This window comes from Anarhichas minor, unplaced genomic scaffold, assembly GCF_050575085.1.
Source record: "Anarhichas minor isolate MPS153535 unplaced genomic scaffold, ASM5057508v1 ptg000033l, whole genome shotgun sequence".
Lineage (NCBI taxonomy): Eukaryota > Metazoa > Chordata > Actinopteri > Perciformes > Anarhichadidae > Anarhichas > Anarhichas minor.
In genome coordinates, this window is record NW_027466479.1 from 15,230,987 (window position 1) to 15,302,477 (window position 71,491).

The following is a 71,491-nucleotide window of genomic DNA, read 5'->3' on the forward strand; positions in this document are numbered from 1 at the left end:
GGACTGTGAAGAACAGCCCGGATTCACATCATCAGATGCATCAATCAGTCTTAGGGGAAGAGGCGGTGGTCTGAGGGTGATGGATGTTGGGGAAACGGATGCCATGTTAGGCCATGACATGTTTGGTCTACAGTTTAAAAAGACCAAACTCTGACGGATAAGAAAGGAATGTTAAAATATAAATTCACCTCAATTTGCACGCAGAATGTTTCTCCTGTAGCCAGAGTTCAATTTACGTCTTCTAACACACTTTCTGTCTACTGCTGTGATTGAATGCAGCTGAGTACGTATTGCAATATAAATCTAACAGGGAAAGAGATTATTAACAGAAAAACATACTTCTGTTCGATGAAACAGACAAATACTGTGAATTTTGTTTTGCCATAAATTCATTTTTAAGAAACATTGTGAACATTTACACCTAATGAGGTTTGTTTTCATTCAGCACCGACATTTACAAACATTATACTCACATTGTGTTATATTTGGAAGTTTTCAAGAGCAATAACACATTTACCCATCAATCTTAAGACGGGGCTGTTTTGTTTGCTGATTATATCACAAAAAGCTATAATGGATTTCCTGATTCTGGCATTGAGGACACTGGCACATTGGACAAGATTGATTTGTCTAAACAAAAACAATACCATATCAGATTTGGTTGTTGTTTTCCATCCGAGGAACTTTATTTAAACTATTCAATTACTGCTTGACAACCTTCCCTTTTACGTTTTCTAAGATGAGAAACACAAGATGAGTTGGTTCTGAGCCCAAAAAAAGGAGAGAAACTTATATACCATGTAGCTGGATCTCCACCCGGAGGTTTTTATGCTCCCATGATGTGAGAAAAACTCTGAAGGCAGAGCTCAATTCAGCAAACCAGATCCACCCACAAACAGATTGGTGGTTGAATGCATGCTGCTGAGTCAACACCTGAGCTGCGTTGCGTGGGTTGCTCCAATAGTCCGAAGTGCAGAGTGACTACAGGTGGCTGCAAAATCTGTTGTATCTGCAGTATTCTACTTTAATTAAAGCAGTGAGTAAACTAGCTAATTTACTGCCAGGTTTGACACTAACCTTGTTTCTGTGTTTGTTTTTTAAATAGAGGATATTAACACTTGTACTTTATAGAAGTGTCAAAGTTGCTAGATGTGAATCTGCCACCAGGGGGCGCAACTCACACCATCAGTATGCTGAGGCGTTTTAGAAGCAGTCATTTGGTATAATGTTGAATGTTAAATTAGCATACCGGTGCTTCATCTCCAGTAAGTATTTAGTACTTAACAGTAAAAAATAATACAGAAAAAATTTGACATTATGCACTTTAAAGTCAGTATTTTACTTTGATAACAACTCTTAACATCACAAATACAAAACAATGTTACCGTCTGACAAAAGGTCAAAGCATACAAAATGGAATTATTGTCATTTTAAATGCGAAGTATGCTTCTTTGTAAACGTCCATTAATCACCATTGAGACAAAATGGCAATCCCTAATGCACTGCAGCTAATGAAATAACCAGAGCAGGATTGATTCATCGCAAGCCCTCTGGACTACATCAGATCTTTTACACTCAGTATTATATTGCCACCAATTAATAGTCCAAGACAGAGCCTTGTTATGATTAAAAGTTAACCAGCCGTGTCCTTCTGTACCATCTCACACGTTTGTCATGTCTTTTGGTAATTAAAATATAGCGTAAGAATATGTTGTTTCAAGGTGTAATTGAACTCAAAGAAAAAGATTTGTTATCATAATGGTCAGTTTAAGTATCATCCGCAACAGAAAAATAGCTCATATCTTAAAAAGGAAAGAAAGAAGCTGGACTGCATCATGCTTCATATTCATGAACCACTACTGACGTGAACCGGATGTGATTTCTTCACCGTTTAAAATGCTTTAACTTGTATTTTAAACGTTATTAGGATGAAGACTTTACCTTAAAGAGCAATAAGTCAATAATAAAGCTTCTTTTCAGTTCCCCAAAAACCAGCAGTAGTGATGATTTTCAGGATTATGTTGCTTTTGAGAAGCTGAGTGCAGACGGTTTGGATGACATCCTCTCTCATAGCGCTATCGAGTATGATTTAGTTTGAGCTCTTAATAGCCAAGGGCCTAGCCTAACCTTTATTGCTATTTATACCCAAGCCAGACGGGTGAGCAGTTTACTTTGATATCTTCCATAAATATTTATTGTCTGAAAAATCACACAGCGCTTCAGCTATTCTATTATAGGAGGTGGAACAAAGCAGAGATTTAGGACTGTTGGGATATTCTTGAACCACGGAATACTTTGAATTAACAGCATCTTTACTTTAATGGCGTTACAGAGCAAATTGTTTTCTCCTGTGTTACATGAAGTATATCATCTGTGAAAACTGGTATCATTGATCAGAGAAAAGGGAAAATCTTAGTTAATAATTGAGCTTGGCAGAAAATATATGTGCATTCATTAGCTTACCGTGTTTTGTGCATGGATCCATTCCCGTTAGTACTTATAATTGAGTGCATTTTAATATAATTATAATTCGTTGAAGACATTGGAGGCTTATGATTCAATTTTTGTAATGCTGCAGTTTCCTCTCCTCTAAACATGCAGAAACGCTCTAATGAACCTGCCACCGCCGCGTGATTGCTTCCTTCCTGATTCAAGGCTATGCAGAGGCGACCCAGACAGGCTCGAGTGCCTTACAAAGTATTACCAGATAAGGACGGAAGACAGCAGCATTAGTAAGGAATGAAGGAGGCCTAGCGATAAGTGAAAGTGACTGTGAGAAAATAAAGGAACCAGTCAAGCCTGTTTTGTTTTTCTTTGGTAAAACAAATAGACACCCTTGAAGGTTATAGCACTGCTGTGGTTGAAGACATTTGAAGCAATGCATTTTAAATGAATTATTCAAGTAATACTATCAGCACCATGAAAGTACGAAAAAAACGGCAGGATACTTTATACAATTCTGTATATTTTTATCAAAATAAATGTGCTTATATAATAGTTAGGCGGATAAAAATGGTTGTATTGCTTATAAAACACATATTACACACATACAGTATCAAAATACACAATCAGGAACATTAGTGTTGTAACAAACTTCATTGAAATCACATTTGAAGTAGCTCATAAAGCATTACAAAAAAACAATACAGTGGAAATGTGTGTATGTGCTAGTATGACTCTTCTAGTAACAACAAAGAAGAGCTGGTCAACATTTTGGCATAATACAGTATTTTGGCATAAAACAGTCAGTTTGGTAAGTTTCCTTCAAGGGCTTGTCCAAGTGAGAATCCCTGAGTGTCAGACGTCTACGCCTGCAAGAAAGTGATCCGATTATATCTATTCCGTCTCATGCGCCGACCTTTGCCTTGGCCTGTGTGTTTCTTCCCTCCTGGAACAAAAAAAATACGTGTTTAAAAACTGATTAGTATAACCTTTATTTATAATGCCTATACTTCTATACTCATTATAAAGCAAATATAACTTTCCAGTCAGATTTCCCTTCCTCTGACAATGAAATCAGCAGAGCATTATTATTTATCCCTGACTTTCTAACCTCTCTCAAAATTCAAACCAACAAGTGGCTCTAACTGGCGATCCAAACACCGTCATTACTGAGTCAAGTCTGCAAATTCCACTCAAAATGATCGTCTCCCGTTATTGTGGACGGTGAGCTTTTCTCACACACCTGTAACACACACGTTCATGCAGTTCTTCCTCGAGACGAAATTGTTGCTGCTCCCTCCGCAGCCTGAGTAGCTGAACTCCTCGCACATCTTGCTGGCTGTGTTGTAGTAATACCGAGGAATGGAGGCTGAGCACCTCCCTTTGTCCAGAGGGTCCAGGCAGAGCATAGGAACAGCTGTGAAATGAGACGCAAAGCCCAGTCATCATCTTCCAAGAAGAGTATACCATCAGAGTTTTTGATTGCTTTTCCCAAAAAGTAAAATCATTGTTTTAACCATTTTATTATGTCTGGAATATCTTTATCCATCGTGCTTTCTCACAAAGGCATGATGAGACATTCTTTTCACAAGTACCGAATGTATTAAGTTATTTCTCAGAAGTGCCCCTAAATTTCACACGGAACGCTTGTTTGTTCCTTCATTCTTAACAAAATAAATCGTTACTTTTAGAATGAAATCATGTCTGGTATCTCAGTGTTCATCACCATGTCGTCCACGCATGCAGAGATGCCAGTGAGCATCACTTCGGGATTACTTCAGAGGCAGCACCTCAAAGTAAATAAGTTTGTACTCACTTTTTCGTGGACTGCAGTACTCCTTACAAGAGGTGAGGTCTCGGAAGCGATTGGAATTGCCCTGGCAGCCACCGTAGGAAAAGGACTCACACTGCATGGTGGTCATGTTGAAGAAGTAGCTGCGAAAGAGGGCGCGGCAGGGTCCCTCCACTTTAGGAAACCTGCAGATCTGGGGAACCTCTGCGGGGGGGCAGAATGACAAAATGTGAGTTTGGGATTAGACCATGTGGCATCCTCAAGTGTTTGCGCAACTATTGCACAATAACTTTAACTAGAATCTAGATTCAAATATACATTTATGTCTTTCTTAGTAGTCAAGGTAAGCCTTTATCAAATATAGAAAGTGAAGCAACCATGCCAAGCCTGTTTTTTTCTGACTTGTTGTGCTTTGGAAAAACTAATAAAGACACCTTTGAAAGTTATAGGCAACACTAGTGTGGTTGAAGATGTTAAGCAACAAGTCTTGAGTTAGTTAATTATTCAAATAAAACAATAGGCAGCATGAAAGTACAAACAAATTTCAAAATAGCTGTCTGAGGTGTGCAAGTTCACCATCATCTTAAGTGTATGCTCAGCACAGAGAGGACTTACTTGGGATTCTGAAACATGACTTATGGCACTCCTGATAACTCCTGAAGTTATTGGCATTCCCTTGGCAGCCTCCGTAGTAGAAAAGCTCGCACTTTTGGGTGATAGTATTGTAGTAGTATCTCTCAATTTCTCCTTTGCAAGGTCCCTCGTCCACTTGAAGGAGACACGCGCCTGAAAGCAGCAAAAAACATTGTCACTGAAACACCAAACTAAGCTTTACGCATCGCTGCGCGTGACGGCCGCCAGACTGGCGATCTGTTACGGCAGCATGTCTCACGCAGGAGGTCATATGATGGCCAACAACAAGAGGACTATCAAGTGTTTTTTTTTTTTTTTTTAAAGTTCGGTAAAATACTGAAGAAACGAGAGAAGTTGCTGGCAGATCTACCTTTAGGTGACAGCGCCAACACGTTGTAAACCGAGGAGAAAAGTGTAAACAGCGCTAATGTGCAAAACTCCATTGTTAAACTTTTGCTTCAACTGCAGTCTTTTCCGCTTTGCCGACCATGGCAGCCACATCCACTTTTATAGTTGAGTGAAGTCTTTCCCATGGGGAACGTTAGGGGCGGGGATCTAATGACTCATTTTCAAACTACAGCGAAACCAGATTAGAGTGCATGGTGATTAATTCATAAATTACATCAGAGAGGCTCGTATTGACGTTGTAATATCGCGTTTGTGGCGTGTGTTTGTGGTGACTAAAGCCATATTCAACGCAACTGAAATAACAAAGGAGGAAGTTGAATTACCAATGTCTTCAATGGTCACTTTTGGTCACTTATGATGGTGATGGTGATGATGATGATGATGATGATGATGATGATGATGAACAGAGACCTAGTAACTACGCAGCATCTCTGTAATTTATTCACAGGGATTTCTCCAAAACAATTTGTTTTTATCGTGTTGTCTCTAGAGACAGACATTCTTGAGAAACATTCACATAATTTGATTCTGTGCATGAGCCATCCTGCCAAGATCCCATCACACACCTGTCTAACTGGATCTGACACACACACACACACAAACACACACACACACACACACACACACACACACACTTTCACTCAAAGCCTCAAAGCACTGTTGCCTAGTTTCCAGCCTTGCAGTCGATGTTATCTTTTGTTTTGCTTAATAATTGCAGAAGCCACCCAAAGACTCTGGTCTTTCAAGGAAACAGTAATGTTTTGCACAAACACTCAAGGTCCCCATTCCTCAGACTAAAAAGCAGCATTCAATTGAAGTATATATTGCACAATAAAATGTAGCTTTGGTTACACATATCTGTATGATTCTATCACACCGGTTTGTTCCATCTAGTGTTAATTATTCTGTTGGAAAACTGCAGTGCAGTCATGTTAAGAATAATGATGCATCTCCATCTTGACAGGTGGAGGCTATAAATACAGATTAGCCGTCTTATCAAAGTGACCTGACACATGAAGCACCACCCCTTAACCCATTTCTGAATATGAGGAAAAGCAGAGTCAAAACAGCCCGAATCCATTGCATTTAATCAGCAATACAGCTTCTTGTTTTAAATGTAATTCTAAAGAAGCCAAACAGACACCTGTGTGATTCACCGTCCTGTTTGATAACATACTTCAGGTAATGTCTTGATCATACAGTGGGGCCTTGTTTTAATCAGATTAACGGATTAGGATTGTTTATGCAGATTACTTTATAACCCAGACTGAGGGAGAGGACCGCGATTCTTCAGAAGGATTTCGGGGGTGAAGGACTGCTCCCTGTAAGCATCCGTAAGTATTTATATTACTTTAATTAAGTTTTGTGGAGTGTGTACTAGAATACTTTGCGACCTTTTATGTCATATGGCGGTGAAGATTCATCAAAACGTGCTGAATGTTTTCTTTTTTGACAGAGAATGCCGGTCATAAACATAGACGACCTGACGGACAAGGACAAGGCTTTAATGGAAGTAAACCAACTAAAAATTGAAGTGAAACTTGAGAGGTGGTTGGTAAGTTGTTGTTGTTTTTTTTGCACTGAGGTGATGGACATGTCAGTGTCTTTATTGTTTTCAAAGATACCTGTGAATAATTTCAGTTTTCAGATTTTTATCCTTGACAAGCAACAAATAATAATCGTCAACTTTATACACAGTACAATTAATTTAATCAGCATTTCAAACTGAAATACATTTCTGGATAAGAGTGTCTCAACACATTTTTGTCTGATCACTTCAGACATCTAAATGCTGTGAGGAAATCAAGGACTATATTCAGGCTGGAGTGGATGAGGACACCCTCGTCAAAGGCATTTCAGAGGAGAAGAACCCATTCAAGGAGAAAGGTGGCTGTGTCGTCTGCTAGACTGGACCCAAGGAGCTTTTCATATCTAAGATTAGCACCCAATGACATAATAGAGAAAAAATATATAAAACCTCATGAGTTCCCATGTAAACGATTCCCTTTCTTCTGTACAGAATTGTAGTCTGATAATCGTATTCTTTAAAAAGACTAAATAAATAAAAGTTGTATTTGGCAAAGGGTTATGAAATGTGTCTCTCTCGTGTGGTGTATAGTCTGAGCAAATGGGCCCATGTGTTGTTTCATACACTGAAGCAACTGACATTAAATGCTTGTTTATAACTCAGCCTGTTTCCATCATTCACTGTGGGAAGTTTTCAGACAGAGTAAGGAAGCAGATACATCTTCATAACTCAGTTGTTTTATATTAAGAGTTCACACATCCTTTTCTCATAAATCTTTATGACACCGCTAACATTTTGTAGCATCTTTAGAGGACCATAATGTGTAAGTGTTGCCTCCTTTTCTGCATAGTTTTACTTTTTTGCCTGGAATAGAATCAACTTTACATTGTATTTACTATAAATGGTCAAAATCATGCAAATCAACTGTTATAAATCTTTAAGACAGATGATTTCAACCGTTTTTCCTTCTGACCCCTTAGAATAAAACATGTCTATTTGTGACCCTTGCCCACACATTGCATGTGGGATTTCTCCTTTGCAGATAGTTTAAGTTATCAATTATTCAGTGATTTTACTTATTTGTAGAAGTCTGAAGAGATAAAACTATCCGGTATTTCACAATAAAATATCTCAGATTAGAGAAAAGAAAAGAGGAAGTAGAGGAAGTATTGTTTTTTTCCTTCTCTCCTGTTCTGCAAGCCCACAGATTTATCTCGTGACCCCTTGAAGGGCCCTGGCCTCTACGTTGTGAACCGCTTTAATACTGTAAGTGGTGGAAGCTTTATTTTCTTACAACTAATAGGTTACCTATTTTCTATTTGTTCAGCGGTATTTCCCCAAAAACATACAAGCCAACAGAAAGTCAAACACTACCAATATTTAATTTCCCACTGGAGCTAATGTTACATGCCAGGAGAAAACAAAAGTTCACAAGACGCGCATGCGCACACAAACAGTTGTCAACAAAGATGGCGCTGCCCGGAGGAGCTCTGCGTTTAAACCAGCTGGTTATTAGTCGTAATTTCTACAAATTCACCTCATGTGTTGGTGTCCGGTCGTTGTCTGATAACGTGTCATCTAAACCCGTACCGCCCAGTGCCCCAGAGACGGTGGGGGACCATTTAATCTACACACAAGAGCACTTTGCATTAAAGGAGTCCCTCAGAAAGGTAACGCTGACATCTGTATCGTTAACATCGTAGCAAACTTGAAAAACAAAGCTAGATTTAGCTTTTTGTTAGCTTGTGACAGGTGGATATTTAAATGTATATGTGTGTTGCTTGAACGCAGCAGTGTTATTCTACTCAATGCACCTGTAAGAAGCAGCGGAGGAGCAGTATAATGGAAGTGGGTGACAGGTCACTAAGTTGTTATGTAGCGTTGGTCTTGTTTATATAACAGTGCGTAATAACATACATACTACATGTGTGCGTACGTTCAAAGGAGGAAATGCACGTACGTCAAAACATATTCACATTTTTAAAACCTTGCATAAGCCTTCCAGTGAGCTATTTTATAAATCCTAAATCAACCTGTAAATGCGCAGCTGGTCACGTCCCGCCCTCTACACGCCCACATCCAACCACGCATGGTCGATGCAAAGCACCTCATGAATGTTGATGCACAGACATGACCTGGGGCCTCATTAATATGCGTTGCGTACGCACAAAACGTTGTGATCTATCAAAACAAACTTGACGGGAGAATGTCAAGTACACAAACTCTGACCCATGCCTACCAACATTTTGGAGACACGGGGAATAGGCGACGCAGATGGTGAGGTGGTGAATTGAAGCCAGACTGTAGAAGTACAATGTGAGAGGCGTGAGTCTGTGAGTAAAATCGCTGCAATGCACCCGACTTTATTGATTTATTTATGGTTTATTCCATAGTGACAGATTCAGCATACTGTACACAAACTCACTGAAACAGCCACCTGATGAGAGTATCGGCGCTCACATGGCGGTGACTGTCACACACCTTCTCCAGTCACCTCACCTTCATCTTCACCACCTGCACATAAAGATTTGCAATGTGTGGAAATAAAGCCAGTGACAGCTCTCGTACAATTACTCCATATATTCTCATTATCCGCCCTAATGCATAATGCCACAAGAAAACACAAGTAAATTAATAAATACATTTAAAAACCTATCCAGGGTGGTGGATGCCACTGATTGTCGTGATGATTTTGGAATCAATCAGTCTGACTGCACACTAGATACTCCGGCACTGTTAGGACTGCATTTATGGAAGAATCAAGAGGGAACGAGTGTTCTTCCTCTCGGTAGTCGTCGTGATTCACCGTAAAGTACCACTGATCAGCAGGCTCATGTTTATGCATCAACATTCATGAGATGCAATGCAAACATTGAGCTCTTGCTGTTGCTCTGCTGTTGAACGAGGAGGAGGGAAAAACATAAACCGGTTGATAGCGACGGTGTGATCGCCCCCCTGAGGCTACGCTGGTTTATGGTACCGAACACAGTCTGCACAGTTGTGTGTTCTCATGACCCATCTCGTGCACTCGTACGCACCACTTCATCAATGTCAGCCCTCCTTTTGCCAACCTTGTGCCGCATCTCTGCTCTTGCACTGAGATCGCCCACATCACTGGTTGTCAGTTCAGATTCATACGTACGTGCCAGGAATTATTGTGTGACTTGCCGGCCATGGATGCACACAATGTGTGGTTAATCCGAGCAACTGTGTTTGAAATGTGAGCGAGCAGAATGAAAGAAATGGAGAGAGGGGTCCCGGCACAAATCAATACTGCAACAAGAACACATTTAACAGCTGCGCTTTAGATAAAGTATGATGTTTAGATGGCACATGTTAGATGTGCCTCGGAGACTAATGTTAGCTAAATGGTATTAGCTTATTAGTGTTGACTGTGTAGGCTCCCTGCACTCCTACATTTACAGTCAGCTTCATATTTAACCCTTTTGTAGGTCAGGTCAGTACACAGAACTCATGTGTGGAAACGTCTCTGATGCCAGAGGGGTTTGCTGAACTGCCTATCACACCAGTGATGTTAGCCAATGTCGTTCAGCCAAAGCAGATATATTGTTTGTTCGTATCAAACACATTTTTGGCACTGAATCATATATTTCATCTGCCTTATCTTGAAAACACAGATATTGTACATTTGGGAACTGGTGTTCTTCCTCTTCTTGTTGAGTTTGGCAGATTCAAAAATACGCAGTATAGGAAAACAGATAGTGTAATACGGGAAAAAGTGATTCCCACTTTCTTTTGTACAGTACACTTTGAAAGCTAAATATCAACAGCTGCTAACTATAGTCGGAAAAAAATTCAAAGCAGGTATTTGTAATCAGCGTGACTCATTTAGGGTACATATGACTCAACTAGATTTTGGAGACAGAGACTGCAAAGCTAACAAGCGGCTAATTTAAGGCAGCAGTCAAAGATGTGTTGCGGTAAATGGGGGGGAAGCTTGTTGTGTGACTAAACCTTCAAAAGGATGCAAGGAGGTTGGAAATAAACTAGCACTGGGAATAATGGGAAGGGTGAAAATGTGAAAAGGAAATGCAGAACAATATGTTGGCAGTGCAGGAAAGGGAACTTGAGGCAGCGTGGTTTATTAAAGGACTTCACTGTCGGGTGATGTGTGTCTATAGATGGGACACAAATGGGGGTTATAGGAAATCCTTTAGTGACTGTCCAAGGTCAGACATTCATTGTGCCAATGTTTATATTTTCTGGTAGTGATTGTGTGTGTGTGTGTGTGTGTGTGTGTGTGTGTGTGTGTGTGTGTGTGTGTGTGTGTGTGTGTGTGTGTGGTCAGCTTCTGCCATTAATGAGGACAAGGAGCCAAAATGCATTTCCTCAACATTTCTGGGAAGAGACTCTTCGTGTGCAGCCTCCCATGGTTCCAGACTGGGATCCCCCGGTGCTTTATGGTGGTTCAACGTTTTGGCCTTTCCGGCTGTTGTCATGATTAGTGTTTCTGTGAGCGAGAGGCTGAAGAAGCTTTTCATCTCTGCTACAAAACTCTGAAACTGTAGACACTTTATAACGCTTTGATTTGACACACGTTTGAGTCCATTAGGAGTATAGTTTCTTCTTCACTTACACATTGTGATGTATCCTAGACTGACTGTCTGTGGAGGAGTCAGCGATTTTCTCATATTCAACTTTTGAAGCAGTTTATACAAAACATAATCAGTTGGCAACGTCTGTTGCTAATCTAGCGAATTAATGACATGAAAATATATGTAAGAATTCGTCATCTAATTGACAAAATGTCTTGATAATATCGTATAGCGAGTAAACGTCTGAATCCAAGTATATGGAGTATATTAAATACTTTGTATTCTATAAATATATGAAAAATAAACCCACGTTAACACAACCGTTTTTTGGTTGGACCTAGAAACCCAGTCTGTATGTGGTGCGCCAGGGGAAAACACTCCCAGACTGGACATTTTGCAAGACCTGATAGTGCGATGTTCTTGACCCCGTTCCACTACTGGGCGGTTCAGGGATGTGAAATTGTTCTGGTATGCAACACAAATAGTCCACAATAGAGATGAAGGATCACTCCCCAACGAACGTTTTATTTCCCTTTCCCGCAGCTCGTCATCCCTCCCTTTCCCTCCTCTGAACCTTGAACATGGACGAGTTTATTGCAGGTTAAAGGGGACCCGAACCTGCTTTTTTACCGCTTGCTCTTGTGTTGGCCGTTATGTAAGCAAACCTGATTTTTAACAGATTCAGGCCCAAGCATGTTGGACGTAGTGTCTGTTTTCTGTTTTGAGCAGCAAAAACATGATTTCCGTGTTTTCTGTCTGCCTCGTGTTCAGATGTTCCTCAGCCGATGCGTTTTTCTTGGCTTGTCGCGTGGTTGGCTGGTTTGGTGTTTGTGTGTGTTGGAAGGGAAAATGATGAGTGTGCATCACTTTTGCAATCCTGGAAAAAAATAACCTGTGGATTCTTCTTCAGTACTTTGTTGTTACAGTTTGAATGGTGAAACACACAGGACTAATAGTCAAATAGCGTTGATGGCTCATTTAGCGTAACATTACGTATCAACGGACGAGACTTGAATTTGATGTTTCCTCTTTATGCCCCATGAGATCCCCCTTTTCTTCGGCTTTACTCACTATTTGGAGCTTATCGTACTGAGCAGAGAAACACATTGTGGAGCGCATTGTCATGGCTCTGTTAAAACCATGGCCCATTGAAGATGTGTATGCATTAAAGTGAATAACACCAATAGCGAAGCTTTTGTAGATGTTTGTAATGTTTTTGCTAAGTAGTGCAAATCCAATAGTTGAACATTTTAATTTGAACTGAAAAGCATTCAGCAAGAAACACATTCACAGCTTATAGGTTTTATTTGATTTAAATGGCAGGCACAGCACTTAATACCAGCACAAAACTGTTGTTTGCATCACGTGCACTCACACTTCCTGTTTAGAAAGCCTTCTGTTTGGGGCAGAATTGTTAAACGAATTGTCAACCAAATATGCCACACTATATATATCTGCAGCCTATTCTCTGCAAGTTCCTACAAAATGTGCACGCAGGGGCGTCCCAACAGATTGATAAGTGCTTCTCCAGCTGTGGACCACTTCCAGGTGCTCGACATGAATCACGGCGCCAACGTTCAACTTCACTGCACACATTTTGGCCATGACTCATGAACTGTTAAAGCACAATGCTGCTTGAATGTGGTGACGAGAGACACTCGTACTTCTGCGACAGGATGAATAGACTCTGTTCCTCTTTTATGAATTCATTATCATATTTAGTTCTGATAGAAATGAGCAGGCAGCTGGTACGTTTAGAGACATGTGACGTTAACAACATCCACCTCCTATATAGTGAAAATTATTCGTTAACCTCAATTCTTCTCTATTTTTTTTTTTTGTCCTAATCTTAAATCAAATACAAAGCCATCCTTCATTGTCAGCCAGTTGTGTCTCAGGCTTTGTGGCTGAATAGATGGAGTGGCTGCTAACCAAGAAGGAATGTCTTTATTATGGGTTTCAGTACCGAGCTTTATATTCGCATGCTGTACTAAATATTACTTTAGAGGTTTTTCTGCTCTGCCAAGAATAAAACGGTGGAGGAAACTCTGAGTCATTAGAATATTGGCTTTCAAATGATTGGATGCAAACTTGGTGAATATCAGCTGACAAACAGCTCGAGTGTAAAAGTCTCTGTGTCATCCCTTTAAAAAAAAAAAAAAAACGTATCCCAAAACACTAATGTTTTATTGGGCAACTTTACCGTTTTGTGTTAAAAATATTGTCACTAAATTCTGTAAGTGTCTCCCGTTTTTTTCTGCTCCCAAATGTCACAGAATGGGATTGAGGCCAAACCTGTGCCATTGTTTTATGAGCCTCAGCTTGTCGTATTGTATGTCACTAGCCAAGCCTTGGTTATCAGCAGGGGACTGATAACATGTAACTGTAGGAACTAGCATGCCATGCATGCTGTCATTGTATTTGCATCACTGTAGATTCACCACGTATTACATATCTCCAGCCTGCTCTCTATTCATTGATATATAATACCTTGTCTGCTAGAGGTAGATTACATAGACTTAAGTAGAGACTTGCTCTGCAAAGCAGAAAACCCGTAAAAAAAGTCCTTGTGTGTGTTCACTCATAATGTATATCTCCTTAGTGTCCGTTATGAGACAGGAAATAGAAAAGCAGGGCTCTCAATTGTTGTTGGAATCATAATAAGGTAAAAAAAAAAATGTAATATGTGCTTAAAATTCACACATTAACATATCGTATCTCTCTCCTGTTCTGTTTGTGCTCTAGATCATCGACCAGGAGATCAACCCCCACGTGGACCAGTGGGAAGCAGAAGGGACGTTTCCAGCCCATAAAGTCTTCAAGATCTTGGGAAGTGCCGGCTTTCTAGGAGTCAACAAACCAGTTGGTAAGAGTGTTAAAAAGCAGCGCATTTATTTTCATAAACACACGTTTGGGTGCGGAGTTCACTACTCCTGTTGTTGTGGAGTTTAACATGAAGTTACTCATAATGAAAGTTGGTGTTTGTCCACCTGTATCTTGTCTATAATTGACTAACAGTGAATGCTGGACAGGTTCCAGCTCCTGAGACCCTGAAAGGGAATTTAGGATTTCCTAAATGTAAGTGATTTTCTTTGTGGTTTTTAAATCGGAGACGAATGACAGGTTTCTAAAAACTTACGAAGGTTTAACTACTCTATTCGTTTTTTGTGCATTATCTGGAGCAGAGCGATTAGGGAAAAGGTCTGTTTGATTTAGAGACCCAGACGCCGTTTTATTTTGAAGGATGTTTGTTTTCAATGAAAGGATTTAAGGAGATAATAAGCCTGCTGGGAAATGATAATAACCTTCATGTCAAAGTGCCAAACTCAGAGCACCTTTCGTAAGGTTGGAAACTCATTTTGCCCGATTGTGTCTCGCTGACAACATTCACTTTACATTTTTGAGTATTTGCCCTGCTTTTAACATTTTACCTGCTTTCTTTTTATACATTAACCTGGATGCCATGAATGGACAAGTCAAGAGTATAAAACTAATAAAAAAAAAACAAAGATGTGTGGCTTGTGTTTGCAGAATGGGCATCCACGTGACATGAAATGGCTCTGGAAGTGTTTTAAGGCACAGACTTTAGTCCATTTGTATTTTTAGGCATTTCAGTAGTTTTAGTTAATCCATTCAAATATGACAAATGAATCACCTGTCTTCATGATATGTGTTTTTGAGACACGCCGTCTCTGTTGCCTTTGCAAAAAGACTCCCATGATACATCTGTGAATTTTGCTTTTAAGGAAACCATTTTTCAATCCTAGAACCGACGTGAATAACACGTTACTCAGAATCACAGGTTGTGGTTATAATGCTCCTGAAGGGATTGGTGGATCAAAATGCGTCCCTGCCTGACCATCTCCGCTTCAAGGAGCATTCGGCATTTCTTTTTCACAGCTGGATTCATATTCTCTCTCTGTTTGACGGCCATACATTACAGTTGGTTTAGCAAAGTTCCCACTGTGATGATGGCTGCTGGTGTCACAGCATCATCCCACAACAGCTGCCTGCTACACTTTATCTTATTTCCAGATGTGTACCCAGCTGTGTCACTGCTGGGATGAAGGAGGGAGCGGGATGAGTGCTGTACAGTACAGGACCACAGAGTGGTTGTGATGTCTGATTCATTCTGAATATATAAAGAGATTTGTGGGAAGTGTTTGACAATCGCAGTTATACTATATTCATTTCTCAAATAATTCACCGCTGCTCATCTTGGACTTGCCGTGATATTATCACTGTTATGCTGGAAAAACAAATCTATCAACAAATAGTGTTGAACGCGGAGCTCTGCGAGGAGGACTGCACTACAGGTCTGTAGGTCAAAGAAGAGGGAGGGCGAGGGAATTAAAATGTGCTGAGTACACAAGGCTGAAGCATTAGTTGGCAGGATTAGAGAGGAGGAGGAGCAGCGGAGGACTGTGTGGAGACACATTGTATTATCAGGTGGTAGATTACCTGGGTTAAGTATATAGAAACAACTGTCAGGGTTGACATGTTTCAGCATGCAATTTAAATTGAGCTGACATTGCAGTGCAGTATATCTTATTGGGTCTAGTCTTTAAAACTCTTCTAAAAGAAGGATTTCTTTAGGCAGTAAAAGCTGATGAACGAACGTTATGCTGTATTAAAAAAGATGGACGCTCAGTTGCTACACTGGAATCTGGCTCCCTCTGATAATTCTTTCTGCGTTCGTCTTAATATTTGTAAGAATATGAGGAATAACCAAAGCTGCCATGGTATTCTATGTCTTCAACTAGACGTGGCTTTGCTGCAGTGCTGACTAGTGAAGAAGACTCTCTAAGAACTCTGCTCTGGGTTAATTGATTCAGAGGCTGGGTTACAGGAATGGGGATTCAGGAGTCTGTGCAATAGAAATGATTCATCCGGTGGAATGGGAGAAGAACTCAAATGCATTACAAAACGCTAAAAAAAATCTGCAACTGTTGTGAGATTTCATAATCTGTTCAGAATAAACGTAAGAGCATCTTGCGATGTGATCACACCAGCCGTGACTCAAACATTATTCTGTCTTGTTGCGAGGGAACGGGTAAACTGCACGGGGAATAAGTGACGTTATCTCACTTTATAGTTAGAATTGGGAAAGAATTCAGAATATTCATCGTTTTATGGCACATAAAACTCTAAAATGCTCCATTCAAGACTAAATTACTTGTTTATTTTGATTTCTCAGTAAACATTAAAAGAGCCACGTTTTACACATCATAGTGTAAAACAAATCTACTGTCAGGACTTGGGGGTTAGGAAGACAACGCCCCTGCTCTGAATCTGGCAGAGGACCGGTTGCACGTTATCGCCCATCTTTACCTGATTTCGGTGATGTTTCTAAGCCTTTAATGACTAAGTGTGCTCCTCCGTAGGCATCGAGGACAATCAGGGAAAAGTGAGTACGGGGAGAGTGCACTTAATGGAGTTATGCAAGGCAACAAAGTTGACGCTCCTGTTGACATCTTTTGGAGCTCAGCATGTTCCTTTTTATTTAATCCGCTGACAAGAACACTACACTTATTTTCCACTCTCTCTCCACGCACAAGGAAAGGCATTACTACCTTCAAAACACGGGAACCGGAAGTTTTCCTAAGGCAGCCTCGTTGAGGGAGAAGACAGGGATGACCCTTGGCTCTCTGCCTGTTTTCCTCCACTCTGAGAGAGAGGTATCCGCAGTTCACACCATGGCAATGGCCTCTTGTCTCCTGCCTGATAGATAGAACCTGGCAGCCTCCACAGTTTTCTATTCAACTGAACGTATTTGTGTCCAGGTTGTTCAGTTTCCTTCCTCACAATTTGTACTTTAGTAATACTATGATGCATGCATTACAATGGCTTGTGCTGTCTCTTGAGAAACATTACTAGCACAGCCACTTCTCTGATTTTTAGAGTACATCACACTGTAATGGTAATGCGTGCATTCAGGGGTTGAGAAATAGTACAATTGTTACACAACTGTCACGGATCCAAGATTATGACGGCCCTCTTTCCCATGTTGTCACCCTCCAGGTTGAAGTGTTTTTTAATCATCAGGGCACTCGTGTCGCTGAGCACACGGAATAGAAAAGCGTACTTTCTTCGATTGCCAGTGTCTGCTGGTGCTGCACCTTTAAATCCTCTCAAGCTCCGTCCTTCAACATGTGCTTCATACGGAGCTCCACCTGATGAGAACCTACGCTGAGGACCATCTGGTGTTCAGAAGAAACATGTGTATAGAATTGACATTTTTGACAGAATTGTGTTTGTTTTCCTTCTGCTTGCTTGTTCAACCAGACGGCCTGCTGTTTAGCTTAAAGTGGGATAAACCTCGGTGCTTCCCTTGGTCCACATCATCCACCGCGGGGTTTCCAGAGACTTATCGCTGCACAGCTGCACCTGTTTCCTCTTATTTTTGGCTTTCCCACTCCCCTGTTTGCTTGTCCCTCTATCTCTCCCCTTTTTCTCTGTCCCCATTTTACTTTGCTCTCTTTCCTTTTTCTCCCCGTCTCTCTCTCTCTCTCTCTCTGACGGTCTGCCAGACTGTGCTTTCCATTATTTGATAACTAGTCTGACGGGTGATATTAAACCACTTTGCTCGAGTTGTAAGCCTCCATGTGGTAAATTCGCTAATAATTATTCATTGTCCGTCAGTGCTAGTATCCAACACCCAGCGGCTGGCGCACTGTTTTTAGTCACGGGGAAACTGAGCACCGACCATTTCACAAAAGCTCAGTCTTGTTGCTGTCGGCTGACAGGACATTAGAATTAAGAGATTAGCCCTAAACGAATAACTGTCATGTTACGTTTGTTAGACCATGCATGGGATGATGATGCCCCAATTTTTTGTATAAAAAACACTTTTCATATTGATTTATTTTTGAAAGGATCTGAATGTGTCTTTGTTCAACACAAACAACTTCAATAGGAACGCAGTATAAAAGTGAGCACATTAGCCAGCTCATTCCATGAGTAGTGGAAAGAAAATTGCCTTTAGCTTTAAGTATATTATTGTAAAAGAAAAGCCCATTCATTTCATAATAGACGGTGCGACTGATGATGAAAGGAAAGAAAAAGAGATGACTCTTTATGAGGATAGCTGGTCATTTAAACATGGTTTATGACGCACCGTTCAGCTCCATTAAGGACCTAAGGTCTTGGAAAATACCTCCACTGCCAGAATGAAAGAAATAGACATCTAAATGGGTTGTTCAAAAGATGAACATCAAGTTTGATATGCTGAGCAGAACAGATGAGATGACGCTGAGATGCCAGTGACCCGTATCTGCATCGCACTGCAGAACTACCGGCAGTACTTTTTACACATAATTATCACAGATGGCACAATTAATGAATACATCCTGTAATTAATTGAGCTCTTGCTCTGGTGCCAACGGATCAGTTCACAATATTATATATACGTGAACACCAGTGTGTTCAGAATATTAGGCAGGGATTCTATCACAGAGACGACAGGGAAGATGGAAGAGAGACGGGGTTGGTTGGGTGCACGGCAATGGTTTCATTGGTACGCCATTGTTGCTTCCTCCTGCAGTTGAATAGTGAAGGTCCACATCTAGACTCAAAGGTCATAAATAAGGAAAATAAGAATCCACACAATGTACAATGAACGTTCAGCAGAAAACAAAGGAGAGTGTGTTTTGAGTACCTTTTTTAAAGCGCTATACAAATAAAATGTATTATTATTATTTTGTCCTGTGCAGAGTATGGCGGCTTGGGTCTTGACTTCAGCTACAGCGTAGCAGTTTCAGAGGAGCTGGGCAACATTCGCTGTGGAGGCGTCCCCATGGCCATCGGTGTACAGACTGACATGGCTACTCCTGCGCTGGCCAGGTACAATCCCACAAATTCAGGGGTACATAATGGAGCATGCGCAATATTTGATAAATCTACTGATATTTTGTCTTTTGTGAAAAATGTGCAGCTTTGATCTTCAGTTTGGGTTGGAGACGTGTCTTTGGTTGTACATTTACATTCTGCTTGCTGCACTAATCTCCCTCCACCGCTGCCTTTTTATCAAAAAGGACAACAACTAGCGAGGGACGAGGGAGACAATGTCTGCTTTGTGTTTTTGTTCCTTTTCACATCATCACTAGAGCCACTTGTAACCGAGCTGGAATGGTTTCATTCTGACGTGATAAAAGGTTGCCTGTATTGCTACCCCTGGCAACAATTGTCACCCCAATTAGCCTCCAGATAATTCTAGTGTGTTTGACGTACGAGTTGTTAAAAACAAACCCAACGTCCAAACTATTTACAAAAGCATCTTTGTTCCAGAAATATTCTTCATTGTTTGGTCCAGCTCTGCAGAGCCGTCCGTCTCCTTTTTTTCAATCATCTCTAGCTTGTGTATATTTTACTGACTTTTATTGCTCTACATACGGACAATGATTATTTTAACAGCTGCACTCGTTAACAAGCAGTAAGTTGCACTGGTTGCACTTAATGTGATGCAGTTAGAATCAATTTTATTGTGCTACAAATGCTATCACCGAATGTGTACTGTTTCTACTGGTAATCCTGTCCACTGCTAAATAAATGAACACATTTCTACAAGGATATCACCTCTGGAGGCAGAGGATTGATTATAACCGGCTCTGCTGCACCATCTGCTCCGTTGCGTATAGTAAACAACTGAAGCTGACGTTTACTGCTGCAAAAGTATCATAAAAAGTATCATCTTACCTACTTTTTACCATATTCTGTGTAAAGTATATTTGACTTTAATGTTGGCAAACTTATACATATGAAGATAAAACTCTGACAAGCCAAGAATATTAGCCCTCTGATATATTGGCCTGATACTTTATTGTCCAGGCCCTGTTTTACTGTCTTAGTGGTCGTATTAAAGTTAGGCTAAAAAATACTGCCTGTCGTCCATCCCTTTATCAGAGTTACCCTCCCTAGAGAGGGTATGTGTATTAATATATTTGGTAATTGTTTTTCTCACCCATGTAGGGCCTTGGCTTGTTCTGTGATAACAACCTGCTATGAACCAGCTGCAGGTGGCAGAAGATAGAATTCAGTGAAACAGACAGTGGGAGTCTCAAGAGCTTAATTAGGGGATCTACACTTGATTGCGGCAAGGTCTAAGTGCTAAGAGAGCAGCAAAAAAGAAAAGATCTCATGGGAGCTTCAGGATAAGACTCCCTCCTTTGTCCCACTGGAACTGTAATTGCTTCAAACACGGCAGTGTGGTTTTAAAACACCAAACGATCTCCTGCTTTTTCTTGCTGCAGTTGCGCTGTACAGTGATAGAGTTTTACCCAACTTTTATCACACACTTGCCTGACAATCATGTTTGTATTCGATTTGTATTCGAAGTATTGTAGGAAATCAACAAGAAATGCTCTTGGATTCCCCTTAGTGTCACTTTTCTAACTGCTAATTAATACTTACAAACGTGCTTTTCTTTCTTTGTATACGTGTGCAGGTTTGGTTCAGCTGAGCTCAAGGAAGAGTTCCTCCTTCCCTCCATCACGGGGGACAAAGTGGCCTGCCTCGGAGTTAGTGAAGTCGGAGCCGGCTCTGATGTCTCAAGTACGTCTCTCCTTCATCATCTTCTGCTCATTTATTATCACATCATTTCCCTTTTAAGCTCCAGAAGGACCATTTTTGAATAAACTCGTGCTGCAGAAATGATTGGGCAGCAGCTTTACAATCAATCTGGCACTGATATTCTCTCAGGAGAGAAGGGTGGCATGATGAATGTGAAACGCTGCATATAGGCCTACATTCTCCATCATCAGATTTCACCACCTTTTGCCTCCTTTTTCTGGATTAGTATTGTATTATGTTTAAATACGCCAGCTTTAGCCAAAATTGTATTTCTTGGACTAATCATCTGTTCAAACTTTGCATTGAACCCTTTATCCTTACATTTAACTCCCCTATTTTCTCTCTTTCTCTCTCTACCCATTTAAACACCACACATCGATTCAGGTATCCTGACCAAGGCAGTGAGGAAAGGGGATGAATATGTGATCAACGGGGGAAAGATGTGGACCACCAACGGTACCCAGGCTGACTGGATATGTCTCCTCGCCAACACAAGTGACGGGCCCGCACACAGGAACAAATCCCTCATCTGTTTGCCCATGAACCTGCCAGGTAGGTCTGTTAATTATCTGTGGGAAGATTTTTTTTTTTTTTTTCGGCCTTTAAGCCGAAAATGCACCATTGTAATTGTCATTTATCATCTGGGATTTAAGTTAATCTAAAAACAGCCCTCAAGTTTAACATTCTGTGTGTTTCACTTCTACTAAAACAGATGATTTACTGCAACATTCCCACGTGATTTTCTTGAGCACATCACCCTAAAGCCCCCTCTTTAGTGCGTCTGCATCCGTTCTATCAATAGGAACTGTTATTATTCGCATGCCTTTGCCAAGATGCATGATGACGTCAATTTCTCTTTCCCTACTCTTCCCACTGTAGGAGTGCACATCGCCCGCAAGATTGAGAAACTCGGTATGTGGTCATCAGACACGGCTGAAGTGTTCTTCGATGACGTTCGTGTGCCCTGCAAGAACATCATCGGCCAGGAAGGCATGGGCTTCACCTATCAGATGCTTCAGTTCCAGGAAGAGAGGCTCTGGGCAGCGGCCAATGGTGAGTGAGCCTCTCTTACAGTTCGTCATCTCTCCCTCCCCCCCCCCAAGCATATCCAGTAATCGGACATCATCGTTCCTAGTTTTCTTTATTTTATTTTAAATTTTTCACTTAATCCTTCACCCCCAGCACAGTCTTTCACCACATCTCGTCTGGCTCCTACTGATCTTAACCGTAAATTGCGCCGTTTATTGTATTAAGGTATCATTTCCGTTATAGTTACCAAGAATTAGGGAGTTCAGGTCACATAGTTCAAGCCATTAATCTTCTGTAAATTACTTGTTTGCTTTTGATTTTGAGTAGAAAGCATGCATCAATATTTCCTTTGGCAGAATTTATTAGAAAATGTTCAGGAGAAGTGGGACTTAACATTCTGTTACTAAATCTGAAGCTTATGCGTCTGGCCTGGTAAACTTCTGTGCATCATATCATATATCAGAGACACAAATGACAAGCACTCACAGACATGCAGTAGTAGTAGTAGTAAGGTCACATCTCTGTCTCTCTATCGTAACACCTCTAGTCGTGACCATGATGGACAACATCATTCAGGAGACCATCCAGTACACGCGGCAGAGGAAGATCTTCAAGCAGCCTGTCCTCTACCACCAGTCGGTTCACTTCAGGTTGGCTGAGCTGCAGACGGAGGTCGAGCTGCTCCGCTCCCTTCTCCACCGCTCCACAGGTGGGATCCCTTTATATACAGACATTACATAACGAAAGTGAAAGATTAATGTTTGGTAGTGTTGGCTGCATTTGGATGACTCTGTTCCCTCTTAACGTCTTCCGCTTTTGGCTCAGAGGATGGAGGCTCACAGAATGAGTATTGTGGTTATAGCATCATCACAGCACATCTGTGTGAATGTGTATGTTTGTGTCTTTTTTACAGTTATTTCACATTCAGATATTGCATATCCATAATACCCTTAAAATCCAGGCCAGGAAAATATATGCTTAGTGTGCAGTATTTTAGGAAAGTCTTACCAAATGAATGCAATGCAGCTTTCCTTGTGGCACGTAATACCATAGATAAAGAAGAAGAAAGAAACATTCCTTTATTAGTCCCACAGCTCCCTGTGTATATATAGGGAGCAGTGGGCTGCCAATGACAGGCGCCCGGGGAGCAGTTAGGGGTTCAGTGTCTTGCTCAGGGACACTTCGACACAGGACACAGTGCAGCCGAGGATCGAACCGGTGACCTTTCGGTTGGCGGACAACCCTCTCTTCCCAGTAAGCCACGGTCGCCCAAACGGACTGAGGTCTCAGTAACAAAAGCCACAGTTGACTTAGCTCTCTAAGAATGATGCGAATGCCAAACTAGCCTTGAGTGGGTCATTTGTCCATGTACAATGCAGCAGGTTGGTTTAACAGATAGAGGACAACGTTCAGGCTGGAGAATAATGTGGTTGATTATTATTAACTGATAAGTTAACAACAATATGTTTGACCGGCTATAGACAGAACAGTAGTTGTTAGCTTTAGTATCAAAATTGCTTGCAACTAGATTGCCAAAACAACAAGAATCTCCTGGATGAGTTGCATGATTTTCACTCGGGGGTTAAATTCTATCCTTCTTATAGGGCGCTAACATTGCCTTTTCTGTTTCCCCATGTAATTATTTTAGTTAATTGTTATTATGTTCATTTTTGTTCATTTGCCTCTCAGAGAACATAAATATATATTTTTGTCAGGGAGTTAAGTGTCTTGCTCAAGGACACTTGGATTTGGTCGGGGGGACGGGACGGCGGTTCAAACGATTAATGGCTGGTCTGCTCTACCAAACCTCCTGTTGTTTCTGTGTGTACTGGCAGAACTTCAAAACCCACAGGCTTGGCCACTTGAAAACTGGCCCATACAACTGCTCCTCCAAAATATATCCCATGTGCTTTACACTGCAGCGTTCATGATACGAGTATGTGGGCGTGCATCTGGCCGCCGTGTGTTCAAGGTCTTGTGATTTTCTCGTTGTGTCTGTAACCACTCCAGTGACAAGCAGCTTTGAATGAATTCATTCTAGCTGGTCCAATTCGCTTGCCCAGAAACGGAACTAAGCTTTTGAATCTGTTTGGTGCAGGTAGATAAACACAGACACACAAACAAACTTCTTTACAGACTGAAACAGGACAAATCATGCAGCTCACACATGTTCCTCTGGAGGGTTCCTACAATGGAGGCATTGATCAGCCACCAGTGACTCTGAAACTGAACCACGTTTGGTTATTGTCTTTGTGTCCCTCGCTACATTCTTTTTAACTCTCTTTTATCCACCTGGACATTTTTCAATCGTCCATGCTTGTGACACTACTTCTGTCCTTTTTTTGTTTTGTCTCTCTGCAGCATTGTACATTAAAGGCAATGATGTCACCAAGCTGGCATCCATGGCTAAGTTGAAGGCAGGCCGCCTGGCCAGGGAAGTGGGCGACAGCTGTCTCCAGTATTGGGGAGGAATGGGCTTCACCAGTGACGTGCTGGTCAGCCGATTTTACAGGTGAGTGTGGTCAGAGAAAAGGTATCTGAAGTAGAATGTCTTTAGTTAAGTGATGTGGTTTTGAAACATATTCTTCATCACAGTGATTTATAACAAATTCCATGATTTTCAATTACTTTCAGCCCTGTGCACTTTTATTTATCTCATCCAAAATAACAAATGTCTGTCCGCAAAACCATGACATAGCATCACTAACGCGCGTTGCTAGCCAACTATGAATATTTGGCAGCCCACTATGCTTTTTGAGAGGGTATAACATTTCTATGGTAAGAGCAACCCCACCAGTTGGCAGGAGCTTGATGAAGCTTGCGGTAGATGCATGAGGAAGTTAAATCACATTGATTGATGGCTTCTACGTGAACATAGCATGTGATCAAGTAATACAAATTCTTGAAGAAACATGCAATTAGTCTCAGTCTCCTGTTGCGCACTGTTGGACTGATTCAGAATCTGTAGACTCTTATTTTACTCTGTGCTGACACCTACTGATGGGGCATATAATGCAGCTGAACAAGGGGTTCACGATACACAATGTTGAACAATCATTGCTGCAATTATTCAAGTGATTCAAATTTTGAAGGAAATTGTGATGCTTGTTACAGAGAAAACACCTGGTTGTAATAACTTTCTCCTCTCCACAGAGATTCCAGGTTATTGTCAATTGGTGGAGGGGCCGATGAGGTCATGCTGGGAATCATCTGCAAGTACATGGACACACTGCCCAAGAAATGATGTCATAAACCCCTGAACCAGACGGACTGATGCATGCAGATAATGAGCCAATCGTTCCCAATGAATTGCTAAACACAAGTCACCTAAGTGCAGTTCTGATATGTAAGGAATCTTGACATATACGAGGAAGTTAGATTGTTCTAGTATTTTGCCTTTGATTGTTTTAACTGTACTGTATGTGGTCTGATTAGCTCACACACACACACAGAACTATGAAGCTCCTGTGTTCTTGTTTTTCAAGAGCACACAATGTTAACAGCCTACAGTTGAATTGTATTATTTGTAATGAGTTAATTTAAACATTTTAAAAACTAAATCTATTTTTTTGGAATAATTAAAAGTAATGTATGCAAAAATGACTTGTGTAAAATAAATATCCAGCAAAGATTTTATTGTTTTATTTGTTGTTGACAAATTTATAAAAGAATAAAATACCAGTTGTTTTACTGTTTGTAATGCATTCTCTATATGTGTAAGTAGGACACTCATACTGGTTAATTCAGAGCATAAAATGTGTTTATTTACATAAAAAAACATTTTTACAACCAAAATAAAATAAACAGTTATTCATTTTTGAATGGCTGCCAACTGCTGTAATACATCCATTCATTCTTAAAAGCAAAAACACTAGATTATTTGCTTCAAGTAGCATTCTATAACTTAATCACTTTTAACACAACATTGTATCAACACATTTGCCAATTAATCACTCTTATCACATCTCTCATAATGTGCCCCCGACTGCATTAAGCTTTTTGACACCATAGTATCTCGATAAAGTAAGATAATCCTTTTAGTCCAGCAGTGGGGAATATCTTCTACAGTTGTTACACGTTCAATGTTAGGTCTCGTCTTCTCATCCAGCTAAATTGGGCTATCAAGCACATACATGTACTGTCCGTGTCTGCTTCAGATATACATATACAGTACACAAATCCTACTTCACATGGTCATTAATCATCTTAGACCCATTTCACTTTTTGGGGTTCCATCTCACAGCATCAGTAGGAGTTCTTTCATGACTCAATTTTGGGGTTTTTATTCATGAAATACTTGGAGATGTGGGTACATGTAAAGCTGAGACACTTAAAACAAAAACATCCCTGCCTCTCCTGATCAACATTACGTGGGTCTAGTTTTGAGGCTCATCAGCACGACACAAACTGTGGATGAAGGGGAGTTAGGAGGCCAACAGGGCCCGCCTATCACCTCAGCTTCATGAACCAGTACAGGACAAAGAAGACGAAAAGGCAGAAGAGCAGCATGTAGCACAGCAGCTTGGCCTGACTGCCTCTGGACAGCTGCTTCACTCTGCCGATAGTAGCACCTAGCAGGCCGCCTGTTGAGTCAAAGTCTGTGTCCTGTGGGATGTGGGATAAAAAGTTTAAAGTCCATGCAGGCCAGCAAACACACATACTGTAACAAGCAGTTCCTGGGTTTAAATGAGTTTACTCATACTGCGATATGCAAGTACAACTGTGAGGCACTTTGATAATTCCACACTACATTTCAGAGGGAAATATTATATTGTGTATATAAAGTTATCTTTATGCCACTTTGTTCGTCTGACAGTTATATTGATGATTTTTAACACAAACTGTATACTAATATGATTAATTGAATTTAAAATACGCAGCAGTACATAGGATGTAGAAGTATCTCTCACCCTACCAGCTGTAACATTAAAATTATGCTTCCAGGTTAATTAATCAATAATCAATTAACACTCGTAATAAATACTTGCCAATACTTTTGTACTTATGATTTGAATGCAGGACTTTTACTTGTAAGAAGTACTTTTTTTTTTTTTACATAGTGATATGAGTACATCTACTTAAGTAAAGAATCTTAAATAGCTTTCCCACCACTCATATTTAAGTTAATTTATAGTCAGTAAGAAAAGAAAGTAAAACTTGCCATATCACCCAGCATTGTATTCTGGTATTTGACTTCCGTTCCAATGTCGATAGACAGCTGTAAATATCAAGTAACAACACATCAACATCACATTTAAAACAACCATATCTATGTTTTGTATTCACCAATAATAAAAACATGTAACAACTACATTTCATCAATAGTTACTTACACTTTTCAAAGCGGTGACTTTAGCTCTCAGCCCCTCCTGTAGATGTTCATTCTCCTCTTCATACACACTGTATCCACTCGCCACATAATTCCCAGGGCCTCCTTCGCCTAACGAAACGAGAACGATCATTAACACACCATTTAGTTAGCCATTTTATCCGTTTGTTATCTATTTTATCCGTTCACAACAACGAACGTTCATTCACACATGCTAACAACATTAGCTTACGTTAAGCTAGCTGTTAGTCAACGTTCGTCTGTCAACGTCTGTCTCTTACCCAAACCGGCGCGCCTCATCTTGAACCAGTGAAGTTGTCCGGTGGCTTACCCGTTTATAACTGTGTAACGTTTAACACAACAACGTCTGACCGAATATAAGCTAGAGATGACAGCTAACGGGGATGGGGTCTCTGTGGCAAGTTCGTACCAATAGGCTTTAGCACAGCACCATCAGCCACGTCATCATACGGTGGCCGACGAGGACTAATTATTCGATGACAAGCCCCGTTATGCAAAAACAGATGAATGCATGCATAAGCGGGAATGCTGGTGTGTGTGTTATTTGCTCATTTAAATATGTGTTGATTAAAATTACAGGTAATAAACTGATCGTGAAGTCAGTGCTTCAGAAATTAGGCAAACAGGGGTGGACGTAACGTAATTTACTCTCGCTACTGTAATAAAGTTGTTTTTTGTGTATTTGGTATTCATCATTGTAAATCACTACATTTCTCAAGTCTCTTCGGTAACAGATCAGAAACAAAGGTCGTGAAAGAGTCCTGATAAAGTATGTGCCAACAGAACAGAAGAAACGAGATAAATCAAGCTGCAAGTGAGTCTGCGGCCGGAAATGATGACGTCATAAATGTTTGCGTTCACCTCAAGCATATACAATTAAGGATCTCAATTAAGCCTGATCGCAACACATGGCGAGCCTTTTAAGTGACACACCCACCTTGACCTGACCTAAACAGTCGGGCACGCGGGGTTTAGCTAACATGCTAAATGCCAAAATATGCTAAATACATATCCTCCAGTGGATACTTCTGCGTTAACTGAGGAACTTCTTACCTTCAGTAAGGTGTGTGAGGACTGTCTGCTGTTTGATACTGTGAATCCATGATGTGCCTATAGAGGAGCACAGTGGGACCAGAGAGGCTGAGTGGACCGGTTATACTGGGACTAGAGAGGCCGAGTGGACCGGTATTACTGGGACCAGAGAGGCCGAGTGGACCGGTTATACTGGGACCAGAGAGGCCGAGTGGACCGGTTATACTGGGACCAGAGAGGTCGAGTGGACTGGTTAAACTGGGCTCAAGACTTGGAGGGTGCCTTTCAGACAGGTGAGTACAAGCAACGCACCGTGCAAATGACAATTTGTTATCAGCTTTGTTGATGTTTTATTCTACTGTTGATTCTATAATAAGTTGCTTGTGCCATGGTGTCGTTTTGTGTATTGTCGATCATTTTTGTTTAATTGTCTGAGTTTTGTCCTTTTTTGGGGGTTCATTCTTGTGAGGCTGCAGAGTGCCCAACTAATGCACGGAAGGAGTCTTGATGGTGATGGTTATTGCTTACAGATCAAATAAATATAACTATCAAGACAAAACGCTGTAGTTAAGAAGAAAACAACAGATTATCTCATATTTTAAAGCATTGGTCCAAAAGCAACAAACAGAATGGGTTATTCTCCCTTTGGTGGGAGAAACGCATTATTTTAAGGAGAAAATTGCTATGATCTTCCTTTTGGACACAGACGGATTGTTTCCTTTGAACATTGTGAAATGTGACCACCATGAAATGGAGACAAATATCCTTTGTAGATTTAATAACAGGGCTTACTGATGCATCAATCGGTGCTGTGTAGGATAGAAAAGAGTTTCTCAATATTTCCAAAATCCTAGAGGTGCTATTTAGCGGTGATTAGCTTTCCTTATCCCCTCATACATCATCCTTCACCTAGCTGTGTAACAATATTGCAGGAGACAGCTAATATGATATAGGAGATTAAAATGACATTCATGATGTTAATTTATTCCAATCCAATATCTGATAAATAAATACAACTTTAAGCTCCTATCTACCAAAATGCATTTCAATGCCCCAGCACTCATCTTTTTATGCTCACCTAAAGGCTTTGCTGTTTGCATGACCTTGACTGGAGTGTCCAAGAAACGGAGGATATTGATTGAACTGTGTGCGCATCTCAGCCTTCATGGATTTGTCAGATGGGTCTTTAGAGTGGAGAAAGGCGTTTGGACACTTGGAAACTGGTCTAAATCTTCATTGAACCTCTGTAGAGCCAGAGCACTCGTGGTGCAATGATCAATCACAAACTTTGGGCACATATGCCTAAACTGTCCTTTTTAGCCGGCTAGTTTCCATCCCTTCAGATATTCTATATGTGTACATATTCTGCATGTGTCTTTAAAGTTTTTTTGACCATCTACACCAGATTCACACAGATAGTGATTGGTAGGGACATCCGCCATGCTGGACTTGTATTGTGCCGAGTTGCTGCTGCTTCCCAACAACTGCCCTTACCGGGATTCGAACCCAGGCCACTCCTAATGGCTGGACCGTATGGGAGCTACTGCTCACAACGGGTTAGCTTGATTGGTAACGGCTATCCTGTGTCTTTCCAAAGGTAACAAAATCCACCTAGCTCTTTTAAAGCCCCCTACGCAACAACCTGTATCGTGTTTGTTTGCACAAATACTGAACTCTCTGCTATAACACCAATTCAACGCTTTATGGTACGTAATGTGGCCGTCTATTTCTTAGCTGGGACTAGTTTGAACAACCAGTGGTAAAAAGAAATCCAGCATAAAACAATACTGTCTTTTAATATGCTTTTACACTTAATTGTTTTGATTTAGACCTTTTTAGAGGTGCTGGTAGGCAAATTCTGTCATCGTTAGACAGGGCCAGGCTATAGTCTGTATGCTAAGCTAAGCTACAGTAAGCTGCAGCTGGTCCAGCTTTATATTTACCGTGAAGAAAAAGAAAGTGAATGCTAGAGGACTTATGCATTGGCTACTCTGCACTTAATAAAGTTCGGGAAAAATTGTTCCAATAAGGTACTCTATTGTCCCTGAGTGGAAATGTTGCTTGGGCAAAAGTGCTTCAAACAGCTGCAGTGATCTACAGTATGATGGATCAGAATCAAAGAGATGCTCCCCTGTCAGTATGCCGCCATTTGGCGAGGCAGGACCGTAATTAGCAGAAAATGAGAAATGTTCATCTCTCGCTGGATACTGCTGATGCTTAACAATATCTGGCTCGCCCTGATTAGCATAATTTCTCAAGAGAATGAAACAACGGATGAGTCAGATGATGGAGGAGTAGAGGTATAGAGGAAAACATGCCGGAGGAAAGATCAGAAGGATGCTATTGTGCTTCCTACTATTAGTCTCAGGAGAAAGGATTTTGATTCCCACACTTAACATTGCTTTGAACCACAGTTAAGTTAAGGAACTCTGCCAGCCCTGTAGCCGTGCTCGACGTTCTCTGGGTTATACATTGTTATTATATTATAAGTATTTGGATCAGGAATAGATGGCTGTGTTTCTCAGAAAGAACCTAAATCCTCTTTCATTAGTAAATGGTTTTAATGAGAAATGTAGTCGAATAAAATTGTAAAGTATTACATTATTAAATAAATCAATACCCGCCCCTTCACCTCTCAGCCAATCACCAGTGCCCTCAGCCTGTAGCCTCGTTAAGCTGGATAATAAGAGAGGCTAGTTATTATACAACTGTAACTGTGCGTGGTGTTTATTTACAATAGTAGACTCTAGTTTGTTGGTTCAGAATTACTTTGGCATTGATGTTGCTCTTGTGAAAAGGAGCTAGCTGGCATCATTTTGGCAACAGTCGGTGAGGGCACGTGTTATTGGCTGGAAGATAAGGGGGCGGGCACTTGTGACAACTTCCTTGTCATGACAAGTGACTGACATTAAAGTGTCATTGGGGGAAATTGCCAATATGAAATGAAAACTGACTTTAAAAATGAATAATATTTCATAATAATTAGTTTGGTTCTCAACATAATAATTGAGCATTGATCATTTATTAAAGTATTCACAATGTATTGGTTTGTATAATGTATGGCTTTAAGCGGAGAAAAGCTATCCAAACTATGGTATGACTTTCCTGACCTCTGGAAGGCTGGTGACCACTGGGAAATTATGGTTGAATCTTTGTAATAAGCACATTAGGCAAAATGTGCTGCAGCATCAGAAATGGCAGACTTCTTAATTTTTCAAATTTAAAACAAAACCTTGTGGAGAAGGCTTCTTAAAACACAAAACATCTGCCAGAAAGAACACAGCTGTCTGTTAAAACTTGTCTATATGCATGATCTGAGCAGATGCAGATATGTGTGTGTATGTATGTCTATATAAAGTATATTTTTTCAGGTTACCAATTTTCATATAAATAATTGTAGAGCTTCTGTATTTTCATCTTACATTATTCTGTTTAATCACAATTTGTCATCTTAATATTTTTTCTGGAATGGCTACCAACCATTTCTGCAAATTAAGCCCAGCTGAAATAAATAAAATGACATACAGAGAGAGAGAGAGAGAGAGAGAGAGAGAGAGAGAGGTTGGGGGAGTATCAGGGCAGAGATGTTTCTTTCTCGAATTCATCTATTTAAAAGCTCACATTTTAGCTTCATGGCGTTTCCATGCTGCTGAGCTCCTTTCGGAGATCCCCGTCACTCCTAATGAACAAGACTATTACTCAGACTAAAATAAGTTGTCACCCTGTTGGATCCATGTTACTATTCACTCATCTCGTCAGTGCATTCGCGGTGAGTGTGTGCGTCTGTGTCGGCAACCTGACGACCCCCCCCCCCCCCCCACCCCCCCTGAATCCCATTTGAAACGCAGCAAAATTCCCCTATTTACGAAAACCTGAACATACGAACTTCTTGTCCGTCTTTCTTTTGTTCAAACTGAGCTTTGATTCATGAGATGAGACTAACAGGGATTCCCTTGACAAAGGAGATGCAACACCATTTACAAGTGAAATTAAATATTGATTCACTTTAGCGTCGCTCCCCCCCACAGGGAGCTGGGCTTCCGAGTGGCTTTGTTTTCATTCTGATTATGATGACTTTTTATCAATGTATGTCACTCCAAGCGCGGCTGCAGATTACATCACTGTCTTCTTATCTGACCCTTGATGTAACGTCATCGGACTCCCGGGCTTTGCCTTTTAGCCTTCCCCTGTCAGAGAATACACACACATGTGCACACACACCTCTAATAGCCAATCCTTACTTCTCTATCGACACTTAATGTAGAGCAAATACATTTTCAGTCGGCTAAATGGACACTGTCTGCAAGAAAAATTAATATACGTGAGCTGTGTGTTTACACTGATGTTGGCCATTGCTATTGTTATGGTTCACTATGGACTGAAACCATAACCCCCCCCCCCCATAAGGGAAAATATGTCTGTGTCTGGTCATCAACTGCTTGCTTTGCCGAACACACTTTCATGTCCATTAGCTACACACAGATGCATTGAAATTCAATCAAGCTGTTTACCTCAAGGCCTGATGCAACAGAATGTAATTGAATCTACACCTGCAAATTATCTTGCATTATGGTAATCACGTTGAAATACCTTTTAACTTTGCATCATTAAATCTGACGCCAATCGCCCCTGTGCAGATGTGAAAAGTAACTTAGTGACTAAGTGCAACTACTGGAGTACATTCTTGTCACCGCCGATTAACAGTACTTTTAAAAGTGTATATTTTTATTTAATCATAAATGCAATAAAAAATGTTTTAATTAAATTAAAATTGAACTGAGCATACAGTAAAGCTATTTTAAGATGCTGTCCTCATTGTGGCCCAGACACTGTGGTTTCTTGCACTTTTCATTATTTTAATTTTTTAATTTATTTGTCAAACTATTCCCAGGTCCAATAATTAACGTTCACACTGAAATTGATAGTGTTTGGTATAGTTCATAACTATACATCAGCTTTAGAATGATCCATACTGTATTTTTTAGTATGTAAAGGTAACATAAAACCAACCTGCACTTAAGTAATGAAGTAAATGTACTCCGTTACATCCTACCACTGGCCTTAATCCTGTCTCTAGCCCATGTGAATCAATCAATAACGTACTCTTTTATTTCCTTTATTCAGGCAAACATTTGTCTCAGGATGTTTAAATACCACAGCCTGTTTTGGGAAAGTCTTCCAGTCATAACATTTATAGATGTGAAGTTTAATGTTCAGGAATTATTTTTGGTACAGAGGAGTTGGCTTGTTAGTAGTAACAGCAGAGCAAAAAATGAGTACACAGGAATGTTCCTAATATTTGCTGCTCTTCTGTTTGCTCTTCTGACAAAGGATGTGGCCTATTATTCTCTCCTTGTTTGTTGAAAAAGTACACTTGATGTCCTCCGCTGTATTCTCTTTCTTATGCTGTTTACACTTATTTAAGTTGGAGCCAAGACACAAAGCACAGTATGCGACTCTAAACTCCACTGCACCGCTCCAGTGTGGGCCACATCAATAAAAGCCATTGGGGTTAAAGCAAATACATTAAAGTAGTTAACTGCTTTTGTTTGAGAGGCATCCAAGAAAAACAGGATCGGAATGAAGGAAGTGTTTGGATGTTGTTTTGCAGCTCATAAAGGTGTGAGAGAGAGAGAGAGTCCATACATCGTCTAAAACATTTATCCTGTTCAGGGTCACGGGCCATGGAGCCCGTCCCAGCATACGCACAGATGATGAATCATAAAGATGAAAAGGCATGCTTAATAAGACTAGCTAATTATCCTTTCATGTATGTCCAGTTGAAAGGGAAATGTTTGCAAAAGAAAGACGCACAATTAAGTTGAGTTGAGTCATAAGCCAGCCTGGAGCAGATAGAGCTTGTTGTCGTTGATCATATGGCAAAAAAACATTTCCGTCGTCACTTTCAGTTCCTGCAGCCAAGTTGAGCGGTTTCATTTCAACGCGGTCAGACGAGAGCATTAATGTGCAAGCTGGTTTTGCTCTGGGGCTCATTTTCTTATGGGAGTCTTGCAATTTTAATGGTGGTGAAAGTCTGGGAACTGACCGCACGGACGTGCTGATACACCGCTGAATCATATGCTGTTGCCACAGACCTCACGGCTTTCTGTTAGCCGTCATGAATTGGACGTTTTTGTTTTTTTTCCCCTCTGCAAAAGAGCAAACCAGACAAAGCCTACCCTGATGTGAATTCGATTTGAAAGGCTTACCGACACACCAAAAACATAATCACAATTTTATGCACTGCTGTGCCCCTCACGTAACCAAAGCTTTGGTCTGCTGCACTCCTCCTCCCTATAATATGTCACCGCACTGCATGCCTTTGTCCTGCTATAATTGTGTATCACCAGGGCTCAATTCCAGCACCCTCTTATACCCCCGGTGCTCTGCACGACGAGCTCTGACAAGTAATTCATAGTTTGCGGAGTAGTGCTATGAATTTCTTTACACTAGTCTCCCCTCAGGGAGGTGGCATAATGTCAGCCCTCCTGTTTTTGTTGCGCTTGTAGAATACTTATTGTGACCGAAGCTGGCCTTGCCCAGGTATATATATATATATATATATATATATATACATATGTCCAGGTGGAGCTAGGAGTAGGTTTGGGCAGCGTTTGGAGAGCAACTTCCCACTGAATTACTGCGCCGGCATTACATTACAAACATTGAACCATATGGTGGACATAATGAGGCTTGTTTGCGCATTTCACACAGAGAGGAGCACAGCAATCTGCTAATTTTGGCAATGTGGGCTGAACTACAGCCTGTTTATTACAATACATTATTCTCGTAACACTAGTGCCAATGTTATGTCAGTGCTCTGTGCCCTGTATCAATGTTGTGCTTATTGGCACATTGCCACAGATTAGTGCCGCTCTAATGTCCACTATAATCGAGAGAAAGCCACACAGCTGAGACAAAGCAAAGGTAGCCAAATATTTACGGCACTTCACTTGTGTTTCTTAATTTCCCTCTGTTTTAATGAAAAAACAATCTTATCTATTCTTGTCTTACCTTATTCCTTTCACAAATGATTCTTTCCCCTTTTTAAATGTAGCAATTGGATCCATAGTTTATATGCAAATATCTTTTTTAATTTTTTTTAATAGCAGCTTAAGTGAAACCATGCCACTAAGTTTTCTAATTTCTTTGGGTACAGGATGACCCTGTAGAATGCAAAAGCATCATAATCAATAAATAAGGAACAGCGCTATTCGTGTATTGACTGGTAGACAGATGCGCTAATCTTACTTTCACACTGAAACAACTTAAACACTGGCATTCTGCTGTTAACTTGGCTCTCAATGAAGCCTTGATTTCTTTTCTTTTTTTCTTATTAATGGCTTTACACCGCATATGTTATCTGACTCGTAATCAAAGTTTTCATGTGGATTCTGAAGTTTCACTAAAGTTGCACAGTGACTTTGAGTTCACACCAGCACCCTCTGAAGACACCCGGTATCTTCAAAAAAGAGAAAACAAGTGTGGGAGGAACATCCAGATCCCATGCTGCCTTTTTCATTCTATAACATCCTGACCCACTTTCCAGACTACATGAGCTGTAATCTGATCATAAAAGCCAGCGCAGGTATTAGCGCGGCAGCGTTTTCTAAAAAGAGTAACTGTGAACCTCTGAAATTTGTCATAGCTGAGAGAATAGAAATCTAAAGCCCGAGGCCGTGTAACGGAGCAGGATTTATCTTTTAACTAATGCGCCAAGTGTATCGTAATTAAAACACGACTGTTATTATAGAGGGCTGTGTAAGATCACAGGGGTTTAATTACTCATTCATCGCCGCACTTTAAAATCACTATCATTACTGATATCCTGATTGGTTTTGAGATGTCACTGATCACATCACTCACAATGCTTTACTTATTGGTACTTTTTTTTTTTTTTTATCTCCAACAACAGTACGACTGAAGGAAGAGCAACAGTGCCCCCTAGTTTAATGTATGAGAGCGATCCTCTTCACTGTCCAAGCTCTGAAGGAACATTCGCCCTAAATGACGAGGCATATAATTAGATAGTCTGTCTATTAAGATTGATTGACACAATGAGTGATCGGCACAGTCTGTCTTTTCCTGCTGTGTCAGTGGAGAGCAGATCACATCAACGTAATGCTCTCAGGAATACATTAGGCGTGACCTTCCCTGATGTGTGATATTTGTGGAAAGAGTTGCACACCAACACAAAAAGACTTTATTTAGACAGACACATCCTAATTAGAATGAGGTCAGCTCTTCACAGGGTTGCTTATACCTCAGGTGACACCGTGCAAAAAGATGTCCTCTAACTTCCCGTGCTCGGGTAGAGCTAGAGCAGGTCCTCTGTCTCATTCAGCTCTCAGTATGCACACCGTGTAGGCCTCCTGGGTCTCAGTCCATTTTCAGCTGTTAGGCAATTAATGTCCCGGAGACCCCGCAAAACAAATCCACGCTAATCTGTTTATGCCTAAGGAAAAGTGATTTAAATTCAGTTGCTTACGAGGAAGGAGACCTGTCCTGATTGACAGGTCAGTGAGTTGTCTCTCTTATGATTTGCTCACTGAACAGAAGCGGAAACAAGAACACATCATTAAAACCCCTTCACCAAGCTGACATGTGCGAACTAGATCCACAGTGGTAATTTGAGGTGTAATGCTGTGTGCCGTGAGCTTCGATATGGAAGGCGGTGTGCAAGGATGCTTGTCGGACAATAGCAATCGGCAAAATAAAGGAATGTTTCTTTTTGTTTCCTCCCTCTTTTGTTGTTCAACTAGAAACACAATCTTTGAACTCAGATTTATATTCTCTTCAGGCCTCGTGCCCTTTTTCCCCTGATTTTGGCGACACTGTCCTCTTCCGCAGAGGAGATGTGCCTCGACTTAAATGCCATCTTCAGATCTGCAGGCTCGCGGACACGACCACACCCCAGGAGAGCTTCCTGTTTAAATACAGAAGCGAGGGTTGGTAAAGTTGAGGTGAGGTTCTGGTCAGAGGAGCCATAGTGAGGTTGATGGTGATATTAGAAAACAAGGTGGAGGGCGGCAATATATATTGCCACCAAAGTGACGAATCTCATGCCCTCGTCGCTGAGATTCAGTCACTGGACAAATCTTGGACACAAGGCAGCTGCAACAGACAATGCAGATGAAGAATACCAGCAAAACAGAAATACACAGAACAGCATACAAACACAAAATGCCATTAGCGGAGATTACAGTGTTGCTTAGCCAAAGGAAAAATCAATGTGGCTGGTTTTGACTGACAGGATTATCCTGCGCTGCCACTGAAACGGAGAGACAAGGATTTCTAGCGTGATTAGTGAAACTTCTGTGGGTTTGTGCAAATCTCTCATGCGCTCTTGTCACTCAACGTGAACAATTTCCTTCTGCAGCTAAATAAAAAGAAATAACCAACCCAGTGAAGCTATAAGGCATAGTGGTAATTGTTTACTATGGGGTTTCATTTGAATTGTAGGTGTTTTTAATAGACGAGCTGCTGATTTTTTTTCTCCTGTGATTGCCTCAAATATTCAGGTGTGAATGTGTATCCTCATGAAGCCTTTTATGTTTTTCTATAACTGGAAGGTAATATTCCAGCTGTTTATCTTCGTTACTCAGGTTGTATTGTCAGCTGTTCATTTTAGAGAAATGTAATACTGCACAAATATGTTATGTATGAAGCGGCCTAATGTGCTGCACCTCAGATGTTTACAGAGGTGGTAAGAAATTAACATTTTAGAAAACTAGATAGCACGTGCCAAATATTCCCTATTCATTTTAATATGTTTTTATTCCCACAAGTATATTTATATAGTAATAAAACCCATGGGAGTCTGGAGGTGTGCAGGTGAACGTGGTCATGTATTTGTTTAAATACAAAGACATTTGGATCATACGATTGTAAATGTGCATAAAAACTGATGGGCTGGTTTATTTACACCTTTTACTGTCTAATGTAGCTCACATAGAGACTTAGTTTCACGCATTAATAGTGTCTTTCAGTAAATAAATTGAACCTAAGTGTTTGGTGTGCTCGGATTACGCTGCGATTGTGATTTGTTGGATAATAACAATAATGCATTAAATAGACTTGAGTATTGTTAAATATTACTGAAATGTAACACAATCCTTGCTAAGTGTTAAAAGGTTTGGACATGTTTGCAGTTAAACCTCAGCTTACAAACCCCATACTGTGTCCAGAACACAGGGTCATCATGTCAAATCAACACTAATCAGCTGAGCCTCGGATGTGCCATGGACTTTCAGTAAGATAATCAAGTGTTGGTGGAAACAGCCGACCTCCTGGTGGACTGGACCCATGACTAATGGATAAGTGCATCGTCTGCACAGGGCAGAGGACTCTCAGCGTGACGCTTTAGGACACACAGCTATTTGTGTCTCCCTCTAGGGTGTGAAATGACATGGGAAGATCATTTATGTCCACAATCAATCACACAGGTAGCTGGAGGTTGAGAGGTAACAGGAATGCTCACAACCACAAAAGGAAAGTCATGTTTTACAACAACCAATGACTAAGAAGCCGGGTTCGGGTTGCACCAGTTAAGCATTAATTACTAAGTTAGCCCTTTTCAAACTAGTGCTTTACTAATTTGGGTTGCACCATTAATACTTGGGGAAATATCTTTAGACTTCAGAAATGTGTTCATCAGTTGCTGCAAAACATGAAGCACAGTCCAATCAAAAGCAATGAACGGTGTAAACAGGAAGTTACTGTAGCATCATTAGCTGCAACATAGCTTTCAACATATTAAAGGACAGACGGCAGACAATATTTTGTAAATGTATGACTTATTTTATTTATGTGCATACATGGAGTAGGTTAAGTTGTACACAGTTTGAATGAGTGGGGAAAATGTGATTACGCTAACCTGACTATTTGGTCATTTAGTCTTGACATATTAACATAATGTTGGTATTTGAGGTGTGCTGGGTTTTCGGGGGAAATAGAGTTTAAAATCTTCTCAGTTTGCATCATAATTAAACGGTTTGATCAATTTTCGCGTCAGATATAGTCAAACATTTATTCTATATTGGCAAAATAAACCTTTTCAGCCCTAATTTTGAAATAATTTGGTTGGTGAAGTCACTGACAAAGGTCAGAGATGTAATGTATTAGTAAGACCCACATTCGTCCAGTTTTCACAGTACAGAACTCTCCAACTGATGTTATTTTAAAAGAATGTTTTTTTTTTTACCTAATTAAAGGAAATATATTCATATTCCTTGAAAATCGTTGTAATTTTAAAGACACACATTTTTGATGGCGCTACAAAAGGCACGATAGATCGGAAACCGGCTCTTCTCTGTATATTTAAGAATTGAAGCTATGACAGTAAGAAGGAATCTAGTGAGTGGTGTGGTTGTGAAGAAGACATGGTGAAAAATAATATTTGATTGTAGATTATTTTAAACGATGCTGCCTTGCTGTTCCTCTGCTTGTTAATTAGGCAAAATATCCACTAAACTGCCCATTACCCAGCAACCTCAATTAAATCGTAAGAGCCCCCAAATTTTTTTATTTCTCCTCAAGGGCACATTTTCAGTTAACGGAGCCAATTATCATATGCATGATTATCTATGTGTCCTGACGGCCCATCTGTCTCTAGTCCGCTGATCTCTGCCTCTCTCCTCCCTGAACGCTTGTCGATGACGTCCTGTTTCTTTTAAAACCTAATCTTTATGTATGGCTGCTGTCGTGAGCAACTGACTACATTTACAATTCTAATGTATGCAGATTGAGCTTTCATTTCCCTATTGAGTCTCCTGGTGACTCTTGAATGACTGAACGAGACCTTTGGTAAACACTGCTAAGCTGGGAGAGAAGAAGCAAACATGGTGGAGTCTTTCTCATCGTATCATCATATCATCAGACTAGATTTAGAGACGAGCCAGAGAAGCGAATCAAAATGACGTCGGACAACCTTCATTCTGCTTTCAAAAGACTTTGCACATCACAGACCACATGTATCTTCTTAGTGTATCATAAAGTGATATGTCACTATTCTTATATTGGGAGTGGTATTTGACTCAAACAAGCAGCCACATCAGAAATAGTTGGAGCTTTTAGGATGATATTATGTGAGAATATTGCACCTAATAAAAGCTTATAGAAATAGTAATGTGTTCTGAGAAAACCCTCCGAGGCATTGAGTTAATATGGCATTCATCCAATGTCAATCAATGCCTTGCTGTACAATGGAAACCAAGAAAAAGAGTGAGCGAGTCAGTTCAGATGCACAGTGTACCGTAACGATCCCTATGTCATTTCAAAATGTCCCTGCCGAGTGCTATTTTTTTTACAACATCCATTTCATAGAATTTATACATCATATAAAGATTAAAAACGTCAAATATGAGCAGCCATAATACCATTTATCATCACCTGTTTTTTTATTTACACATGCAGCAGTTATGGAGCAACATTATCATTTATTTGATGTTGACTTTCTGGCATGTGAGTAAAAATATTCGCCCTCTTTTTGTAAATGTATTTATTTTTTGGTCTCCGCCAACTCCTGAGGGACATGTCTGTCTCTTCAGCTGCTACATGCTCCACTTTGTCGCTAACTGTGTCCATCTGCTGTTTAGTGCTGGGTACATGCAGCCCAGTCTCCTGAAAATGATTTTCCCATACAGCAAAACTCTTCCATTGTGAATTATGTTTCGAGGTAAAGCGTTTGCTTTTGACGTATCACAAATGAGTTTCAAATTAGTCTGCGAAAGTCCACCTAAGGAAGAGGTTGGGCTTTCACCAAGGAGACTGCTGTTCGTGTCCCATGTGAACAAAGTATAGTTTTGTAAACCAACCAAGTGACAGTCTTGTTTTGTTTCAATTTCAGAGTTATTTTAAGTCAAACCATGGGGTTTGTTACTTTAACTAACTAAGTAGTTTTGTAGCTTTGTTTTGTTCATTAGCGACATGTTGGAAACATTTTGAGACTGCGAGTATGTAGTATTGCTACTTTTATCTAAGTAAAAGATCTGAATACTTCTACCACTCGTGTGTTTGTAGAGACACATTTTCATGGGACATTTGTTTTGTCTCCCCTCTTCTTCTGTTGTTCCTCTGTCGCTTAAAGAGGGCTTTCGCAGTGGAAATTACGCCTCAGGCTTTATTAAGTTTTCATCAATGATTTAAACTGCTTCGATACACTGAACATGTAAATCACCATAGCTGCAGTCTGCTCAATGTATTCATCTCAAATGGCTTTATAACTGCCTCTTTTTCTAGTATAAAAACTAAGAAAAATGATTTATTGCTGCCATATACTACCTCTAAACGTGGACTGACAGATCACTCATTCATTGAGCAGTTCTGCCAACCTGTCTGTCATCCTGCATCTTCAGGCAAATGCGCAGCTGCAGGAGAAAAATCAAAAGCAAATATATTCTGCTGGCTGACAGCTGGGTCACGCAGCACTCTGAAGTTTTATTTTTATTTTTTTGTGGCGGTCACAAAGAGTTCACCAAGCTTGCAGAGAAATATTTCGATGTGCCTTTTGAGACTTTCAGTGGAGAAAATGAGGCACCTTGTAGCACAACACGAAGCCAGTGATGGAGAGATAAGTGTCATCATCAGCAGCAGCTGCAGACGAATCACGTTTGCTTGGCAGCAGACAAACCCAACATGAGGTGTAAACACAACATCAATCTGCACGACAAATGGCTTTGACGGGGTTCTCCTGGAAAATGATTCACCACAAGGATTTTAACCTGCTGGAGTCGTTTCACTTGAAAGTGGAGAGACGAGATGAATCCAGCATTTTTTTTTAAATTGTTTTTTGTTTTCCTTTCAACAAAATGACTCAATGTATTAATGGACTGATTACACGTAAGGGGATCTCACAGGAGTGGGTAAATACAATTATTGTGTATTCGCAGCAAATTAGTTGAGAAAGAAATGAAGTCCTATCCCCAAATTGGCAGAATACATTTGGGTGTCCTTGAGCAAGGCTCTCGAGCTCTGGCTGCTCCAGAGGGGATTTGGTGAGCAGCGGATCAGACCGTGGTTGCACTGGGCATGTTTGGATTTTATGGAATGGACACATTAGCTGATGTGTGTGTGTGTGTGTGATGCAGGAGCACCCTCCAGTGGACAATGTGGCCGTGCTTTCCTCAGCTGCTGTTCAAGGAGGACAAAGGCCTCAAGCAGTATAGTTTGATCCTTTTCTTTCCTGCAAGAAATATGCATAATATGCGTATGCAAAATGTATTCCATCCATGTCGCATTAACGGGGTTAAATCCATTATACACAACATGTTATCTGTTCAGATTACAGTCGTATTACAGTTTTTTTTTTTTTTTTTCAACGTGGCAGTTCCAATGTGCTCTGTAGAAACTTCAGAAGAAGAAAAGGGAAAGAAAGCCAAGATGGGGAGTGTCTTGCTTATGGAGCATTTTAACCAGAAGAGGATGCTGCTCTCTCACTCTTGAAGGGACAGAAAGAAACTATATGTGCTGCCAGAAAGTCTTTGTCTGACGGCAGCAGAAACAAGAAGCAAAAGAGAAAAGTACAGTTTGAACAGTTAGTATAGTAACCCGGTTTGAAACAATGCTTTTAAAAAAAATAAAGTACCACATTACTATTGGATGGCACTTCAAAAGAAACGTGGATGTAAACAATCTGGTTGCCTCTTGTTTTTTTTAATCTTTCTTGTTTTCTTTTGGCCATTTATTTTGAAAGCAGTTAATTTGACCTCTTCTGTCTGCAGATGGTCGGGGCGGTGCCTAGAAAGGATTGTGGGAGGTGTTTAGATTCTTCACGTCTGTTGCAAGTGCCGATTGAGGTGAAGTGCTAGTGTGATTCTGTGAAAAATGTTTAAATGTTGTAATGAGCAGGTAGAGAGGACTAGAGTTTAGATCACTATAGCTTCAGTGTCTGTGGTCTAGACACTCAACACTGGGATGAACTGGTTGATTAACATTGTGTATGTGAAGCACATGCATTCACTAAGTTGGAACTATCACATCGTTTTTTTTTTTACTTCTTTTTTTTTTTGCCTTCAGGTGCATATTGATCACAGGCTAATACCCATTAATCTAAACAAATGAAAAAGATGTTGCAACATGTAACTAATGGAAGTCAGACACACACACACATCAAATCTGGAAATTGTTTGACTTCGTGAGTGAAAGTGGAATGCCCAGATTAACCAGGAGTTTAGCTGTTTCATCTGTGGAGGAGGAGCAGGCACAGTCTGGCCTTCAGGTCCTCTGGTGGAGCCCCTTGTGGACCCAGCCCTTGTAGAACCTTACTGACACATACTGTATAACTGACCTATCAATTCAGTTGAGACTAATACGCAAATTGGCATCAAGTAAGCTGGTAATTTGGTGATTTGAAAAACTCACATTCATGTGGGAGATTTACAGCTGAATATGAGGGGATATAGGAAAAACAGAAAAACGAGGATGGAATAGTGTAGTCTACTTTACAGACTTCTTCAGTTTATCACAGTACAATGTGTGTACATTTGCTTAACAGATATGTTATTTAGTTTCCTGCAGGGACTACAGATGTAAATTAGTTTATAGCTAACTCTGCACTGTCCCTGTCATATAAAATAAATAAATCCAAAATAAATACACATCCCAGACTGTGCATGGATTCAAGAAATATCAGTTCTATGAAAAAAAAAAAAAAATCTACTCAGATTTTCTTTATCGAATTGAACCAGCGGAAAAAGTGACTGAGCACAAAAACTGTTTTTTCAAGTCAACTGCACTTTGATAAAACATGCCGTGTGCATTTCAGTGTGTATGGAGGCTCATGTGGCAAAACTGTGTCTGTCTGAGAGGATTGATGAAATGAGAGGGTGCAGCTTAGTGAATATGGCTTGTGACCGGGGTGCAGCAGCTGAACCATCACTGCGCCCATCATGCAATGCTGTGTGGTCACCAAGCTGGCGTTTAGACTGCAAAGAGCACAGGAAGCAAGTCGACTGGACTGACCCTCCCTTCATCCCTGCAAGAACCACATCATATGAAAGAAAATAAAGAAAGAAAGGTCTCATCAGAAAGGGAGGGAGCGAGAGAGAGAGAGGCTGCTTTCGGTAGCCTATCGTCAAAGAAATGAAAAAAATCACAGTGAGAAATGTAGAGCGAGGGAATGAGGAAGAGACGGAGGGAGAGAGACAGGGAGGGGAGAGAAGAGGAGAGACAACGTGGCAGGAGGTTTCGTCCGATGTAGACCTTGGATGGGATGATAGGACTCTGGGTTCATCTGAGGATGTGTGCTGGAAGAAAGCGCTGCACAACCATTCATGAGTCTGCTGAAACTAAACAGTCATTAACATTCAAACTCTTTTAACTGCTGTTTGCACTTCAGCTGATGGGACTTTTTGCATCATGCAATTTAGTTTTCACTATCTATTTGATGCCACACCCCACAGCATTAAATATAGTCTAATACTGGGCAGAATTAACATAGTCTTCGTGTAATAGCAGCACTACAAAGTATTGCACAAGTATTATAGAGGAGGATCGCTTGGTTTGACAAAAGTTAGTGTCCGAGGCACAATCTTCTCCTCTTTGTGTTTTCTCTTTGCAGACAGACTTTATCACAATGATCAGGCTGCCCCATTAAAATGGAACTTCCTGTTTACACCCAAGAAAGGACAATTTAGCTGTTGAATAAATCGGGAGCCTCTCAAAGGTCACTGCATACTGAAGAAGATTGTTGAATATATCAAATCCTTACCAAACAATGAAAAAACGGCGTTATTCAGGCAGTGTGACATTTCTTGTTATCCTTGTTGCCTTTAACACTTAGAGGATACCAGCTGCTGATACCAAGAAGAGAAATCCCAATAAATTAATCTTTGAAGGGAATAAAGTCTTAAACCGATGGGCTCCTGGATGTCGATGCAGGGAAGACTCGATAGATAAAATGTCTAAAAACTTGTGTTCATGTGAAGGTTTGTGACACTGAGGGAATATAGATGCTCCGGAGAGCAGACAGCAGGTAATTGAAGGTTTCACTTCATGGCCCACCTTTCAATTTACGCTTTATTGCTGTTGAAATAGGGGGGGATTCTCTTAACATGCAATCACAGGCCACGTGCCTGTAACGACACACACACACACACACACACACACACACACACTCACTTCACACACGTCACCTCACAGAAACAGACCTGGGATTTACAGGTGTGTGTACAACTGTCTTCTGTGCCACTTCAGAAAAAACGGCAAGAGTGAGCTATATCTTGATATTATCCAACTGAAAAACCCAACCCATTGTTGCCAACTTTTTTTCTTCAATAAAAGTAGCCAGCAGCCCTAGCTACAAATGTCGCTAAAGCTAGCGAGAAAGACCACTGACAGCCCCTCCCTTAATTTCTCCCTCCAAAGCCACTCCCCCAAAATTATCATTATGAACGTAAACAAAAAACATGGAAGACTCTTTTTTTTAATTTTATTTATCTCATTTGTGTTGGAGCTGGAGTGGGCAGTTTTATTTACATGGAGATTTTGCTTGTTAGTAAAGCATCTTCCTTACTAACTTACAACACAATGCCGTAGCCCACCGGCTACACATATGCTTAGAATTTATATTATTTATGAGGAGTTCTGCACGATACTTTGATCCTACCATTGAGCAAATTTCATAAACATTTTGGGAAATATGCCCATTAGCTTTTTCGAAGAAAGTTAGATGAGAAGATTAATACCAGTCTACAGCCATTTAGCTTAGCTTACATTAGCGAAAAGGCTAACCAACACGTTTTATCTAAATGTATATAATTTTTCTTCACCGCCAGGCAGCCACCCTAGAAACCAGGAAGTCGGTATAAATAGTTTGGCAAATAAACCGCAGTAAAACTACAACTTGGTGTGGGTAGCCAAATTATTTTTTTTATCTTTGGACATATCAGGCTAGCTGTTAACCCCTGATTCCAGTCTTTATGCTAAGCTAACTGTCTCCGGGTTGCTTCATATTTCACAGACAATTTTGAGAGTCCTATCAATCTTCTCATCTAACTCTCGGCAAGAAAGCAAGGCGTATTTCCAAACGTGTCACTTGCTAAGTGACACGTTGATCAATTATCAGGCCCTGATAAAAACTGATCCCAGCCAGGAAATCCTCCCTGGAATAACATAGAAGAGAGGGGGTGGGTGAGGAGCTAGGAAGCAACGAGTGTGTCTGGGTGGGACCGTGAGGAGTGGGAAAGGGTGGGAATATGGCTTGTAGCAAAGGGACCGAGGGAGGAGGACGAGGAGTGGCTGCAAGCGCAGGTTTCTCCTGCTCCACTTTTTTTCCTCCCATCAGTGAAAGTAGACTAATGCAGCCCCTTAAGAAAAGCAGTCCGCCTACTTTATCACATCCCCTCCATACTGGAGGTGTGTTTACCTCCTGAAGGGTGTCATCCAGTGGATCCACCCACCAACAGCACCTGGGCAGGCTCGTCACAACTCCCCCTCTGACCACCAGGGTAGGGGGAGAAAGAGCATCGCTCGCAAACACCAAACCTTCAGCAATAGAGATTCCATATAAACGTCATTCCTTCCCCGTTTGAATGTTGGTTCCACTGTTGCTGACGAGCACTGCAGGCTCAGACAATCCAGCAGTGGGAGTCTGAACTCAGGGAAAGGGAAGTAGGGAAAAAAAAGGCATGGGGGAGGGGAGAGTTTTGGACCGTTTTAAGATGTCTGTGGAAAACTAATCATGGGGGCCTGTACAGGGGGAGATCCAGAGGAGAAACACATCTGGTTAGGAAGAAAAAAGAAAAGAATAGGATTGAGAAAAGAGCAGAAAACGCATTTCTTTTAGGACAGTTAAAAGGTGTGGAGGGTTTTGTTTAAAAAGTATGTTGGACGTCATGTGCCTTTTTATCAGAATACAGTAGTAATGAAGAAGAAAGGTATAAGAAGAAACTAAGATAAACAAAAAAGGAGAAGCATATACTGTATACGTTAGCAGAAAGTTTACACAGTGACAGATGAGGAGAGAATCGGGGGGGGGGGGGGGGGGGGGGAAGGAGACTGTGAATTGTCATCTGTGAGTTTAATGCCATGTTATTCTAAGCTGGAGACGTGCCTCTCTAAACACTGACTGTTCTCCACAATAGACAGGCAGACGCAGGGAAATGCAGTCCAACGCTGCCAGCCCTCGATTCCCTTTGGTCGCCAGGGCTTGTCATTAAAATTTATTTTTCCCTGTTCTCTTTTAGAAATTGGTTTGAGCCACGAGAGGCAGACACCGTCTCAGGATCCTGACCCAGCCACGTCATCTCCAGGTCTGTGTGGAGGGAAATGATCACTGTGCACCACCTCCATTATAAAAAAGAGTTGTTTTATCAAGAGAGGAAAGAATTTACATTCCATGGTACTGCGAGACTGTTCAAACCTGCCACCGTACAGCTTTCTCTTTTAGTTTCTGTGTAAGGTTGTTGAAAAACCTCTTAGTCCAATAATGTAACAATCAAACCAAAGAATGGCTGCACACTTCCAGCAAAAGGAAATATTTTGAAAGGCTGTGTGCATGTTTTGTACACAGTTCCACAAAATTCAGCTGGCAGATTTGGGATCTTTAGGATTTGTGCTTGAAATCTGAAATAAAGCCCTATGGGTTTGAACACGGCATGGGTTTATAATGACTGGTTAACCTGTGGGCTGGTAGGTTGCAATGAGCGAGTTTTACTTGAGAAACGTAAGATAGAAATCCAATATATTGCACAGAAAACACCTTGGATCATAATGGGAAATGCTAATGCTTAGTGTTTAAAATGCAAGTATTGCCTCAGAGGGAGAAGTCAACAGACTAGAGAGGAAAGGCAGAAGGAATAGAATAAAAAGACGCAGAAGAAAGGGAGGAGAATTCCTGCCATGTTGGAAGAAGACCAGCTCTGTGAGGCTGGAGGCTGCAGATTTAGAGCTCGGACTACACGCTGGAAAACTCTTCTCATTTCATTCTCAGCAATTTCCCTTAAAGTAAAATCTTGCAGTACTCTAAAACAGTTCTGCAAAATAGGACAGAAACACTCGTCCTTTGGTATTCCCGATTGGAATAACTACCGACCCATTAAACAGTTTTGAAATTTTGAGAGAAAAAAGTAAAATGTCTAAGAAAGAAACAGAGATTTCTCTGATGGCATGAATAATTATTCAATCTCTCAAGCACACACTGATAAAGAAACAGACGTGTGTGTGTGTGTGTGTGTGTGTGTGTGTGTGTGTGTGTGTGTGTGTGTGTGTGTGTGTGTGTGTGTGTGTGTGTGTGTGTGTGTGTGTGTGTGTGTGTGTGTGTGTGTGTGTGTGTGTGTGTGTGTGTGTGTGTGTGTGTGTGTGTGTGTGTGTGTGTGTGTGTGTGTGTGTGTGTGTGTGTGTGTGTGTGTGTGTGTGTGTGTGTGTGTGTGTGGAGAGATATAGGAGTGGGATGTGTGATGGGATATAGGAGTGGGATGTGTGATGGGATATAGGAGTGTGATGGGATATAGGAGTGTGATGGGATATAGGAGTGTGATGGGATATAGGAGTGGGATGTGTGATGGGATATAGGAGTGTGATGGGATATAGGATATAGGAGTGTGATGTGTGATGGGATATAGGAGTGGGATGTGTGATGGGATATAGGAGTGGGATGGGATATAGGAGTGGGATGTGTGATGGGATATAGGAGTGGGATGTGTGATGGGATATAGGAGTGGGATGTGTGATGTGTGATGGGATATAGGAGTGGGATGTGTGATGTGATGGAGTGGGAAGGAGTGTGATGTGTGAGTTGCCACTGAAGACCCCAGGGAGCAGTAAGAGGAAACAGCCCTGATTCCTGCTCAGTGTGTCCATCCTGTCTGACACTGGCTAAAAAAATACAGCAACATGTGGGCCTCACCACCAGACATGCTCACGTGAGTGTGTGTGTGTGTGTGTTTTTTCATACATTAATGTGTGAAACCTGAAGAGGATGATGTTCATCACTTGTACGTGTAGAATCCCATTTTCTGTGTTTAATGTCTTAAAGGAGGACTCGGTTCTTGGCCTTGTTGATCAAGGCAACATTAAATCTATGCTGAATGCTTTGCTGTCATTTCAGACAAATACACGTGTCACTGCTGTGATGAGTCTGCCTTTTCTATGACTTCATCCTATGAGGTAGAAAACTAAAATTACTGTAGAAATATATTAAATGTGTATTACTTTCATACATCTTTATCTCGCATATTTTCACACATGTATTTCAGCTTAAATTATAGAGCAGGAAAATAAATATTCAACATATCTTTGAAACATTGATGTACCAAAAAAGAAAAAGCTTGAATCAGTTTTGATAGTCCGACTGGCTACCCGTACTCATCACCTCAATGTGATTGGTTTACATGGCTTTTTGTTAAAAACAAAGGTTGTATTGACTAACAATGGAAATATGGTGGGAGACTTCAGTCACATGTTTATGTTTTGGAAGGGAAAACATGGTTGGACTTTTTTTTTTTGTGCCTGAGGGAGAGAAAGGTGTCACATTTCCGATTAGCAAGTCTCAGCACATCTGTAATCCCAACCTGGTCAGTCTCAAACATCCATGATGTCGACCATCATGGTCACAGAAAAATAAATGATTGCTGGACAGATGGTCGGGATTAATGGGGAATAGGGAGAATTTACAAAAATAAAGTCGGTCTAAAAGTTGCAAATCCCTTTATTTATGTCCATATATAAAGGGATACCTAACTGAGCATCTTTAATAATAGTGTTTTTGTGTGGAGAGGAAACAGACATGTATTTAGGATGAAAGCCCACAGGCAGGTACAGTGTTATTATTTCCTTATTTAGATCATAACAGGGTGCCAGCCTTTTTGAGATGCAATTTTAAAACTACAGCAGCTTCAAAGTCCTGTCTTCTGCTTTTTAATCCAATCGAAGATGAGATGAAAATAGATCCCGGGGCTCTTTCTGATTACAGTCAGGTGTGAACCCTTTGATAAATAACAGAAGTTTCTTTTCAAAGGCCCAAATATCGCCTCCAGTCTTTATTCCTTAAGAGTTTCTTACTCAAACTTCCCATGCTGAAATATTTTTCATAGATGTGATGAGCGCTTGTACCGCTCTGTAGTGGCAGGAAACTGATCTGTGAGTGCCAAAATAAAGGTGCAGAAATTACATGAACTCATTACACAACCCACGGTTCAACATTAATGTTTGAAGAAATGAGTTGTTAGATTTACAGACCGCCTTCACTCTTCTCCTCTCAGCGACCGGGTAGCTCAGGTCACAACAGCACAGCAGTGTTGAAACTAGCAGATAGCAACTTTGTCATATTAATCAACACATGCTATGAATATTGGACCGACTACAGGATGAATTAAAAAAAGGAAAAACAATGTTCGTTGGCGAAAGAATATTGCAAAAACAATACTTGTTTGTATCTTCCTTTCACAACCTTTCTTGGTTTTCCATGTTGCGTATGTTGTTATGCATACTGCACATAGTGCACGTTTTCTATACCATCATCAGTTATCATATCCGTTATTCTTTTTAGCCATCCAGTTGTGTTTTTTTATATGCCTTCCTCCTGCTGCAGTATGAGTGTGTGTGTATTTGCATTCCATCTAAATTAATATGTGTCACTGAGCACCCAAAACAACTGTTAATATTTCAGAAATTAAGAAAAGAAATGCAGGAAAGCCAGACATGTTCTCTTCCTCCCCTCCTCCATCCAAATCTAGCTGTGGACACGTGGAAGAATATTCTGGTCATCATGAAGTTTTGGGCTCAGCAGGAGGAAAAAAAGAAAGGCAAGAAGCAGGACTGGAGAGGAGGAAAAGAAAAGATTTTTTTTTTCTTTTGTAAAATCCGACTCCGCCCCTGTATTACGACTGGCTGCAGTAGATCATCTGGTCAACAAACTGAACTGGGGGAAGTGTGGACACGCCTTGAAGCTATGAAGTGTGTGTGTGTGTGGCATGTATGTGTTTATATTACTGACAAAAAGAAAAGACAGAGTAGAGTAAAGTAAAAGGGAGATGTCGAAGAGGGAATAAGAAATGGAAAGAGAAACTTGCTTTCTTCCTTACATGATTTTAATAAATTTGTATCTTAAGCCTCAAATATATATATCAGAATACAACCATAAGGAGAATGGAAATATTTCAGTGCTTTTCTCAGTATTGGGGGCTTATTGTCTGCAGATAGCTGTAGAGAAGAAAAGGTGTGTAGGAGGAGAGAGTGAGTGAGACGAGCCCATACTTGCCCCACGTAAACCCTGGAATGACTGGGAGTCACTACGAGAGCCGGGACCACCTCATCGTTTTAACAAGTGGTCTCATCCATTAGTCTTTACTGTCGTTATAAAACCAGTGCTCAGCTGGCTCACCAATCACCTTGTTCTTTTGCTGTTTGTTTGTGCAGAAAATACTTATTGTGACTCATGGCCAATGTAAGGCTTTACAGTAGATCTGAGTATCACTGATTCATTTAAAAACTGCACTTTTAGGGCAAATTTGCCATATTTTGGTCAGCTGTGGTGAACGTAGCGTTTCCTGTGCTAACTTCCAAACTTCAAAGCAGAATTCATGTGTTTTCCTTTTCTTGGTAAATTATCTCTTGAGGGAGATACAATACAAAAGAGACTTTCCTGCATAACAAGGCAAACTCTGGAGTTAGTCAGCTGATAGTGAAAGGGACACTTCCTTTCTCAAAATAATGATATGAACCAGTTGGGTTTAAAAAGTGCAGGTCTATCTGCACATTTTCTGGGTTACAACAGCAACAACTTAAGCTCATTGTCTTATTCTTTCTCTAAACATTTGTTATTTATACATCCATTTCCATGTTAAAGAAAAAGTTCAACATTTTGGTAAATACTCGTATTGGCTTTGTTGCAGAGAGTTATGTATGCGAAATATGAAGCTACCGCAGCAGTCAATTCACTTAGCTTAGCATAAAGACTGGAAGTGGGGGGGGGGAAACAGCTAGCCTGGCTCTGTCCAAAGGTAAGGATAAGGAGATTTATTGTCATCGTAAAAACATACAACGAAATTAAGTTGGCGGCTCATCAGTCAGTACAGTAACAAACAAATGAACATTTTGTATCCTGTTTCTAGATTCTGTTTAATCTTAACCCAAACCCACTGTATTGTTTTTACACTTCAGATTTTCTACAGATTAAACAAACAAGATACATATTGTTCATTTGTGAGCTTTTATCATAGAGCTAGGCTAGCTGTTTCCCCCCGTTTCCAGTCTTTGTGCTGTACTAACCTAAGCTAACTGGCTACTGGCGGTAGATTCATATTTAGCAGAAAAACCCGAGAGTGTTATTAGTCGAGCTCTCGGCAAGAAGGCAAAAATGCCTAAACTATTCCAGCTTTACTTTGAATCTGCACGCCTAATTACACAGACGTGTACACCGATCTGATGTTTGTTCTTCGAGAAGAACCCTCTTTCTACACTCTTTATCTGAACATTTTAGTTACAAAAAGGTTTAAAAGGGAGAGATAGATACAAACGCAACTACAGACTAAGAGCAAAAAGACAAAACACTTTGGCAAAATGGCAAAGATCTTTCCTCCAAACAACACTGAAACATCGAGGTTCAGATGGCCTTCATTCTGTTTCTCTCCACATCTGTCTGTGTTGCCTTCCTCTTTGTGGACAGAGACACAAAGAGGAAGAGGAAAAAAGAGACAAAGAACAGTCAGGCAACAGAGAGCGATAGGTGACGGAATGAAATCAGAAAAGATATGAGATTAAAAATGAAAAGTGAAAAAGAAGAAGAAGCAGCAGCAGGGAAGTAGAGGGAGGAAAGCAGCAGAGGCAGTAGATTTTATCCAGATGCAGAACTTTCAGAGTGGACGTAAGCCAACAGGCATGTACTCATGCTTTAGCTATGTCATGGGCTGCCTGCTCTACCCTTAAACCTCCCCCTTCTTTTAAACTCTCCCTCACTCTACTTCTTTTAACCTCTCTCTCTCACCTACCCCTCGTCTCTCCACCTCTCTGAACCCAGTTATCCCCCTCTCTCTCTCTTTATCTCCCTTCCTGTCGTTCTTGCTCTGACTCATCCACATGCTGCATAAATAGACATCTGACAAAAGGGGGGACGTGGACTGTGTATTGTCGTGATAAGTTCTGTTCATGAATTTCGTCTTGGTAATAAGTAGGGTGGCAAATTTAAAGGACATGACTTTGAAATGCAACAACTGGTTCCATGAAAATCCAGATGTACGAGTTTGGTCTGACTAACTTTTTTTGTCTTCTCTGAGTTTGAGCAGACGCGCAGGCTAGCATTTGCTATGATGGTGATTTTCCATTGAGCGCTCAAGAAAATAGAGGGAGAGGGAGAGGGAGGGACTAGACAAAAGAAATTGAGAAAAAAACATCTGTAATTCTCAAATGGAATTTCTTCCATCATGAGCCAAACCTCCAAATGTAACCAGCAGAGGAGGTCAACTCGCACTAAGAGTCTGGTGGATCTGGTGGCCTACATACACTATAGATCAACACAAACCCCACCTACAGTTAAATTAGGAAGACTTCCCAAAACCAAAACCAAATGAGTTAATTCTGGAGATGCTTGTATAGGTTATTTGATGTGCACTGAGAGAAAATCATCACTCCTCGATTTAAAGATCCTAATTCAGAAAGATGGATATTTTAAAAAGATCTGTTGTGTTGGTGACCAATAACAAGTATTTTATGATTCTGTTATTTGCCTGAGATGACACCCTGACCAGTAATTGGGGACATAAAGGTAACATTAAAGATATTAAATTGCCCTAAAAACACAACATAGGGTCTACCTCTGGGATGATGTCATCGGGCCAGTCCAAACAGCCAGACTGGCGGGGGGTGAGGGCTTTACTAATGACTGCAATGTGGGAAAGACTACCCCTGCCACTTTAAGACTGTGCCCGCCACATGGCTCCATAAGGATGTAATGCATTCCAGGTGTGGCAGAGGCTTTTTTGTTGTTGTATGTATTCATTCTCTCACACACATGCATGTGTACATGAACACAAACAAACAGAAGCCTGCATAGGTGAACTGCACACATCAAAATTCTTTTGCATGAAGGAAATTTCGGCTTCACATGACATACACACATTCAATGCTGCTCTCAGAGTAAACCACACAGCTACGCAAAGCAGCATATGCATGGGCTGTACAGGAAACATAAAGCATTTCAAGCCGAGCTACAAACTCCTGTGGAGCAATTATTAACTTGCATTAACTTTCAGCAATTTGCGAATTACCAAAGGGACATGATCCCTTTGGATATGGATATCCTGCTGTTCCTGGTGCCTCCATTTCATAAAGGTCTATTATTTACGAGCAGGGAAATTATAATGTATCTAATTATCTTCTTCGGTGTTTTATACAGTGTGTATGAGCCTACACATAAAAGAAGATAAATAAAGGCTTGACATTTAATACTGTACTGTGATGTTTGTGGTTTTCTCATTTTTACATTATCAATACAGTGGCCACTTCCGTTTCATGTATATCGTGAATATATTTAAAGGCGGCGCTGTGATGTGTAACCGTTCTCACCTGCAGAAACCACAAAGCCACCATGAGGCCAGGCTGTCTATGAGGACTGTAATAAACATACTGGGTCAGCCACTAACTTCCAAACTCACCTGGAGATTTCCTGAAGCAAGCTGCATTTTCACCAATTAGTGTACTCCACTTTCCTTAATTAAGTCTCCCTAATGCTCCAAATCCATTGTGATTAATGCATTGTCATTTAGAGATGCATTGTGTAATAAAAGCCAACTCCTAACTAACAGCAGGATATACGCAAAATTCTCCCAAACTGCTGAAACTCTGAGAGCCGGTCAAAATAATACCACTATTTTATAATCTTGACTTGTGGCGTCGGCCTATAGTTTACCTTAGTCCTCTTTGTGTTCGTGCCACGAACAAGGGACTGTACGGATCGTGTACATTGTGATGCTTTGTGTATGGTAGAAACAAGAAAATGAGTCTTTTGTTTTCGAATGAATTTTAGTTTAGTTTTGTTTCTCAACTCACTTCTACTCTTCGGAGACGGACAGTTAGCAGTTGTAGCAACTTGCTGGGTTTTGCATAGACTGAATTCAAGCTAACTGTTGACTGAAATCCGTCTCTCAGAGCTGTTGCCCATTCTTCTCCCGGCAAAGTAGTTTCCTGGCGGCCGAGAGGACAAAACAAAAATACGAATCCCTTTTTTGTTTCTGACACTTTGTATTTAAAACCAAACGATCAAAACGCACAGAGACCGGACGAGTCGGGGCTAGCTGCCTGCTCATTTCAGTACATATCTCTGTAACACAATTCAAAGATGTATTTTCACTAACGTCAGCACTGTAACCTCTTTACATTCCGTTGATAATCATTAATTCATCTGGCCAGATCTTACACATTGCACCTTTACAGCAAAAGTATGGGAATAAATACGTACATATCACGGATAATTTGAGGATTTGATTTGTATGTAGTGTTTGTATTTTATTATGCACTTAATTGTTTAGTTGTTATGTCTTTAAATGCCACTGCTGCCCAAGGACTCCAGATGCATATCAGCTGGTGCAATAAGCAATATTAAGTGCACTGATCACAGATTTAGTGGCCTCACTGTGGGTATTTGCATAAACTTACCTTTGTCAGTAAAACAACTGGGGCTCTTCAACACACAATGCTTGTGATGGTTTTTAGTGTGACATTTGTTTTCAGTCAAAGACTTATTGTACTATATATTTCCCCCAAATACATTTGGATTTTGGTGTACAAATCAGGCTTTTTCAGAGCTTTGAAACAAAGCAGTTTGAATCCATATCAAATTCAAACAGCGGTGCCTCAAATCTGTATCTCTGAACAGCATCACAGGACAAAGAAAACCGCTCCCTGCAGTAACTTGAATTGGTAAATGGTAAACTTGTGTTGTGTTTTCTCTGGACAGCAAACCCTAACATTTGGACTGCGATCCAAAACCATAGATCCAGACAAGCTGTGCTGCAGGCAGAGAAGAAAAGAGAACGTGTGGAGCAATGGGGGAGAGGGATAGACAGGAGGAGGAGGAGGAGGAGGAGAAGTGATGATGTGGAACTTGTGAAACTAGAAGTCCGACTGAGAATGAGGATTTTTAGAAAAAGGGAAAATGGGATGAGTATGCCATTGTGTGTGTGTGTGTGTGTGTGTGTGTGTGTGTGTGTGTGTGTGTGTGTGTGCGTGTGCGTGTTCATGTCTGTGAGTAATAGAGACATACTTTAATTATTTTTTTAATTTCAAAAAGTATCCTTTTTTGGGTACCAGAAGGCAGTTTAAAGAATATTTCATTTGTGAATTAGTTTTGTCAACAAACACATTTAATATAAACTGAAAAGCAGAAGCTATTTGCCTAATTTCAGTTTATTAGAGACAGTTCACATTCATCACAGGTTTCATCATTGAATCATGAACTAAATTGCTCAGCTAACACAGTTTGATTAAATCAATGTAATTAAGAGACTGTTAATTAAATCAAACATGAATTAAGCTAACTTCTGATATCAAAGGCGTCTTTCGTTTAGCTGTTTCCCGTTCATTATTTCCCTGTTGGCTTCTCTTTTAAAATACTTTATATGTTTTGCTTTGGAATATATTTTCTCATCATCATCATCCTCTCCATCCCAGTTCCTTCTTGCAGGACAGCATTGGGGGTCTTGTAGAGGTAGAGGCTCCTCCTGCTGTTACTGTGTGTAGGTCCCATTGAAGGGTTCAATTTCCTGTGACCCTTAAAAACTGCTCTTTTGCTCTTAACTCACCACAAAATCACACATGTTCTTTATGCAACAGAGCTGTGTAAGATGTGTCATATGTAAACTAACTGGTATTAGAAACCAAGAATAAGTCAACGCTATAATGCTTTCTTATACTTTAAGATTCCCGTCTTCATTGTTCCATGCCCCTTATTATTCATATGTCTCCTCTCCACGTCATAATGTGGAAAATGTCATCAAGGAAGTTACATTATTATTACATACAGGATGTGATGCTTAACACTATGCTCAGTCCACTAACATTAAGATGTTTGTTTCTTGTATTAGTGTTTCTAGTCTGTGTCTTAGTGGAAAGCTACAAAAGTATGAGTGCTATTCTTTCTGTTGTCCAGACTAAATGTACTCTGCTGCAGTAGTGATATTTTGTATTTGCTTTTTTGTAAACAACTCAACTTACAATACCTATTAAGTATTGCTTTCTCACAGGCAAATTCTTAAGGCGGCCTGGTTTTCCTGCTGCCGATAGAAGATGTCTTCCACCCATAGCTTTAGCTTTCTACTGCTGCGGCCCTCCTCCTTCTGGCTTAGCGGATGGAAAAAGTGACACAGCAGCTGAGTAAAATGCAGGAGGTAACGCTGCTCCCAGACAGAGTGATCAAATGGAGACGAAAAAGATCTCAGAGCTTCATTTAGTTTTGCAGGATTTATTCAGAATAATGAAACGCAGACAACTGTACATTTAAAAAACTTTGTTCACTGTGTAACACAAACGTTTAACTAAATAGTGTGCAGTTACAAACAACAACATATGGAACATGTTCAACTGTGGAGACTGATGTGGATGGTTTTCCCAACCCCCAACACACACACACACACACAGTCTTTGCTATGATCCAAGCAATCAATTTGCTGAAGTTGCTAAATACCTAACTTTTCATGTCCACAAATATCTTTTAGAAAATTAGGAATTTTAACAAAGAATTAGGATGTTCTACTATTCTCCAGCATGTACCAAATCGACGAGTTAAACAACTACAATCGGACAACAGACTCTCGGCTGTAACGGTAGTCCTCTCTCTGTCCTCAGGCTGCATCATTTTAACCACAAGCTCAGGTAAGTTTAAAAGGCTGGTTGCCCTCAGCAAGCATCCACCAGGTGTTTTACGTGTCAGGTGGAGGTTTGATTGGTAGCAAGTGGCAGACAGTTCAAGTGCTCTGTTGAGCCTATAACCCAGAAAAGGCAGGGCACAATCCATTTTAGTGGTTGAGTACACTTACAAATCCCTGCAGAGAGGAGCAAGTCCTTGAGGGACGTTACAGTGCGTTGAGCTGGTCTGAGTTCAGATACATTGATCTTCATTGTACAGCACATGTGTATAGAGTTTAGATTCATGATATATATATGAAAAAATAAAGAGATGGTGCACATTGTTCTAAATTCAGTAATATATACAAGCCCCCAGGAAAGGCTTTGACACAAAGTGGCCAACGATGAAATTACAATTTCTGGGTCCGTTGCGTGATGCCATGGAGCCCTAAAAATACTTCTCCCGTCAACTTCCAGCAGCTGCTCAGAGCTTTCCTTCCTCTGTTCTTGTGAATGAGCCGGAGATTGAGGCTCTATGGGCCCCGTAATGTGAAAGATCTGAGTATTTTCATCTGAATTTTAGTCAAACATTTTGTGCATTATGCGCCACTGAGCAGCTTTCATTGGAATGAACGGGGCGCCGCCTCCAATGCTGTATCCTGTTCTCTGTATACACATCCATGGTTTAAGTCAGTATTTCCTCTAAGCTATTGGTGTCCAATGGTGCCATGCCAATAGGCATGTTTTCATCACAACCAAAACCTCAACTATAGGTTGATTCTTGAATCATTACACCTTCAGTGGAGAAAGAAGACCCCTTGGTAAAATGTGTATGTGTGGTTTATAGTTTATTGTGACTACTTTCTTCGAGGGAAAACTGCTTTGCGCTCTTCTCCACTCTAACCCGACCCTGAAGCCCCGGTCTACTTTCTGTACTAGAGCTGGTGTTACTGTTTGGGATCGTCTGTGCCTCGTCAAATCCTTCAGTCGATCATTCTTGTACGGAGCCAAGAACTTGCCAAAGCTGAGAGCCGCCATGTTTGCAATTTTCTTTAAAATCTGTTATCTCAAGATCACAAGTTAGGTATGTCATATTTTGTTGTCTCCAGACAACGAGCTTTCATAGAAACTAATTAAGTTGAAATTATTAGAGGCATTGTCAAGATCAAATATCCCACCAGAGGTTTGAACAGCAACGCGAATGTAAGAAAAGTAAAGTAAAAGCTTTTTTTCCAGCATCCAACTGGTTTGTAGACCGCTCTCCTTCCCATCTGTGAAACCATTCAAGTGCGGAGGAGGTCTGGAGGAGTCATTTTACTTCCTTGTTATCAAACCGACTGCAGCTGTAAAGCCAGAGAGGCCAGGCGCTGGAGTTTTTACTGACGAAAGTCTGTGTGAGCAAAGCTGATTTCAAAGAAATTATTTTCAACCTAAATGTACACCACCACCAAAACTACAAAAGAAAGGTGCAGACTTTACATTTAGCTGTTTCCTTTGAGACAACAATACCTGCACAACGAATTCCCAACGAACTCCCTGGCATTGATGTGAGAATACTCCAACGGGTTTTGTTACAGCTGATGAATAAAAATGAAAAAAAAAAGCAAAGCTCACATTTGGCTGGATCGTAGACGAGAGAAAATAAGAAATAATAGTAACAGAAGATGGAGGAGGTCTCCAATTTGGGTTCCCTAAAATGCGTCCTGTTCCTTTACAGGACATGGAAGGGTTGAGGTCAGTCATGGGGGGGGTGTTTCCCTCAAATTTTGACCTCACCTCTATAACTCTTGTTTCCCACCCATCATTGTCACTGCAGGGATCCCACCAACTTTGTTTGTTAGAGTCTTGAGGAAGACAGAAACAGGATGGAAAGAACAAGAAAGAAGGAGGGAAATACATTTTATCCATTTATTCTACCAAATAGCATCTGCAGAGGCAGCTGAAGTCATGGAAGCAATATTATTGTGGTATGTGGACCTGGGACTGAACAGTTTCCATACAGGAAAAAAAAGACTGTAAGGTTCCTCCCTCCCGAAAGTTCGGCGAGTCTACCTCCACCATACTAAAATAAAACTGCAGGAACCGGAGCAATTTGAAAGAGGTGGAGTTACTGAGGGGAAGTGACGGCAGGAGAGAAAGAAGTCGATGGATCAGATTTCCATTCGTGTTAATATCGATGCCACGGTTTGTCGTGTTCACAATCTTTTGCAGGGCTTAGTTGTTTTTTCTTTAAGGGTGTAAGGATGTCATTGGCTTCATAACAACCCTGACACTCTCTGTCCTGGCTCTTATGGAAACAAAGTGGTAGTTTTATGATGGATGCTGTTGTATTAGAAACCTTTTGTTCAAACACTGTGTTTCCTTTTAAAACTCTCCTTCGTCGTTTACCACAGAGGTTTGTTATGGATGGAGCGCAGTGTCTCTCTTTTCTCTGGTGTGTCATCCGGGGCTCTGAGTGCATTTTCCCAGATGTGTAATGATATACTGCTGTGTTGAACTCGCCCCTAACCAGCCAGAGAGAGAGAGAGAGAGAGAGAGAGAGAGAGAGAGACTCCAGACAGCTGAACTCACTTAAATGTGTTCCTCATGTGTGCCGTAATATGGAAAAGATTTCAGCGCTCTCCCCTCTGCTCACCATAACTGAGCTCAGCTTAACCCTTCAACAGCCGAAACGCTCCTGTTTAATGTAGTCTGCAGGTCCTGTATCTTTTATCCTATAGCTGTGAAAACTGTCCCTCAAACATGTGCATACACACAACTGTACACTCAGATTGCAAACTTCAATACAACCACTAAAAAGTTATGTCACTGTAAATAGCTGAATTTATATTTTTTTAAAGGGCTGAGCAATATGCTATAGGTCTGCTGTGCCTCCTGTAACTCATAGGAAGAGTCTGTTGGAGTGAAACAAATTAGCGAATTCCTTTTTGGGTTTGTGAGTTTACTGAAAATGTTCATTGTTGACCATTAAAACTACAATGCTAGGCCAAATACATCCGGCACACCTCAACAAGACTAAATGATGTGACTGGTACAGCAGTGCTAGAGCTACATGCTAATATCAGCATGCTAACCTTCTCACAATGACAAAAGAGTGCTGCAGAGCTTGACAAGAAGCAAATGGGATTTTTCCATTGGATTTTGGATTATTGCAGAAAATTAACAACACAAGTTTGTGATACTTACTTGTTTTGTTTAGCAAAATTAATTTATATGATTTTCGATGTGTAAATGCAATCGCCAGAAGTAAAAAGCGTGATAGGCTATAAACAAACTACACCACTGTCACATGACGTCAACAACACGAAGTGAAAGGCAGACTAGTTTTCTCATTCAGTCGCTCATTATCAACCACCTTTTTTATAACATACAAAAGCTTCAAAATTCACTCGTGGAATATTTGCTGACATATTTTGTATCATAGTAAAAATATTAAAATATCTCCTTAGGTTGTGTTAACCACGTTGACTTCAAGACGAGGGAAGTGCAAAAATACTAACTCATTTCTGGGTTTTAAGACTCATTCCTTTAGCACTTTATGCTAACTTCAGCAGGTTTATGTTTATGTTTATCATCTTAGTTTAGTGTGTTAGCGTGCTAACATTTGCTAACTAGCAACTAGCTTAAAAGATAAAGATTGTATTGGTTAGTAAGGATGGTAGTTTGTAAATACGACAAATATCTTAACCAGCTGGTAACGTTTATGGGATCAAAAGGATTCATCTTCTGGATACCATGAATTCTGTACAAAGCTTGAATCCAGCCGATTAAATGTTGAGATATTTCAGTCTGGACCAAAGTGGTGGACCGAACAACCGACTGACTTGGCCCTCCCTTGAGTCATGCGTGGCAAGTGTAGCTAACAACTGCCTCTCGGGGATACAACATATCTTTGACTGTTTGCACCTGATGAAGTAGAATCATTGTGCTTAAAGGGACAATGTGATTGTGAAAAAGTATATGATAACCAGTTATCTGTAATAAATGACATTCTGTGAGTAACTGAAAAGGCAGCTGTATTCCTCAGATTGAGTTCATCATTTTGTAAAGTCTTCCTCATCATGAGAACAACCCCTCTGACTTTTATCTCTGCTCCACCAAAACCTTGACTGAACTCAAAAGATCAACTCGACTCTTTTGCATATTTATGCAGCCTTTCAAAATACATTTTAAAAAATACATATAAGGACATTCTCTCGCTTTACACACGTATGAGTTGGACTTTTTTTCCTCTCTCAAACCACGGCTCAGCTCTATCTAGCAATTAACTGCCTGCCGTGGACTCTGGTGACATTGTGCGGGGATATTTCTGTCACGTTTATTATGCGTTTGCTGACCAGACTGTGAGTCATGTGGACACACAGGCATATCTAACCATGTGTTAGTCCCAACCAAGGGAGGTTCCCTACTTTGATTTTTCTTCTCTTTTGCCTTCTACTTTGTTGCAATTCTCACGTTCTTTCGCATCGCTTGAGCTCTTTCATTGACAGAAAAGCTTTTTGGGGGAATTGTCTTTGCTTAAATTTTGATATATCCTCTGAAGTACGCAATAAATATGCAAGAAGCCATTTTCACGAGAGAAAAGCTGTATTTTCTTTGAGTGTATCTCTAATGGAAGAGCTATTCGCTGTGACTCAACTTCTCCACCATCCTCGCTTGTGTTTCCTGACACATATTTATACTCTCCCTTGCCCGTACCCCTCACTCCCACCCATCCCCAAACTGACATTAGAGCAGCTCTTCAATAACCCCGCCTCCCCTCAGCTTACGTTCAAGAAATATATTCCACTGGAAAGAGCCTGCAGATGTGGTAAACTATGGGAGTGAAGGGAGAAAGAGAGGCAAAGATGAAGAGATGGTGGGGAGAAGCTGAAATGATAGAAACAAGGGGAAAACAGGAAAAGCAAGAGAAGGACGGTAATGAGCGAGAAAATGTGTTACATACACATATACACGTCACAAACTTGGCCGAGGGTGTAGTATAATTTGAAGCACTTAAAGCAAATGAGAGCTCCTTAAAAAGCCCTGGCCTGTGTTTTACTAGTCCTCCCCCAGTTCCTTCCTTCCTGGGTGCTACAGAGTCAGTCAGCGGGGTGAATAATGCCGGTGGCCTCAGCATGCTGATATGCGCTCAGGCCTGTCGAGCCAACAAGAGAGCGGAATTCTTTGAGTCGTTGTGTTTAAAGACTCGTGCAAGTGGCAGCAGCTTCCAGGTTCTCCTCTCAATCTAAATGGCGCTAAATCTACATGCCTGACTATTTCTGTTGCGTGTTGCTGCTTTCTTTAACTGACTAAAGGAGCAGCGGTTCACTGCTTATCGCCTCGACTAAATAAAGAAGTATTGATGTTGCTGCCTGATATGTTTAACCCCTCTGACCTTCTGGTGGACGAGTCAATACAAACTCATGATGTTAATCCAGACCTTGTTCAAACCCAGAGAACTTTATCATAAATTCTAGTTGAATTCCTGAAGTTTTAAAGGATACCCAATATGTTGAGCTGAATTTAGGGGACACGTATAAAATGATGCACTCTACATCTGGAATATTTCTCTTCGATGGGATGGTTCGGACAACTATAACAATTAGTCGGGCTTAAAGTGAGATTGTGGAACTTTTGAAAGAAGAATTTACACAATTCTCTTACAAATGTTAAGCTAAATTCATAAGCAATATAAACAATCAGTGTTCAGTCCAACACATCCAGCGAATTAGTTGCTGAAGCATAACATGGTCTGATATGAACAGTACTTGGCTAGTGGCCAATGTTAGCAAACTTTAGACAGATGTTGCTGTGTGTCACAGCGTTGATTTCAGTTTGTTTCACTTATTAAATAAACAGACAGAAAATTAACCAAAATACTTAAGAGATGAGGGTTATCATTCTTTGTCTATCAACGGTCTCAGCAAAAGAGTTCCTCGCTAGCTGCAGCAAGATAACTTTCTTGTGTTTGTGTTTCCTTTGTCTTCTTTCTCCTTTTCTCTCCTGGATTAAAAATGTACGATACTTAAAAATGTACGATACTTTTTACTCTACTTTTAATCATTTTTGAAGTGTAAATGCAATTTGCAGAAGTAAAAAGCTAACGCTAGGCTATAAACAAACTACACCACGATCGCATGAGTGCTATTGTACATAACTAGGCCGTGAAGGCGAACTAGTTGGTGTGAATTCATTTTGTTGTCTCATTTAGCCAGTTGTTATCAACTTTCTTTTTTAAGACCTGTGAAAGCTTCCTCAATTTACAAGAGGGATATTTAGTGACGTATTCTATATATCGTAGAGCAAAACGTTTGAACCTCTTAAGCTTGTGTAAACCACAGACCTGATTTCAGGCATTTAACCAAAAACACATTAAAGAACCCATTGACTTCAAGATCTTTATTCATTCTGAAAGAAATGCAATGCAGTTGGAGTGTGAAACCAAATGATTTAAAAAACCTTATTGTTCGACATGTTGGGGAATATGCTAATTTGCTTTCTGGCTGAGAGCTAGATGAGAAGATGGATACCTCTCGTCTGTGTGGTAAATGTTAAGCTACCACCAGAAGCTGGATAGCTTAGCTTAGCCTTAAGACTGGAAACGGGGGGGGGGGGGGGCACACTCCACAATTTAGAAATGCTAATTCGTTATTGAATTTTTGTTTTTCATAGACGGGCAGAGTTTCATAGTTTCTAGTTTTTACCGACAGTATTACTGCGTTGGAAAATCCGTTGCAAGTTTTCAGAGGAGAAAGACAAAAAGCGACTGGAATATATAGGCTGTAATTTGGAAACCTCAACCGCCCCTGCATGTCTGCTTTGTGTATGTGTGTGTGTGTGTGCGTGTGTGTGTGTGTGGTGTGCAGTGCTCTGTTTAATTAGTGCCTCTATCTGTGTGTGTCACAGAGGGCAGTGTGTCTGAACCTTTTTATCCATCACTCTCTGCTTCCTTCAACCCTTTTTTTGATCTTTTCTCCTCTCTGTCGTCTCTCTCTTTGCTTCAGTCTGTGACAGGATTATAGGTGTGTGTGTGCGCCCCTCCTCTTTAATCACTAACTCTCTCTTTCTCTCTGCTCTATCTCTAAACTTCCTCGACAGACAGCTGCCGGTGTCTGAGTGTGTGGGCCACATATGCTTTGTTTACTTTATTTTACAGTAGAAAAATGTGGACGGGCATCCTTGTTCAGAATCACGTTGTCCCCTTTTAAAATGCTTTGAGACACCCTCAAATGCATACTAAATAGAAAAAAGGAAATTTCACTCTGTTAACTCTCACTGAGATGGCTCTTTGTACTCAAAGTTGTGGTACAGTATGGACTAACACGCAACAAAATAAAGAGGAAGCCACAATAAACGATTGAATAAATATAACGAATGATTCCATGCAGGTGAGGGGCAACAAATAACTAATATATATCACCATGAAACTTCTCTATAATTACGTTTAAATATGCAAATTAGGCATTATCTAATGCTATCTTTTGGTAAATTCAGGAGAAATCTACAGACGCAGATAGACAAGGTGTATTAAAATAAACACCTGTAGATGTTCTTCGTGCTTCAAGTCATGCCATTTGAAGTGTTACCATCTGATCTTTTCTGTAATTCTAAGCCGCGATCTGACACGATAACATCAGATATACTCTGGCATTTCCCTATCAAGGATGCAATGGTTCTACATTTCCATCCGAGCGTACAGCAGCTGATCAAAATCTAATCTCATTGGCTGTGTGCTCTTTTCCTCACCAGCAGGCTGACAGGTGGACAGTCACCCCCGACATGAGAGGACCCACTGCACCCATAATCCTTAGCGCTTTCTTCCGCATCAGAATGGAAATATGAGACGCAGTGAGACGAGGCCAGTGAGAAAACAACGTCGACGAGCCAATCAGAGCGTAGCACATCTGGAGGAATCTGTCTGCGGGCCCAGCTGGCAGCACTATGGGAGACAGCAGAGGAGAGGAGCAAGATGTGAGATTCAAAATGGCTGAGGGATTAAAAGAAATCTCCAGGAGAGGAAAGGAATGAATCTTGTCTGATTTTAATTTAGCTGACTTTACTTTACTCTTCGCCATTGCAGCATTCTTATTTCCTTAATAAAAACATGGTTAAGAAGGCACTACATTTAACTGTCACCAAAGCTGAACTGGGAGACTACAGAAGTGAGACTGGGTGACCAGTTTTGCTGTCTGTACCATTTTCAGATGTTTCCCAGGAGTTTGCAGATGCATTCGGTAACATAAACTAGCCGTCCACCCCCAGTGATAAATCGACCCACACCCTCACAATCTTGAGATTTTCTCCTGAAAATGCCAATGAAAACATCTTCAGTATACTGTGACTGGAAAATGAGTTATCAAGTAGATAACAGTGAGTGCTTAGGGGTTGAATTGTTTTTTTCATTTATTTGTGTCTGCTGCCATGTCCACCCCTTTGGTTTTAGAGTTAAATCGATTTAAAAAAAATTTCAAACTTAGCTTTCAAAAAGTTTTTTTTTTTAAAGCTAATCATGTTTTTGAATGTCCGCAAAGAGCAAATAATCCCTGAGATGAAAGGATAAGACACAACTGACTGTTTCATGTGAAACGTGGTTGAATCAAGACGGGGGGGGGGGGAAAAGTCTGATGATGTGGAGCTTTGCAGCCATCTTTGATTTCCTACGCCGCCTGTCTGGTCTCTCCGGCTACTTCAAGGCTTTAGCTCCTCAGCAAACATGAGAATGTAACTCTGCAGTGAGTGGGAGCTCTGCCATCTTTAAAACACATTTCATCTCGCTCGCCCCTCCCCTTCTTTTTTTCTCTGTCTTTCTATCTTTCTGGTTCGACTCAGGGAGGAGTTGAGGTGAAGTTCTCGGGAGTGTCCAACAATTACTTTTTTTTTGGGTACAGAGGGGGGAGGAAAGAGAACGGGCCTTTCTGTGAGCAGGAGGCAAAGAAGAGCTTATCTGGAATAGTTCACTAAACTGTAATATAACAGAACCAAGATGTAACCTCCTATATTGTTTCTATATTATTTTAGAGCGGCTTAAATAGTTAGTGCTAGTACCTACCATGTTGCAAAACCCAACTTTATAACACATAATTGATGATAAAGTCATTCAGAAACAACAAGCTTTTTATCATTATGATCTGCATTAAAACCCCAAAAAGTGTTTGTCCAGGCTCACAGAAGAGTTTCAAAGCGGAGATCCTTTTCCTTTCCACCTGGCGGACACACTAGTTTTCATATTTAGTGTTTATTGAGCAAATGTAAGTATGTCTTGAAAGACAACTTTTCTCCTCCTTGAATTCATGGTGCAGCAAATATCCTTTATGAGATGCAGAATAAGATAAGACGGAATAGGGAGGTAATTCTTTACATCACTGGTTGAAGTCATGAACTGATTCTACTGGTTTATTCCTTCATAACCAGCAGTCGTCTCTCATTCAAAGAATAGGATCTCAACAGTCATCGTGTGCCATTAGAACATTTTCCTATTGTGATTATTCCTCCTGTGACACAGGGCTGCTTCACTGAGCTATACATTTGTTTTAGTCGTGAATAGATTGATTCTGGTTAATAATGTAAATGTGAGAGTTTAAACACTGAGTGCAGCGCTGCATTCATTTAGAAATATATGTATGCTGTGTGCTTTACTCACTGGAAAGGACAGTGGATGTGTAATATAAGGTAGCATGAGGGCCACGCTGACTGTTGTTGGAGTGGAAGGAGAAAAGATGGCATGTCTGGTCATGTGGGCAGGTAAGAGCTGCTCAGAGAGAGAGAGGGAGAGAGGGAGAGAGAGGTTGAAACTAAATCTCTCCTTCACACCTGTCTTTTGTCAGAGTAAAGCTCCAGCAGACTATGTTGAATGTGAATCCCTGCATTCCACTAATAAGCTTTTTGCAGAGTCATTTTAAACTGATCTAAAGAGTTTAGCAACTTTACGGAAATATCCAGATGTAGAAACAGAAACATTATTTTATTTTAACACGTCAATTGTTTGGGAAATTATTAATGCATGTGGTTTGCACTTGAGTGGGAAAAAAAAGTGAAAAATGACACAAACCTGCTTGACTGCATAATCGACATTGTTGGTAGCCACATAATACACAAAATAGCAAGGTTGCCACGAGAATGCCATAAACAATAGAAGAATAAGGCTTAGATGTGAGAAGTTTTTCAAAGAAATCTGTGCGTAAAAACGGCAAACTAACAGTCTATTACAATTAAATTATAATAGAGCAACAATAGTTCAATAGATATTGCTACACTCCGTCTAAAAGTTATTTTCTTCATTAAATACAAAGTGGAGAAGAATCGGGCCCTCTCGGTACCAACTGAAGCCCACCGATGTGCACCAAAACGGGCACATTTTACGCGCAAACCTAAACTGCGCGTAAGGTTGGATACCAGCCGCCCGTATCTCAGTACTGACACTCCGGATTCCCTGCAACCCGTAAAAGAGGGGAAAAACGTAGGCCTTCTTCTCCCTTTTAAACCTCGACGCTGTCCACGTCCTCAAAAAGAATGGATCTAATTAAAACGTTGCACTCGTCATCATCGCAAAAGCGTTGCCAAACGGGTTCTGGTGAGAGGAGGCTGGGAGATGCAGCACCACATGACTGAGTGTGAGCTGGAGAGGGATGGGAGTCCGATTGGGTTTCTCTTCTCTCATTGGCCGGTGGGCTGACTTTTGACACGCAGACCAGGGACCCTCCTGCCGTATAAATAGGCCTGGTAGAACATTATTATTCTAGCATCACGGCAGCAGGTTTCCGCTCAGTTTGGAGTTACTCGTGTCATCACAACTGTAAGCCTGCTTGAAGGGTGATTTAAAAACAGGGGTTTAGCAGCACAAGGAGTCTGCATGTCTGCGTAGACATGCTCAGCTTTGTGGATACTCGGATTCTGTTGCTGCTTGCAGTAACTTCATACCTAGCGTCATGTCAATGTAAGTTTGAATATCTGCTCTTTTTCTGTGATGGATATCTTTTTTCTCGGGTCCCACTGCTTGAGGATCTTGCGCTTTGACTTTTATTTGGGACTTACGTGAAGGTCAACCTGAAGACAGCTCAAAGCACTGCAGACTAAAGCTCAACGGATTTAGCTCATGCAGAGGATTCTTCACCTTTTTTTTTACCCAAGGATACAATAATTTTATATTTCATTAGTTTCCGAGAGGGAGAAGTTGCACTCCTGAAAAAAGTTTTCTCGCTTTGAAAGAGACCTCTAAAGTAATCGACCTAGTGACTTTTTAAAACTTGTAATGCATGTGGAGTCATCAAAATAGGCTAAATGTGTATTTTTCTTTCAGACATTAGATGAAAAACTTCGTGGGGCGTTGTACATATTGTTCCATCCAGACGTCCATCTAATGAAGCTTTATTATAGGAAACGGCGATGTCTCCCCCTGGTGGCCATGAGGGCAAACCTCTACTTGGCACCAATTCGATTTTTCTCTCTCTAAAGAGAAGCACATCTGTTTTGTTTTAAAGTAGAAATGAGACTAAATGCTTATATATTATAGTATTTCTAGATTTGCGTTAAAACTGGTCTATAACTGTCTTTATAGTTACACTTTACTGCGGAATGTATCATTATTTAGGACACAAAGCGATTTAAAGAATATACCACAAAATATGCATTTATGTTAAAGCTTCTTAGTAACTTTTTTACCATTACAGTAAAAAAGTTTAAAATGGGGAGATAAATTGTCTCCCATCACCTTGAATGTCCAAGTGCGCCGCCTTGTGGTGTAGATTGGACATGAAGCGTTAGAGTTCATGGGGAGGTCCCTGCTGGGCCAAACCCAGCCATGACCAGCTGATGTCCACCTGCAACACATTTTGGATGAGAGAGACACACGTCAGCCATGAACATGGGCCATAATGCAGTCATCAGATAATCAAAAAAAATTTGGCTTTTAGTAGGATTCAATCTAATTGGGCTAAAATTCACCTCTTTTTAACACAAAATCAGAAAATGCACCTTTTAACAATATAGCAGCAGAAATCTAAACAGGATAAATAACTGATGTCAAACATCCCCCAATCTATACAATAATCTTGTTTGCAGTAGCAGCCCAACTATTCCTGTCCCAAGGGCACAAACTACCAGTCCGGGCCTGTTAATAGCCGGATCCTTCTGGAATGCTATTCAACGCTGAGATTCACATTCAATACAGAGTTAGACAGGCTGAAGGCGTTTAGCATGCAGAGATGGCCCTCAGCTACACTTTCGCACATCAAGCAAATTGATAACAAAGAGTCAATACAGAAGAGCCAGATGTTTTAAGGTTTTGTTCAACATTTCGAAATTCTGGTCATAAGGGTCGCTGTATTTTTAAACTTGTCTTGAGCTCTGACACATTATTTAAGCCCGAGATGATGTTTAACGCCATCAAAACACACAAGCAGTGCAGCTTTCTGTTGCTACCTTTGAAAGGAAAAAAATACTTTATCTTTGAATATGGGATTACTAGATTTTAACATGGCTACTGTGCATTTTATTCCAGTCTTGTTTCTGCATAGTGTAGTTACAGTCTTGTGTGTACATTTGACTAAACTTTGTTCTCATTCAAAGGCAAACAGAACTCTTTTCACTGACCCAAAGAAAGAGTTAATGCAATCAAAAAGAATAGAGATGGATTGAAATGACACTGTTTCTGACTGTTTTGCTCTCAAAATGCGTATCATGTTCTAACGGAGTATTCCCTCTTCTCTCCCCACCCTCATGTTCTCCCTCTTCCTCCTCCCCATCTCTCCAACGCCACAGACTCGGTTAGTACACACGCATGATATCATGAAAGCAACAATTCTTAATGATAGCTTTACCTTGTCTCTTTGCTGTTTTAATCTTCCAAGCGCCGTGAAATATCCCATGACAGCAAGACATCTCGTTTGGTCTTGACCATATGAGCAATCTCAACGACGGCAGAGAATTTAATTTCGGAGTTTCTGCCCCTGAACCAAGTTATTTCTTGCAGTTTTCTCCCTTCCTGTCCATGAATAGGTGAGGGTCCTATTGGCTAAAGTTTGTGTCAATGAAAGCTAAAACCACAGCTCTGAGGCACCCATGGGGCCTGGTACAAAGGATCCTTTCTAAGGGGCAGAGGGAGGTTTGCCCCTAACAGCTGGCTTTGGGTCAGTTTGGAGTCGTCCCCTGCTCCTTGATCAGGATTTGATTTTGATTTACGAAAGCTGATCTCAGACCAGTTAGGAAAGGTTGAGATCTTCAGCTCAGATAAGCTAAAGATAGAAAAGTATTTCATTGTTATAAATCAGACTGAGGCCCCTCTAGTGTAAGACAAACAGAAACTGATGAGTGTTTGTTTGAATGACTCTGCTCATAATTGAGATTGCTCAAATCAACATGGTGTTTGCAGCATTTTAATGTTTTAAAGGTGCAGTATGCAC

The 71,491-nt window shown here is 40.7% G+C and overlaps 5 protein-coding genes across 5 annotated transcripts in view; 3 read left to right on the plus strand and 2 right to left on the minus strand.

Moving 5' to 3' along the window:
* Positions 1-2,958: 2,958 nt before the first annotated feature.
* On the minus strand, positions 2,959-5,378 carry tfpi2 (tissue factor pathway inhibitor 2). The gene is made up of 5 exons (XM_076106228.1): positions 5,238-5,378; positions 4,850-5,020; positions 4,259-4,438; positions 3,686-3,859; positions 2,959-3,388 (listed from the first exon to the last, which is right to left on the minus strand). Exons 1-5 carry the CDS (start codon positions 5,308-5,310, stop codon positions 3,306-3,308), a joined length of 681 nt encoding a protein of 226 aa, XP_075962343.1. The 5' UTR covers positions 5,311-5,378; the 3' UTR covers positions 2,959-3,305.
* Positions 5,379-6,734: 1,356 nt separating this feature from the next.
* gngt1 (guanine nucleotide binding protein (G protein), gamma transducing activity polypeptide 1) lies at positions 6,735-7,182 on the plus strand. The gene is made up of 2 exons (XM_076106477.1): positions 6,735-6,830; positions 7,057-7,182. The coding sequence occupies exons 1-2, from the start codon at positions 6,735-6,737 to the stop codon at positions 7,180-7,182; spliced, it is 222 nt and encodes a 73-aa protein (XP_075962592.1).
* A 1,078-nt stretch (positions 7,183-8,260) lies between these two features.
* On the plus strand, positions 8,261-25,589 carry LOC142965084 (putative acyl-CoA dehydrogenase 6). The gene is made up of 9 exons (XM_076105805.1): positions 8,261-8,473; positions 14,105-14,225; positions 19,072-19,201; positions 20,802-20,908; positions 21,311-21,478; positions 21,806-21,979; positions 22,503-22,664; positions 24,317-24,467; positions 25,109-25,589. The coding sequence occupies exons 1-9, from the start codon at positions 8,273-8,275 to the stop codon at positions 25,197-25,199; spliced, it is 1,305 nt and encodes a 434-aa protein (XP_075961920.1). The 5' UTR covers positions 8,261-8,272; the 3' UTR covers positions 25,200-25,589.
* A 108-nt stretch (positions 25,590-25,697) lies between these two features.
* On the minus strand, positions 25,698-27,754 carry bet1 (Bet1 golgi vesicular membrane trafficking protein). Its single transcript, XM_076105806.1, has 4 exons — positions 27,566-27,754; positions 27,289-27,395; positions 27,117-27,173; positions 25,698-26,560 (listed from the first exon to the last, which is right to left on the minus strand). Exons 1-4 carry the CDS (start codon positions 27,582-27,584, stop codon positions 26,405-26,407), a joined length of 339 nt encoding a protein of 112 aa, XP_075961921.1. The 5' UTR covers positions 27,585-27,754; the 3' UTR covers positions 25,698-26,404.
* Positions 27,755-68,957: 41,203 nt separating this feature from the next.
* Positions 68,958-71,491, plus strand: part of col1a2 (collagen, type I, alpha 2) — an 18,703-nt gene continuing 16,169 nt past the window's right edge. The window contains exons 1-2 of the mRNA XM_076105772.1: positions 68,958-69,027; positions 70,851-70,855. Of these exons, the coding sequence (XP_075961887.1) occupies positions 68,958-69,027; positions 70,851-70,855 (75 nt within the window). The remainder of the gene's footprint in view (positions 69,028-70,850; positions 70,856-71,491) is intronic.

Excerpts from the sequence above, each read along its gene's own strand:
- tfpi2 (XM_076106228.1), bottom strand. The coding sequence starts at position 5,310 with ATGGAGTTTTGCACATTAGCGCTGTTTACACTTTTCTCCTCGGTTTAC. Across the intron at positions 4,439-4,849 it reads GTCATGTTTCAGAATCCCAA|AGGTTCCCCAGATCTGCAGG; the intron begins GTAAGTCCTCTC and ends GCCCCCCCGCAG. Across the intron at positions 3,860-4,258 it reads GTACTGCAGTCCACGAAAAA|CTGTTCCTATGCTCTGCCTG; the intron begins GTGAGTACAAAC and ends CTCATTTCACAG.
- gngt1 (XM_076106477.1), top strand. The coding sequence starts at position 6,735 with ATGCCGGTCATAAACATAGACGACCTGACGGACAAGGACAAGGCTTTA. Across the intron at positions 6,831-7,056 it reads TGAAACTTGAGAGGTGGTTG|ACATCTAAATGCTGTGAGGA; the intron begins GTAAGTTGTTGT and ends TGATCACTTCAG.
- LOC142965084 (XM_076105805.1), top strand. The coding sequence starts at position 8,273 with ATGGCGCTGCCCGGAGGAGCTCTGCGTTTAAACCAGCTGGTTATTAGT. Across the intron at positions 8,474-14,104 it reads TAAAGGAGTCCCTCAGAAAG|ATCATCGACCAGGAGATCAA; the intron begins GTAACGCTGACA and ends TTTGTGCTCTAG. Across the intron at positions 22,665-24,316 it reads CCTTCTCCACCGCTCCACAG|CATTGTACATTAAAGGCAAT; the intron begins GTGGGATCCCTT and ends GTCTCTCTGCAG.
- bet1 (XM_076105806.1), bottom strand. Across the intron at positions 27,174-27,288 it reads AAGTCACCGCTTTGAAAAGT|CTGTCTATCGACATTGGAAC; the intron begins GTAAGTAACTAT and ends TGATATTTACAG. Across the intron at positions 26,561-27,116 it reads ATACAATGCTGGGTGATATG|GACACAGACTTTGACTCAAC; the intron begins GCAAGTTTTACT and ends CACATCCCACAG.